The following is a 66,185-nucleotide window of genomic DNA, read 5'->3' on the forward strand; positions in this document are numbered from 1 at the left end:
GATGAATGAGAAACACTGATAACATAAAAAGCTGTACCTACCTAGAACATACTATTCCTTAAGACAACTGATTGATATAAAAGCAGTTTACCTTTGTTGTTGTTAAAACTGGGGAATTATGCTGTGATCTTGTGGAAATGTTTTCCTGTGTAGGTACTTTCCTGAAGGTATTGACATCTACTTCGAGAACGTAGGTGGGCCAATGCTTGATGCCGTACTACTCAACATGCGAATACATGGACGCATTGCAGTGTGTGGGATGGTTTCCCAGCACGGGGTAACTGCTCCTTCTGGGATCCACAACCTGTTCTCCCTGATAAGCAAGAGGATAGAGATGAAGGGATTCATCCAGAGTGATTACCTCCACCTGTTCCCACGGTTTGTCGATGACATCACCAAACATTACAGAGATGGCAAGATTGTGTATGTGGAAGATATGAGCGTCGGGCTGGAGAGTGGACCTGCGGCTTTTGTTGGCCTGTTCAGTGGTAAAAATGTTGGCAAGCAGGTTGTGCGCGTGTCACAAGACTGAAACCTGTGTACACTCTGGTAAATTATAAGGCATCCTAATACCAGAATCTCTGTTGGAAAGAAATAAGAAAAATAGAAACCTCTATTCAGTGGAGCAATTGTTGTATGTTTTCCTGATCATGTTCAGAGTTCAGACTTGATCTTCACTTTCTCCACTTGTTGGGAACTTGGTAGTACATCGTCTCTTTGAGACTACAATGTGAAGTATTGACTATGCAGATTCTTTTGTTCTGAAGTTTAGCAAAACAAAGAAAAAGAAAATAAAATAAAAATAATAAAAATGGTTCTCGAGTTTTAGCTCCCTTCATATATGATATATAGCTTAGTCACTGTCCTCTTCATTAGTAGCATTTGCGGTTTTTATGGCATTAGAGCCCGTAGAAGCAAATGGAGGCTGAGGTTGCGAAGGATCAAAGATGAGTCAGTTTTGGCAGCTCGACGAGAAGTGCGTCCTGTTTTTTTCTAAACGAACCAGCCAAGAGAGCTGCCGATTATATTAAAAAGAAGAATACACCCATACTGCGTACAACAACAAAAGAAATAGCGGAACAACAACACTGGCCGGTTGGATTGGGACATCAACACAGCCGCACAACTCCACTCGAAACACCAACTCAAAATAACAACCGGTTGGATTAAGACATCAACACGGCTGCACAACTCGACTCAACTCCACCCAACTCACCACACCACCACAACCCCGGAGAATAGCCAACAAGTGACACTCATCGCAAGTGCCGTCATTCCTGATGATGTCCCATGCCAACCAACCGTTGCCATGCAGAACTAGCCGCCGCAATCCGCTGCAAGCCATGTAGCTACCACGATTGTTCCACCATGCCACCATCATCTTCAGGCCACACACACGATCGTCGATCTTCCAACCACGGTCTTGCGTTGGTAGAAGTCAGAAGAAGAGCCCACCACACCTCACCGAAGAAGCCACCACCATGCAGGACCCCTCGCCGAAGTACCGCTGTTGCACCTTACACGCCAAAATGACTGAAGCACTGCACCGGATCCTGAACCTCCAAGGCAACGCAGAACGCATGGGACCTCGCCACATCCACCGCCGCACACCATTTCTCGGACTCTCTTCGGACGCACCACTCCTTGAACACACCACCTTAAAGCGCATGGGGGCCTCGCCTCTTCCGCCGCTGGACTCTCCGAGGATCTGGGTTTGCTTCGCCGTCAGGGTGACTTGGTACCAGTCCTATGTGCCTAACTCAATCGGCGAGTTTTGTTTTGGGACATGGATACGTATGGATGTACTCCACACCTACACTGGCGGAGCCCTGTTGGGGCCATAGTGGGCTCCGACCCCCACTTGCTTGCTCGAGGATGAATGGGCGTCTCCGATGTATGGACTCACCCATGGACTCGACCTGGGTTTTAGATCGGGCCCAACATTGATGTAATATCAACTAATGCAAGAGCTGCGGTATAGAGATGGATACTTACAATCAGTAGATTTTGTTTTGGGGACATGGATACTTATATGGATGTACTACACCTACACCTTGCAACTAATGTTATCAAAGTAGTTCATGAATTCATTCTCATACCACGTTACCAACCTACATGTAGCGAGCAAAGATGTTGTCCATAAAATATAAAAAAGAAAGGAAAAATATAAAAAAGAAAAAAGTATTATACATAAAATGAAAAAAAGAGAAGGAACGAAAAGAAAAAAGAATCTAAAAGAGGGGGAAATGAACAGTCACCGTTGGCTTGGTCAACGGTCAACGTTGACTTGGACAACGTTGAACGGTCAACGGTCAACTGGGCCCCACCGGTCAGTGGGCCCTATTAGTCAGTAAGTGGACCCCAAGAGTGGGCCTGACCCTGGACACGTCAGCACCACGTGGCTCCACATGGCGTTTTGGTCTGCTTGTATTTAGTGAAGACTTTGCTCCTTTTCCATCCTTGCGAATGAAATATATATTTGTGAAGTCACACACAAATGAGCTGCATCCATGACAAGTACTCCCTTCGTTCCAAATTGTAGGTCGTTTGGGACTCGCAGAGAGTTCATATCCTTCGCAATGGGGCTTCTAAGAGCATCATGCCTCGTTCGTGTCAGAAACGGAAAAAGTCTGACAAAAATATGAAGAAGAACACTGAAGAACAGGATAGATTTATGTATAGATAGTTGGGATTCGATTTCATTCAGCAGAAGCAGATATTAGAAGGTCTAGATTACGCTACTCTACTGATAATTAGGGTTCGTAACAGGCTCAAACGCACTTTAGCTAAACGAAGAATGAACACTGCTTACAGTCCGAAAACGGGCAATAAAGCGAACAAAGTGAATTGCTGAAAACTGTAGGAGGGATAATGATCGTTGTTCCTTGCATGGCTGTGTTTGTGACTTGGAGTCCGCGTCAAATCGCTGAACAGAGGACGACTTCATTTGGTACCTTGAGTTTCTGAACTTTCTGAACCCGCAGAAGAACGTCACCTTGCCCGTCTGCAGGGACCTCGACCTAAATTCTCAAGGTCCATTATTTTTTTTAAAAAAAATCTCAAGCTCCATACCCAGATCCAAATTGAGCAAAAGTAACACTAACAGTCACACGGTAGGCATTTATTTGCTGAGAAAAATAATCTCCATCCCATTAATAACATTATCATTCACAGTCACGGGGCTTGTTTTGCACATCGATATCCATATATGATTTGAAGTTTGTAAGATAAAATTAGGTGTTTTTTACATATGCGCTTAAACCCAAATTAATAACAAAATTGAACAACCAAGTATTTCTATTATGCAAGTAGCTCTAACTAGCTATAAGATTTTCTGGAACTAAATGACCGGCTCTAAAAATTCTCATCGAATGGAGCGGTTATGTATCTTGTTCCTGTGAGCAATTCCAGAAGACGGCTAGTCTTATCCACTTTTTTAAGGGAAAACTAAAACTACGACCCGCGCACATTTTTTTCCCGGACCTTCACCGCCCCTCGCCCTGCCGCGCACCCGAGCAGCGACCTTCCCGCGCGGCCCCTTCGCGCGCGCGCAGCGGCGGCGGCAGAGCGAGGGGCTGCAGCGCCGGCGGGGCGAGCGGCGGTGGCGGCGGCGAGGCGAGGGGCAGCAGCGCCGGCGGGGCGAGTAGCGGGGCGAGGTGCTGCGGCGCCGGTGGGGCGAGTTGCGGGGCGGCAAGGCGAGGGCCTGCGGCACCGGCGGGCACTGCCCAACGGTTACAGATAATCCAACGGGTAATCACTGTGGGTGCGGCTGTGGCGTCTCGGAGACGGAGTTCATCGTCGACGTCAACCTCGCCAGTGGCTTGGGTCAATTTGGGTGCGCTGGGAGGCTCCTGGGATTGTGGTGAAGGTTTGGGCGAGAGGAATTGAACTGAGATGAATTGCAGCTCCCGAATTGATAGGAGCCGCGAGCTCTGTCTCGGTGCGCATGGCGCGACTGTGGAAAATGGCGAGCTCGACGGCGGCTCTGGCTTCCGGTTCCGAATTTGGCAGGCCAGCGCGCGTTCGTCGTGAACGACGACCAACGTCTTCCCCTTGCGGACCCGCTCCTTCTCAGCTCAGTTGACGGGGGGCGTTCTTTGGTTTGCTTGTCGGTGAGGGTGTTAGAGATATAGAGATCGTAAACTCGTAGGATTTGACTTGTATTAGAGATAACCGAGATTTATAATCGGTTTAGACTCCTAGGTTGCAGTCAAGTCAAACTCCTGTAATCTCCTTAATATATAAACAGTAACCGTGGCGCCACGCAAGTTCTCCCAAACTCTTTCACCCCGCCACGCTCAATCGGACATGAACGACGAATTCATCGAAGCCGCTGCCACCGTTTTTCGCTTTCTTGGGGAGGAGATTCTCCGGGACAATGCCGCGAAGCTCGCGAGGCTCGCCCTCGAGCTCGCCGCTGTTGATGTCGGCGTCGGCGGCGTGCCCCGTGGCAACCTGAAGGCGGCCGCGGACGCGTTGTCCCAGGCGGGCAGCTCGGGAAGGTCGGAGGCTGTCCTCGCCCTCCTCGACGCGGCCACCGAGCTGGAGGACGCGCTTGGAGCCGACATGGAGTCGCTTCGAGGAGGCGCGTCGTTCTTGGCGCTCACATGCCGCGAGCTTCGGGAGGAGCAGCGGGAGGAGCGGCCGGCTGCGGGTCCGTGGTGGTGGCTGCTGCTCCGGGGGTGGCTTCCGCGTCGCCACGAGAAGAGCGTGGAGAACTTGGAGGCCGCTCTTCTCGTCAAGGATCAGGTACGCAGGCAGCAACCCGATTTAAGGTTTGTGCAATGTGAGATGGCGGGTTTAGGCTTCAATTTCGGGGGATGTTTGCAGGGAGCGGGCGAGACCAACTACGCCGCGCAGATCGCTATCGATTTCATGTGCAAAGAGTCGGCGCAACGCGATAACCTGGTGAAGATGGCCTGCGAGATACAACAATTCGCCGACGATCTCGGTTTTCCCCACCACGACCTGGACCGGGCCACGGCTGCATTGATGGTGGCGGACAATGCGAGCGCCGCCTTTGTCGAGCTTGGCACCGCGGCAACTGAGCTCGAGCGGGAGGCCACCGCACAGCTGCACGCTCTCCGCGCTCCGATGGTGCAGCTGGCGGACGCGTGCCGGAAGTACGGGGAAGAGGCTAGGGTAATGAAGGCGGTGCTCCTCGCTGATGAGGAGAGAGCGAGGCGGAAGGCCGCAGGTGCCTCGACCCGTTCAGGTATGCCTAATTCTCGGCTATGGATTGTGTGTGTTGCATTTGCGGATTACTATGATGCTCCTATTCAATCGTTTCAATTGCATCAATTATTGTAGCAGGATTTCTCAAAGTACTTTTCCACCGGCTTTCGGTGAAGCTCTACCAAAGACGCAATTGAACTGAGCATGCAGGCTTGTACCGAGGGGGATATTCTAGCTTTGTTCTATAGTTTTCGTGCAAACTTAAGTCCATCGTCCACCAGGCTTGGTACGAGGGGTATATGTGATTCAAGTGAATGGGAGTGATATCCACCAAATGAGAAGTGTGGGCAGCCTCCGGAAGGCCCGAATTACAGAGTCAGATTAGATAGGTATAGGTGTTCTTTACTATCGTTGGCTACTGCTGATATGTGAGTGCAATAGTGCATTGTGACGATCCATTGGTATTAGTCTAGCACTTCAAAAGATATGATTGGATAATATGATCCTGCAACTTAACAGCGGGAGTAAACAGGAATGCAACTGTTAATTGTTAATGGTATAAGGTCTTCTACCCACGGAAGTTCTGGTGAAGAAATGTTATACTGCACCATCGACGTGTTTGCTATTCCAAAATACACTGAACCTTGCACGTACCCGTGCAATGTTCCATACGCTAATGCAGGAGCTTTAATGGGTTTATAAAATGTAATTTCAGAACGAATTCCGAATTAACATAAGTTCAAAAACCAATGCATCAACCATGAGAAATATAATTTGTTTTTAGCATAAATCAACATGTTAATTTGTTTGTAACTTAAGGCAAGGAACATCAGCTAGAATCTGCGAACAGCCACGTTAGGCGGGATATGGATTGTTGCTGCCGCAGAAGGATATTGTGTCGACAGCAATTAGAACTATGACTCGCATTAATAATAGTGAAAGATGAGAGCTGAAATCTGGCCAAAATATACATGTATGCTCCTCTCCTTAACATTGCTGACATTGTTCTCCATCCGTCGCTGGGTCTTCTGCATATATAGTATGCAAATGAGAAACAGAATCCGATCACCATGAGAGCTGAAACCAAATACGCTATCATTGCGAAGTTGTCCTCAAAGTCCGGGATGCGTATTGGTACACGAAAAGGCAGGCCAGCAATACCATGCCCCAAGCAACCATGAAGCACTGCAAAAGCACAAACAAGTTAAGGTATAAACCTGCACATGAACCATGGGTGATGCATGGTTTCTAAGTTGTAACCCACTATGGATTCAAAAGAAGAGACGGCAAGAGACTCGCTACATGATGATCATCTGGATTTATTAACAGATCACAGGGGCAACGGATTCAGTACCACCATGAAGGGTTTGCAGAACTTCCTGGTGGCCTGGCTCGGTCTCGGGATCAGAGGCGGACCATAGGTATTCAAAATTCCATATGGTAAAAAAAAAATTTGGCAGCTAAAATTATAGTTTTATAATACAGAATTAAGTCGCAGCATTATTGATTAATAAAATTGATCGCAACTGGAAATTATTCAGCTACCAATGATCAACATATCAAAGTGGCAACATGTGAAATAAATAGAGGATAAAACAACACCTCTTGCCAAGAAAGCTCTCAAATCAGTAATGGCACTATTCTTCCTCTTCATGTTTCAAACCTAAAATTAAAATCACACAAGTATTGATGCTTGATAGAGTGCTCACCTGTATCTTATTGTAGTCCTGGGCTTGAATGCTTGATAAAGTGTTCCCTGCTTGGCTGCTCCCGTGCTCCGGCACCAGCCACCCGCCACCCAGATCAGTAGACCGCCGCCGCCACCACGCTGGCCGCCTACCGGCTACTATGGTGCTGCGCGCGCCGGCTGCCGTGCGTAGTGCGCCTGCGCCAAGGGCGCCGCCGCGGCGCCGCGCCTCCACCTCCACCCTCACCGACCGTCGTCAGCTCGCTGTCCAGCCTCCCCGTCACTGTTGGCCTGGTGCCGTTAGGGTTACATTGGAACGTGCGTTGAATCGATTGAGAAATGAGAAAGAGGAGGGCTGCATAGGCAGCTCTGTGCTCGGACAGGAGGGAGTTGGCCGACTAGGTCAATTGGACTGTTGGGCCAGCACGGGGTATAGGGAAGGAGGAGCGGTCCAGAACTCCAGGTTGACTTTTGCTTTGTTCGGATTGAATTTCTTTTTGTTTTTTGATGTATATATATAGGATACACTATATAAAAAATGCAGAAATAATGGGTATTACCCTTGAATACACGTGGACTCACCCCAGCTCGGGATTATTGATCGTTCTTCCAGCCTACGGTATGCGAGGTGCTTGGCCGGCCGTGGCGGCATGTAAGGGAGGAAGGCCATCGCACGCGTGGAGCGCGCACGGCGCGGGGTGGCCGGACCGGAGGCCCTGGTTCGAAACCTAACTACGGCGGGGGCAGATTCCCAGCGGCACAGGTGATAGGACCAGGCAAAACCAAGGGGGGCTCGAGACTGGCAAGGCCTATTTTATTATAACACATCGATCGCAGAAGCAAATTGCCTCCGTGTCTTCCGTGTTTGGCGAGCGCGTGTCTGCATACAACTCTGCTCCTTCGATTCCACACGATCCGCTTTCAGCTAACAGGCCGCGAAATATATCACATGGGCCGCAAAATATACATGGACCGAACGAAGGAAAGAGTAAGAAAATAAATCAAGGCATTTATCTTAATTGGGCTTCAACCGGCTCCTAACAGGTCACGCGCGTGCAACTTCCGGTGGTGAGCTGCCAATGGGCCAAATGTACGGCACTAGAGCCTGCTGGCGACAGCTTTTCCCGTAACCCTCAGGCGGCACTGCGGCAGCGGCTTCCATGAGAACAGGGCAAGCTCAGTAGCTTGCGCTTGGATAGATCGTCGAGTTGAACCTTCGAAACATTCACAAGGAGCAAACCTTTTAAACGACCTGAATTTCCAATTCTAAGAAATCAAGCCTACACACCTCCACAATAATCCTAGAAAAGATATCACGTGTGAATCACTATCTCAGATAGTACAAATTCATACCAACATAGAAATATAAAGTAGCAACAAAATAATAATATCATAAATATCGAGTACAACTCTTCAGCTCATACCTGTACAAGTCCATCAGAACTGAATCACGAAAGATAAAACATAGATGCGGTGTAAACATGAGCTATGACGAACACCATTTTCAGAGGTGACTTGAGCGAGGGATCATTCCTAGTCTTCTCATCCATCATTGTCGAAGTCGTAGTCGAGCTCCGATCCTGAAAAGCTACCATCTACCCGAGAAGCGGGTAGGCCATGTCAACTCCCAATAGTAGCAAGCCAAGAAAACGGGGGAATAATACTATATGCATGGATAATCCTATATATGGATGTATAGGTTATGCAGTAGCACAAGCAACAATCAAGGATGCATCAAAACAATACCATCTTCAAGATCAACACCTCACAACAAGGAAGTCGTCACAAACCATCATATCTTTTACCCAAGAATCCAGCACACAAACACTAGGCGATGTGAGAGCTTCCTCTCATCACATCTCAACGGCAAACGCCGACCCATCTCAAAATAGGAAGGTAGAAGAGTTGTAAAAATCTAGTTAGAGTAACAGATCAAAAAACTGTCCATACTAGTGGACACGGACTATAGCTATAGGTTATACACTCTGCAGAGGTTCTACATCTGTACCCGCACGGATGGAGCCTGAATAGAAATCAGCCGTCCAAACCCTACCTAACGGCTGAAGCCCGAGTAGGTGGCTAACACTCTCCTGTTTCCTCGAGTTTGGTAGTGTCTTCCACTACAGGGCACGCCGTCACCAGTTGGAGACCTCGAAACTGTGAAACCTACCCACGCGGGGGTGTAGTCTGGTCAGAGTAGGACAACGCCTCGAACTCCGTACACTAATACTCCAATCCGCATATAGGTTGAGCACTATCCACCACTAGTCTCGGACCGAACCCCGCCCATAACAAGGCGATTGGTATATACGTAAATAGTCCAAAGAAACATGGTTAAACTGACTCGAGCCAAAAGTGAGCATTCAACTCCACAGAGTATGTGCTGAAGCACCTGCAACATACAAGTACACCACCTGCTCCTCAATGTCAAACAAGGTACCCACCACATGCATATAGGGTGGAGAGAAACCATAATGCTCTTTGGACATTTCTTAGTACATACTAAGGCATTTCTTAGTACCAACTGTGCCTCGCTCCCGCCAAAATACATCAAGATCACCTGGATTTGGTGTTTGACCGGTCTTGGTGTGCCCCGCATAATCGTACGATCTCGGGTTCTGCATTTTTATACCCGGCTCGCCAGCCGCATTGGCATGCTAGGTATGAAGATATCTCTTGTTATACGAGTTGCCAAATGGCGTCACTTGTAGATTGGTAGTTTATTAGTTCTACTGAATAAATTTGAATGCTCCTTCTTGCAGCTGCCATACTTCTCGTGATCTTTTACTGCCACTGGTTGCTCTTCCCAGACTCAGTAGCAGCGCTTTGGATATTGGTCATTGTTTCAGCCGGTCTACACTTTATCATTTTCTTATGGGTAAGTGTAGGCCATAGTTATCTTATTTTATTTGTTCCCAACTTTCTATTAAAATTGTCAGCCTTTGACCTTTGTTATGTAGGCTTGCATCGATGGTGATATGTGATTGTGAATGCGGTGGTACTGAGATGAGCGTGGCATTCCAGAAGTGTAGCTTTGATTCTTTGCCAAAATTGTGCTCAACTGTACATTGGCTTCTCTTGGATTAGTTCTTTTGATCAACCTGTGACCTGTCTGTCAACATTATTCTTAGCCCCGGATTGTGTAACAGCGTGTGCTGTTCGCTGTTGATGGAATTGTCTGACCAGTAGTTCACTACTCATGCTGCTTTTTGTTTTTGCAAAAGGATGTATTGTATCAAATGCAACATACTCTCACAATGTTATCTGATATGTTCTGAAATGAAATGGTCTTATCCTTTACTAGTTCACAGCCTCATGTCTTTTGAGCCTGCGATGCGTCGCTGAATTTACAACATATATCAGCTCAACTGTCCTTCAGCAATTTCAAAGTGTAAATGTGTACAGAATAGAAAATCAGGTGGAACACTCATGCTCAAATTGCAAAAAACATGTGAGTAGGGGGAGCTTCAATGAAAAATAAAAATCTATATAGAATTAGTCAATCTTGAATGGGTATCAGCAAACCATGGTGGATTTTATTGAGATACTCCTTGCAATGAAGAGACATGAAGCAGAATGCATAATAGGTTGTTTCCAACTGTTATCATAGAAGTGAGAAGCTAATATGGTAACCTCTAGCTTCCAAGAATCAAAAAAAAGGTTCTCTCTAAAATACTACCAGCACAAAACCAGAGCAAGTTCCAAATTTTTTTTTCCCAAAACGCTGTCCTAAAAAAATTTTCTCCCAAAAACATAACAGGCCATAGCAGAACGCTAAAACTTACTCTCGAATATTTACCACATCATCGTAATTGGACCTACCTCCAGAACAGAGCCCTCCTCTACCTCCAGAACAGAGCTCCATCGCTCCTTCGAACTTGCTGTCGGCCAAATCCGCTGTATCCCGGCCGCGTCTGCTCGATTCCTCGCACTCCTTCGAACTCGCTGTCGGCCAAATCCGCTGTATCCCGACCGCGTCTATTCGATTCCTCGCACCAGCAGCTTCCCCTCGCCATCCCGCATCTATTTCACCCATCACCGACCTCTCTCGTCCATTGTCCAGGGTCTCCCCTCCCTACTTGGCTGGCCGGCACGGGGCGACCGACGTGGGGCGACCGGCATGAGGCACGGGACGACCGGCGTGGGGCGACCAGCGGCAGGTGCGGGGCAAGCAGGCGCGCCACGGGCGGTGCCTGTGCGGCAAAAAAAAACAAGCACGGGAAGTATATGGCGCGTGCGGGAACGGAGCTCGGGGGGATTGGGGAAGACCGCGCGACGCGAAAATATGTGGGGTGAGATGGCGTTTTTTCTCACCAATCTTTTAGGGGAGTTTTGGGTGGACTATTGAAATTCTTTTTTTCTTTTTTCCCTAAATAAGGTATTGGGGGGAAAGATCAGCCGCCTTTTGAAGTTGCTCTAACTGACTCGATAGAAAAAAAAACAACTTATATCTGTATACTATCTTGATTTCTATTCATGATACATCCCGGGGCACAAGCTGATACTGTATTATTCAGACTCGCCGTTTAATTTGTTCGAACTCTCTATTTCTGCTTTTACTTCGTGGCTTTCTTGAAACAACCTTGTAATATCACACCATATGTAAGCACTGTTTGATCTAAAGGAAACGTAGCATGTAGGTTCAATTTTCGGGATGTCTCCGAAGAGATCCTACAAAGCTTGATCCTAGAGCTTTGTAGATTTTTAGGAAATTTCTAGGAAGTTATGGGATTAAAATGGATGAAAAGCAATTCCTTATGTACATGAAAATGTTGTTTTTAATATTTGAAAACCCAAGATATTAAGTTTAGAATTTTTCTGAATTGGAATTGATGTGACGAAGAAATTTAGTTGTATAGTTGACCTTAGTATTTTTGGAATTTTTATGAAAAAGGAAAGGGCTACAAATAGGATTTTTGTCTATATGTTCTGCTGACGTGTGGAACCAGAACGGTGGGGTCGGGTGCTGCCACTGAGCTGTGGGCCACGGCTTGGTTCCGCCTCCATGTCTGTGGCTCATGTGCACTGGGTGCACGGAGGCGGGCGGCGTGGGTTGGCCCGCTGACTGGTGGGCTCTGATGGCGGTGAGTGGGGTTGAACGTGGACCATGGACTAGGGGTCTTTTGTATCATTGGTCCAATGCACCAGGTGTAGGGAGATGAAGGCATGGTTGCGGCGGCCAGTGCGGCTGGCAGACGGCGCCTGCGCAACCGGTGCGCCGGCTCCCCCCTCCTTAACGCCGTCGAGGACTCCATAAGACCATAACATCCTCCCAATCTCTTTCCCTCTCCCGCTCGGCCGCTCCGCTCAATCAGAGATGGCCGACGAATTCATCGAAGCCGCTTCCCGCACGATCTCCATTTTGGGGGAGGGGGCTCTGAGAAGCAGAGCCGCCGAGCTCGTGAGGCTCGCCCTCGAGCACGTCGGCGTTGACGGTGTGCGCGACAACAACCTGACGGCAGCCGTGGAAGCGTTGTCCTAGGCGGACAGCGTGAGAAGATCGCAGGCCGTCCTTGACCTCCTCAATGTTGGAGGTATGCCCTAGAGGCAATCATAGAGATGATGACATTCCATTTGTATCCATGATTTGTATGTTGTGTTCATTGAATATCCATTGAAGGCTACTTGAATTGATTTGCAATTATGTGAATTGTATGTGAAACTCTTTACTTGTATGGTTATTCTAAAGTTGTCCCTAGTCGGAGTTCATGTGAGGACACACATGAATATTAGACTAGCACATGTATTAGTTGATGACTATGTTTCACAAGTCATGGACATGGAAATGTTGAACTAATAATGTGGACACATGTGGAGACATGTGTTAGGACTGACCCAACACGAGAAGTAGTTCTCTCTTTAAACAACATGTACGCTTTGTCCTTTGACCTGAGATTGTCGAATGTATTCTAGATGTGGATTGACCTACTTAGGGGCTATTAAACGCTACGCCGTAACAGGGTAGTTATAAAGGTAGCTTTCGGGTTTGTCAAGAAGCATGCTATGAGACATGGTCAATCAAGATGGGATTTGCCCCTCTCTGATTGAGAGTGATATCTCTGGGCCCCTCGAGTGATCGGATCCGAAAATGCATGGCCATGCTACGTACGGTTAAGAGTTAACCTACAAAGGGATTCCGAATCACAGGATCGAGAAAGAGCGGTCGGCTTGAAGCTAGACCAAATATCGTGAGGCAAAGGGAATAGCATGTATATTATGTTGTGATGGTTCGTCTGATATGATCTTCGTATGCGTATAGGAGTTGGCACGTCTTGCTAGAGGCCGCTACCGACTATTGGGCCGAGTAGGAGTACTCGGGCCATGTCTATACGTATCCGAACCCATAGGGTCACACACTTAAGGGGCTGGAAGCCCAATTCGGATCTGATCCGAGTTGGATTAGGTTTAGGAGTACTAATGGGCCTCGGATCCAGAGGCCCGTCAGGAACCCCTATAAATAGAGGGGTGGGGGCGCCCTAGGGTTTACACCTTTTAAAAAAACAGACTTGCCGCGCCTCCCACGCCCTCGCCTGTTGCAACTCGCGGATCTAGCAGTCCGGCTTGCGACGCTTCCTCCCTGCACGTGTGGATACCTTGGAGGTGTTGCGCCTGCAGCACTTGGACGAGCCATCGACGAGCCGCCGACGAGCCACGACGAGCCGACGACGAGCCGCGGCACCGGAGGCGATCTTGCTGTGCACGTGGACGAGCTGCTGAGGAGCTGCTGGACGTGATCGACTACGTACGACTACGTTGATCGACTACGTACGACTACGTGATCGTCTTCACTGCACCGACGCGTATCTACATCTTCCGCACCAGTAGTGCGTCGAGTGGTAATCCCGTGATCCTTATACGGCAGTTCTTCCTGGTTATACGCGGTAGAAATTTTGATTTGCGCTAGCGTAGCCTACCTCGTATTCCTACACTCAATACGGCCACCGCGCTGGAGGGCACGCTTGAAGTCAAGCTGGATGCCCTTCGAGGTGTTGCGTCGGACTTGGCGAGCGCGTGCTGCGAGCATCTGAAGATCGCAGAGGACACCAGACAGGGCGGCATGCCGCGGCGGAGCTGGGGGAGCAGGGGGAGGAGCGGGTTGCGGGACCATGGTGGTGGTTGCTGCTCCGGGGGAGGGGGAGGGTCCAGCGCCACCGCGGGAACAGCTTCGAGACCTGCCTTTTCGCCGATGAGGATCCGCCTCCGCCCCCTCAGGTCAGGCAACAACAAATCGGGATGAATTTTTGGGGGGTTCATGCCCTTCGCTGGGGATTGCGGGTTTACGCCCATTCAATTCAGAAGTGTTTACAGGCAACAGGGGCGAAGGATCGCCCGGAGATCTCCGTCAAGTTGCTACTGGAGGAATCGAGGAAGCACGTGCGCGACGAGATCTTACCACGAGCCCGCATCATCTAGAAGCTCGCCAACGATGTCGGCGTGCCCCATTGCCACCTGGACCGGGCCATGCACGCATTGATGGGGCCAGGCAACGCAAGCGCGGACGTCGCCGAGCTCGGCACCGCGGCGACGGAACTGGAGCGAGAGGTCACCTCACGGCTCCGCGCTCTAGTGGCGGAGCTGGCGAAAGCGTGCCTGAGGCACCAGCAAGCAGCAGAGGCCAAGGAGGCGGTGCAACGCGCCGCCGAGGAGAGGGCACAGCAGAGAGGGAATGCTGCTGGCGGCGTACAGAATGAGCCACCACTCTGGTCGCGTTGTTATTGGCCATGGATTGATGGCAACGCAAATACCCAAATTCGACCACAACACGTATTATATTAATCAAACAGGTTTGACTTTAATAATTTCTTAGTTAGGATAGATTGGGATTATGCTATTTGATGACATGGGAATTAGTTATTGTGCAGATGGATGGCACATAGACCCAAATTTAATTACAGCACATGTACTAGTCTAATTGCTGTCTGATTGTTCACTGGCATTTTGCGTACCAATTGCATTGTTCTAGTCGAATTGTTGTCTGACTGTTTACTGGCACTTTGCGTACTAGTTGAATTGTTGTATAATCATTTACTGTCGTTTCGCATACCCGATTGCATTGAACTAGTGGAATTGTTGTATGATTATCCAACGACATTTTGGGTACCAATTGCTCTTTCTCATTATTCTTATTCCTGCAGGGAAACCAGTGGGAGGCAAGCATGCAGGGATATGCTCTGAGTGGTTGGTTTAGTCTGGTGCCCTACTTGGCAGCCAGCACTGGTAATGTGCCAAGGGCTCTCAGCGACGAAGATAGATGGAAAATTAATCTGGTACTCTCCTCGTGTTTACTATTGTGGCCATTGGTGTTCTGTTGACTTCGACTGCAAGATCTTGGGTTGAGCGCTTGCTTGCGATGATATCATCTCGAGTTGGAATGTTTGATACGTTTTTACCTCTATTGCTATATATCTGTCATATTTTGCTCATCGAGCAGTTCTAGGTCTTAGCTGTTTCTCCACATCCATTGTAGGTATCAACATCTTTGCCATATTATTCGTCTATGACCGCAGGCCGTCCTTGACCTCCTCACTTCCGTGTGGCAGATCCTACCAACAGATGAAGCTGAATTCCAGGTGGCAGAGCCAACCTACGATGAAGTCCAGACCCTTGTGATCCCGGGTGACAGAGCCAACCTTCGATGGATCACAACTTATGCACTAAGTACTTAGAAACTATATGACCCAACCGGGAGACTAATACTTGTAAGAAACAGAACTTTATTACAACATAACAATATTACACAAGAGTGTACAACACCCTCTCTTTAGTGGCTAGCCTGGCACTCACCCTTTATTTCTACCATACTCCACTCATCTACCATACTCATGGTTGAATGGCATGGCAAGGAAATGGGACCTCTATTTATAGGCCAAGCGAGTTTATAGGATGATGACATGTGTCCCCTTCTAGAGTTTTCACTAGACAAATATCTATGTTCTACATTATTCTAATTTCTTCATGGCAACAACATCTAGTGTCTTCATAGAAAATATCATGGATCATGAGTTGTGGAAAAGATTCTAGAAGCTTGTATTTGCTTTTCTTCAATACTGAGGAGGAAACGGATCGCATACTACGTGGTGAAAAGGATGCTTGGGCTGTACGTGTCTTTCAGCACTCCTTTAAGTTGTGTGCAAAAAGCTCAAAGTATTCTAATTTTGTTTTTTTTTCCATGCAGTTAAAGAACCTTGAGGGTCACATGGAGTTTGAGCATGGTTATGACATGAGCAGTCCATCTATTACTACTGTAAGTAAAGTACAACAGGTATGCCAATGAGTATCAAACTTTATATTTCTTGAACTCTTAACCAATTAATTAAGGACTCAACTATAAAACTAGGGACAAAAATAAAATGCATTTTAATCAACTGTGACAATTGACAAGTATCAATGCATGGAAACTGGCTAATATAATAATTAACAGTTAAGAAACATAGTGGAAAATTTCACAGACTGAGGTGCAGTTGTGTGCAGAAGGTTGTCATGGATTTCTACAGCTCTTGATGCAAAAGCATCGAGAACACATTGTACATGACATTTGAGAACACATTGTACATGACATTTGAAGTCTGCAAACCCTCCTTTGGAATCCTCCAGCTCTTTGTTTCGTCATGAAAGAGCTTAAACACTGACACAAATCTAGGAACTTTCACAATATGGATTACAGAAATGCCTTCTGCTGGTTGTAACTATCAAGGATCTCTACCAGTTCATACTATTACATTGATCATCAGGTGTAAATTCATCGCAGTCAGGGCACCACCGCACCAGTTCTAGTACAGAAATGCCACCTGAAACTTTCTCACACTTGACCCTATGTGAGAAAACTCACCACAGGTGTCGAAGTACCCATATGAGATCCAAATTTATCGCAGTCATTTGCTTTGAGGTAGGCAGTCTAGCTTTAAAACAGCGAACGGAGAGAACTTTACTAATCAAAGATTGTAGCGAGGCATACCATCTGTTTCATCATATATGACTCATACTTGATCACTTTGAAAATAACTTAGCATGATCAGCGAAATTGAAGAAATCTGCATGCATTCCACCAGAGCCTTTTATCAGGACATGATTCTTGGTTCAATCAGCCATATTTTTCAGCCACATGGTGCTCCGTTGCTGCATTAGCACCAGTTGCGCCATCTCGTAACTCCTAATTCTTTGTCGTGTGCCTTGCAGTTTCTCCTTATATATACTACGAAAACTTCACGTCTTCACGTGACCTCCCACCACGACTTCAGCTATTCTTTTAAACAAACCTGTTTACAGTTCATCTCCCCCTGATTTTCTTCTGAATCAACTCTTTTGCTAACCCACTCCATGACATCATCTTAAGGCCCCGTTTGGTAGGGCTTCTCAAAGTGCTTCTTCACCGGCTTTTGGTGAAGCCCTACCAAAGGGCCAATTTCAAAACGGCTTCACCACCAAAGCCGGGGAGAAGCCGCAAAACGGCTTACACTAGAGAGGAGAAGCCGAAAAAAGTGGCTTCACCGGCTTCTCCTCTCTCTCCAAGTATTAAGTGATCATAAAATTACATATATTGCCATTGAGAAGCCGTTTTACCAAACGTTTTGCAAAACGGCTTCAACTTCACTAAAAAAGCCACTCCACCGAAGAAGCCACTCCACGGAAGAAGTCTGACAAAAATATGACGAAGAACAGGATAGATTTATGTATAGATAGTTGGGGTTCGATTTCATTCGGCAGAAGCAGATGTTAGAAGGTCTAGATTATGCTACTCTAATGATAATTAGTGTTAGTATCAGGCTCAAACACACTTTAGCTAAACGAAGAATGAACATGCTTACAGTCTGAAAATGGGCAATAAAGATACTTAAGCAGCGAACAAAGTGAAAAGCTGAAAACCGTAGGAGCGATGATGATCATCGTTCCGTGCATGGCTGTGTTTGTGACTTGGAGTCCGCGTCAAATCGCTGAACAGAGAACGACTTCATTTGGTACCTCGAGTTTCTGAACTTTTTGAATCCGCAGACTGAAGAACGTCACCTTGCCCATGGTGCTGCTTGTCCGCAGCGAGCTAAATTTTCAAGGTCCATTATTTTTTTAAAGAAAAATCTCAAGCTCCATACCTAGATACAAATTGAGCAAAAGTAACACTAACCGTCACACGGTAGGCATTTATTTGCTGAGAAAAAGAATCTCCATCCCATTAATAACATTATCATTCACGGGCTTGTTTTGCACATCGATATCCATATATGATTTGAAGTTTGTAAGATAAAATTAAGTGTCTTTTACCTTGAGCTCGCCGCCGTTGATGTCGGCGTCGGCGGCGTGCCCCGTGGCAACCTGAAGGCGGCCGCGGACGCGTTGTCCCAGGCAGGCAGCTCGGGAAGGTTGGAGGCTGTCCTCGCCCTCCTCGACGCGGCCACCGAGCTGGAGGACGCGCTTGGAGCCGACATGGAGTCGCTTCGAGGAGGCGCGTCGTTCTTGGCGCTCACGTGCCGCGAGCTTCAGGAGGAGCAGCGGGAGGAGCGGCCGGCTGCGGGTCCGTGGTGGTGGCTGCTGCTCCGGGGGTGGCTTCCGCGCCGCCACGAGAAGAGCGTGGAGAACTTGGAGGCCGCTCTTCTCGTCAAGGATCAGGTACGCAGGCAGCAACCCGATTTAAGGTTTGTGCAATGTGAGATGGCGGGTTTAGGCTTCAATTTCGGGGGATGTTTGCAGGGAGCGGGCGAGACCAACTACGCCGCGCAGATCGCTATCGATTTCATGTGCAAGGAGTCGGCGCAACGCGATAACCTGGTGAAGATGGCCTGCGAGATACAACAATTCGCCGACGATCTCGGTTTTCCCCACCACGACCTGGACCGGGCCACGGCTGCATTGATGGTGGCGGACAACGCGAGCGCCGCCTTCGTCGAGCTTGGCACCGCGGCAACTGAGCTCGAGCGGGAGGCCACCGCACAGCTGCACGCTCTCCGCGCTCCGATGGTGCAGCTGGCGGACGCGTGCCGGAAGCACGTGGTAGGGGCTAAGGGAATGAAGGCGCTGCTCCTCGCTGATGAGGAGAGAGCGAGGCAGAAGGCCGCATGTGCCTCGACCCGTTCAGGTATGCCTAATTCTCGGCTATGGATTGTGTGTGTTGCATTTGCGGATTACTATGATGCTCCTATTCAATCGTTTCAATTGCATCAATTATTGTGGCAGGATTTCTCAAAGTACTTCTCCACCGGCTTTTGGTGAAGCTCTACCAAAGACGCAATTGAACTGAGCATGCAGGCTTGTACCGAGGGGGATATTCTAGCTTTGTTCTATAGTTTTCGTGCAAACTTAAGTCCATCGTCCACCTTTGTTATGCAAGCTTGGTATGAGGGGGATCTGTGATTCAAGTGAATGGGAGTGATATCCACCAAACTGAGCATGCGGGCTTAGTTTGTTTCATATGTTTTTTCCAATTTTTCAGCTGTATTTTAAAGCACACAAAAGACAACATAAATGTGAAGTACGAAAAAAGATGTGATGTCGAGCAGCAGCAGTTGGATGATTTTTTTTTTGTTGGAAAGACTAACCTAGATTGAACAAATTCATTGTGTACAAGGGACATGAAAAGGAGAATTAGATGTAGAAGGGATAGGAAAAGGAGAATTAGATGTAGGGTTAGAAGGAAAGATAAATAAACCAGTTCCCCTCACACCTTGTAGACAGAATGCTGTGACAAGATATAAATAGGCCAAATGAATAGAGGTTGTGTGATTGAAAGAAATGTGGAAGTGTATATTCTTGACTGACGAATTACCACTAGCATCGCCACAAAGAAATATAGTCTACACTGTGCTGTGGTCATGGCAAATGATGTTTCTGAAATTCTCTTTCCATGCTATTCTTCACTCCAACAAGCTTATGTCTCTTACTGTAATGTACAGCAGGCATGCCTGGTTTTACAGCTTATGTTGGATTCTATGAGATCTGTTCACCAAAGAAAGGGGAATTTGTCTTTATTTCTGGTGACATCTGGAGCAGTTGGCCAGATCGTTGGTCAACTTGCAAAGCTTCATGGCTGCTATGTTGTAGGAAGTGCTGGAACAAATCAGAAGGGCTGTACTCATACTAGTACCTTTTTCATTTAAAATGAAATTCGCTCCAACCGGTAGTTGCTTGCATTGCATGCGTAGTTGCATCATCCAGGATCTGCAAATCTTTCAGGTTGAGCTCCTGAAGGAAAAGTTTGGATTTGATGCAGCTTTCAACCACAAAGGAGAGCCTGACTTGACTGCTGCCTTAAAAAGGTCAGAATTTCTCCTCAGGAAAATGGTATCATTATCAGGCTATCAGCTTAATTTTAGCTTGCTCGAACAAATTGATCAACCAAGCTATGATCTAAAATATCTGATTTTTTAATTTGATTGCGAGCCTCTTTTTAGCTTTTGATGGACCTAGTAAGTAGTAAATCATGGAGCAACACAAAAACTTTTACCTTCCTTGGGCAAACTATTTGTGAAGATACCTTATTATTTATTCACATGGGGCACTTTATCTTTTTTGCTTAAACCTAAATGGTGGAACTGCTGATGCAATCTCATATGCAAGTGTGTTCCCTCATGTGATAAATTAAACTTGTATAAGAATTTTGTTTATACAACAATACAGTGATCTTGATGTGCAAGTGTTCTCCTGCGTAAGCACTTTCCTGAAGGCATAGACATCTACTTTGAGAACGTAGGTGGGCTGATGTTTGATGCTGTGCTACTCAACATGCGGGTGCACGGCCGCGTTGCAGTATGTGGGATGGTTTCCCAGCGCGGGGTAAGTGTTCCTGCTGGGATCCACAACCTGTTCTGCCTGATAAGCAAGAGGATAGAGATGAAGGGATTCATCACCTCCACCTGTTCCCACAGTTCTTCGATGACATCACCAAACATTACAGAGATGGCAGGATCGTGCATGTGGAAGACATGAATGTCGGGCTGGAGAGTGGTCCTGCTGCCTTTGTTGGTCCATTTAGTGGTAAAAATGTTGGGATGCAGGTTGTGTGCGTGTCACAGGATTGAAAGACCGTGTTCATTCTAGTGAACATTAAAAATTACTTTGTAAAATCAGAACCTTCGTTTGATTGCATAAAAAAGAGAACTCTTGTTCAGACTTCACCTTTTATTCTGAATGAATTCGAGTGCTTACTAGCATCGAGATATGTCATCTTTACTCTTTACGAAGTCTTAGCTGCCGGTCATTAGTAGCTTTGTTATTGTCCTGATAAATCTGTGATGTGATGGTGGGGTCAGTGTAGCAATTTTTACCATCTACTTTTACATGGTACTATGGTAGTGTCAGTCTTCGGAGAATGTTTCATTCTGGAGACCGTTGACTCAGCGCAACTGTTTGTAAGTCTCGAGTCAGCAGGACTAGTATATGCATAGCAAAGCAATTATCCTCCCTCTTCAAGAGCTCCATGCCTGTGGTCATTTATCTATTGCGGGTGGTGGCTTTTGCTTTGCCTGGACGGTGGATCATCTGGTGAGTTTTTTGCTACACCTATCTTGTCCATACACTAGTATGAAGAATTATATATCAGTTGAGCATCTAGTCAGTCCTCGTTAGTATTACTTTTGGAAGACGAATCAAAAAATTATTACAATTTTACTTTGAGGCAGCGAGGTGCCTCTCTGTTATCTTGTCTTATATGCCTATTCTCACTAGTTTTCAGCAAGTGACACAGGAGTTGGGAAGCTGCAATTGGCTGAGAAAACTGTTTGTTTTCATGCCATGTCTAAGATAGCTGATGATATCAAGTTTGCCCTTTGGTTGCTGCTGTTGAGCGGCTCATCATCGTGTTTTGGTTCTGATCCTGATGTCCAATGCTTGAAGACTGTACAAGAATCAGTGATTGATCCCAACGGCATGCTAAAATCCTCATGGATTTTTGAAAACAACACCGCCGGTTTCATATGCCGATTCACGGGTGTGGAGTGCTGGCACCCTGATGAGAACAGGGTTCTCTCGCTGCGTCTAAGCAACCTGGGTCTTCAAGGCCAATTTCCTCAAGGTCTCGAGAATTGTACAAGCATGACCGGCCTGGACTTGTCGAGTAACAATTTTTCAGGACCCATCCCTTCCAATATTGCATGGCAGCTGTCCAGTCTGACGTTTTTGGACCTCTCATATAATAAATTTTCGGGTGAACTCCCAATCGGCATCTCAAACATCACATACCTGAACACTCTCAACCTTCAGCACAACCAACTCAGCGGTCGAATTCCATCGCAGTTCGCTCTGCTTCCTCGATTACAGGAGTTCAATGTTGCGGACAACCAGTTGTCTGGGGCTATTCCGCCTGCATTACAGAGGTTCCCGTCATCTAACTTTGTTGGTAACCAAGGGCTTTGTGGTCCACCGTTGCATGACTGTGGCGGTAGAAGCAAACGGAAACTGAGATTGCACAGGATCAACGACGAGTCCAGTATTGGTGCGGCTGCTGGGTTCGTGGTGGGATTTGTTATGGCCTTCTACTTTCCGCACCTGTTCGTCTTCTCCCAGAACCTCCATCCCTACGTCTTCCGCATATGATCTGCCTACTCTGAAACTTTTATCTGACATCAACCTCCGGAGATCAAATGAGTACTTCAACTATAATAGTAGTTCTTTCTTTAATTTTTGGCAGCAATTGGGTCTCACTTATTGATCAATGGATAGAAGCTTTCATGCAACTGCAATGATCATTTTTGTTTCCTTCTTTGTTTCTTAGCTTTGTACAAACCTTTTGTCTCCTTTGCTTATTTATAATATATATATAACCAGTAGGGGCAACCCCTCCTATTTCATAAAAATAAAAAGAAATTGGGTCTCACTTAAGCAATTTGTTTACACCGCAATTTAGTAAATGGGGTGTTTCGTTTCTAATGTAGATTTTAACCCTTGGAATGTCTAAAAATGATCTCTGATGTATATCAGGCTGCGACAATTCATAAATCCTACCCCCTCCTCGATCTTCCTACAGAGCGTAAAGAAGAGAATGTTGAAACTTGAGCATGGCACTGGTGCGAGGCTCGTAGAGTGACTCCAGAAATTAACACTTGCCTTGGAGGAAAGCGAGCTCAACAAGTTCATCACAGTTACACAGTAGTAAAACAATTCAGGACTCTACTGAACAAACCAAGAAATGCCGATAAGCGTACTTGGTATGTCATCTCGGCAATTCGGCATGATATAACTGTAAACAACATCAAACATTTCGCCGGTATCCGGGATCCTTCTCTACATAAAGTCGACACGGTTCCAGACTTCCAGTTATTATCGTGGGCCAAACAGCCTGATCAAGCCAGTGACTAGTCACTGCCCCAGCAACTATCTCCACATGTTCCGCTGACTAGTCCCCTGACTAGCTGCCGTGTTCCGTCTTGGCGTTGGCGAGGTGATCGTCATCGTCTCGCCAGCGAAAAGTCCAACGTGGCACTCCGATTGCTCCTGTTAATCAACCGGTGACAAGAAAGACTTAAATTTTCGGGTTCTGCGATAGTCTTCACGAGCAGCTGCTGCTGGTGCTCGAGCTGTCGGCCGTTCTAACCTGCGCCTGCCATATGCCTACGCGCGATTACATGATGGACTTCATGGTCGTCTGGCTGCTGCTCCTAAGCAGCTTATCCTCGTGTTCTGGTATCGCCAGTGACATCCAGTGCTTACAGGAGCTGAAAGAATCGGTGAGTGATCCTACCGGTGCACTCTCCTCATGGAAGTTCTCTGAAAACGGCACAGAAGGGAACATATGCCAATTCGCCGGCGTTTCCTGCTGGAACCCGTCTGACAGCAGAGTCCTGTCCTTGTGCCTCCGCAACATGGGGCTTCAAGGTTCATTCCCTCGAGGCATTCAAAACTGCAGTAGCATGACATCCCTGGACCTGTCACAACAACCTTTCAGGGCCCCTCCCAGGAGACATCTCTTTGCAGTTGAGGTACATCCAAGATCTCAACCTCTCGTACAACGGCTTCTCAGGTGATCGATATGCAAGCTACTGGTTAACGGCCCGCGTTGTACAAACTTTGTATGAACTTCCTCTTAATTGATGTGCAGCTCTCCTGCGTATTCTAGAAAATATGCAAGCTACTCTCTCTGTCTAACCATTTCTTCGCAATGTAAATGATACTCAGCTCATGTATATTGTTCTCTAACGAGAAGCTTCTCAGGTGAAATCCCGCCCGGCATCGGAAACCTGACGTACCTGAGCAGCCTGAGCCTTCAGCACAACCGGTTCACCGGACGGATCCCGGAGAAGATCGGCAAGCTTGCACAATTAACTACGCTGAACGTTGCAGATAACTCGTTGTCAGGTCCCATCCCGGGCTCTCTCCAGAGGTTCGCGCCGGAATACTTCGCCGGCAACGGCGGTCTCTGCGGGGCGCCGCTGGACCGCAAGTGCAAGAGGCGTTTCCATGTGCGGATACACATCAGGCTGCGCAGGATCAACAACGCGTCCAGCATCGGCGCCGCGGCCGGGTTCATCGTGGGGTTCGTCGTGGCGTTCTACTTCCCACACTGGTTCGTATTTTGTGGGGGTCTTCGTCCCTACATCGTCCCTGTGTGCGGCTGATATGATAGCGCTCATCTTTCTCGAAGTTATATTATGCCACTTTTAACGGGAGTTTCGTTCGTTATTTTTAAGAGGGATATAATCATCTCAGGAAGTTTGGGGTTGATGAACGAAACAAGCCATTAGTCACAGCATTTAATTGTTACACCGTGTTGTAAAATAATGATTCGGTCATAATTACATTCTTTTTTGTTACGATGATGTTAAGTACCAACGGATTACTTTTTTCTTTAAATAGTTTATGATGGTTGACACGAGGAATGTAATACAAAATTTGATTAAATTAGTGCCGGTCTCACTATTTTTAATACTTGATCCCACCTATTTGATATTTCTTGGTATTTTTCTCTAGTTACCTCTAGGTACTTTCTATCTTTCCACCGCACGATTTTTCTGGATGGACGGCTTTTATTTTTTCCATTATTATAAAAATCCTCAAATGGATATACTATATTTTATTAGATTAAACTCATTCCTTCTCATTCTTTTTCTTAAACTTTTGTACGACCTGTAGAGCTGGGTCTTTCTTTGACTTTTCCCATCCCTAGTTTCAATTAATTTGCTTGCTGGCAATTTAGCAAACGAGGTGTTTCATTTGTACGGCAATTTAGCAAATGATCATCTGGCAAGTCTCCAGATGTGATGGAATTGTAAAATCTACGTTCCAGTTTTGACATCCCAAAAGTTACTAAAAATGTTTAGAATCAGGTAGAGCGTTCAGGTTAGTAAAGCGCCTCCTTCAGCAAGATTTTCTTTCGTCACGGAAAGCGAGCTCTGCAACTCCGTCAGTCGTGAATCAATTATCGCCGAACCAATCTAGAAATACACACGAGCAGACAAGCTGGATCATTCCCTTTCATTCCCTCGTCCATACGCACGCTATCTACTGGGAGCAGGGGTGGTAAAAGACCTCTTAGCAAATTTAAGGATTGAGCTCAATAAAAACCAGACTATAATATTATATAATTTTAAATTAAAAATAGATAAGGTTGAATTAGACTGTGAAGGGGACATGAGGGTCATGATCCATTACCACTGGGAAGCACAGTCAACATTTTATCAATTTTTCTACAAATATTATTCCATTATTTTATGCCGTTACAACTTAAAATTCAATTTATATCAATTAAAATTCTATAATTGCACTTAATAAATTAAAATTATCAAACAGATCTAAAAAATTATCAAAATTTCACATAAAACAATCTATGTTCACTATTGCCTATACAAAAAGTTTTGAAGTCAAATCCCAATTCGACTGTCACTTTGACTCCAAATCTTACCGATTCCTTCTTAACGCTAAGATTCTTTTTATGAGATGCTTCGATTTGTAAACATCATACGTGATAAATTGTGCAAAATCTTCTAAATTTTTTACCACAACCTCCATGTATGATATCATCACATCATGACAAATCTCATAATTTACAGACTTCGTTTGCTTTTTTAGAATTTAAAAACCAATCGGCCACACATTCGTGTTCGTGTTTTCTGAACAAGATGTTTGAAATTTCTTTTAATTTCCTGGGTAAGGCCTAACACTGACTCAATAACATGAATATCATTTTTCTACTTATTTTATTCTATTATTTGAATCACTTACAGTTCAAATTTGACTTATACCAAAAAATTCCTAGAAATACAATAAATTAATTAAATATAGCAAACAGATCCAGAAATATACCAAATATTTAACATGGAATACCACATGTTGTATGTTGAGAGTAGAAAAAATTTCAAGGTCAGAAGAGAAAAAAAATAAAATTATTTGCCGAGTGCCACAGATTTATACTCGGCAAATATAGTAAAGGATGGACACGTGGCACATTCTTTGCCAAGTGCCTCCCTTTGCTGAGTGTTTTTTTCCTCTTTTGCCGAGTGCCAAAATTCGCCGAGTGTCTATGGATATTTTTGCCGAGTGTAAGTCTTTGCCGAGTGTTTCCACTGACGGACACTCGACAAACAAAACTAACGGATGTATAGGTGGCACGTTCTTTGCCGAGAGCCTCCATTTGTTGAGTGTTTTTTCCCTCTTTTGCCGAGTGCCAAAATTTGGCGGGTGTCCATGCACGTTTTTGCCGAGTGTAAGTGTTTGCCGAGTATTTTTTGATCTGTTTACCGTGTGTCGCATTGTTTGCCGAGTGTTTTTATATTAGCCTATTTGCTGAGTGCACGATAGAATACATAGGCAAAAATCTTGGCACACGGCAAACCTGGGCATTCCGGTAGCGGCAGTGACCACCTCCACATGTTCCTGTGGTAAGATTGCTGTCTACCAATTAGGCCGTGGACCCGTCATGCAGAGTCGCTCTCTAGTCCCTCTGGTTGTGGCGTGGAGAGGCTGATGCTTGTCGAGGAAAAATCTTTGCATTGCTAGAGTGGTATATTTGTCTCCTGTTTACTGCTGCTCGAAACAGCTCGAGCGCATCTATGTTCCACTTCCACTCCATGAAGTTCATCATCTTGCTGCTGCTCCTAGGCAGATTATCCTCTTGTTCTGGTTCCAGCAGCGACGTCCAGTGCTTGAAGGACCTGAAAGAATCGCTGGGTGATCCTAATGGCGCACTCTCCCCATGGAATTTCTCCAGCAACCACTTGGAAGGATACGTATGCAAATTCAACGGTGTCGAGTGCTGGTCCCCCGACGAGAACCGCGTCCTGTCCTTGCGGCTCGGCAGCATGGGGCCGGCTTCAAGGTTCTTTCCCTCGCGGCCTTCAGTTCTGCAGTAGCATGACAGTACTGGATCTCTCCGGCAACAATCTCTCAGGGCCCCTCCCGGCGGGCATCAACCAGCAGCTGCCGCTCCTCACGTCCCTGGACCTCTCAAACAACGGCTTCTCAGGCGAAATCCCGGGGGACATCGGGAATTTTATGTTGGACTCGTACCTGAACACCCACAACCTTCAGCACAACCGGTTCACGGGACAGATTCCGGAGCAGATCGGTACTTTTGCACGTCTAAGTTCGTTCAGCGTTGCAGATAACTCGTTGTCAGGTCCCATCCCTGGCTCTCTCCAGAGGTTCGCGCCGGAATACTTCGCCGGCAACGGCGGTCTCTGCGGGGCGCCGCTGAACCGCAAGTGCAAAAGAGGCGTTTCCATGTGCGGATACATCTCAGGCTGCGCAAGATCAACAGCGCGTCCAGCGTCGGCGCCGCAGTCGGCTTCGTCGTGGGGTTCGTGGTGGCGTTCTACTTCCCGCACTGGTTCGTCTTCTGTGGGAGTCTCCGGCCCATCTTCCGTATATATGTGCGCCTGATACTGATACGCCGGAGATTATCATCTATAGTAAATAGTCACTAGGCAACATGTAATCAGCGAAAATTCTTACTGCATCTTGATCAATAAATTTGGGCATTTGGCCTAGGCATCTCACAGATGTGTAGCAAATTCTGAAAGAAAAAGAGAACCAGTTGCACCACTGGACAAGTGCGGCACAACCGCGTAGTGTCAGTCAAACAGGGCTGCCGCCAATGGCAATAGGCATAGGTGCGCGTCCGCCTACCAGTTCCCCCGCCGGCGCGGCGGCGTCTCACCTCCCTCGCTTTCCGCTTGCACACTCCGGCGACCGCCGCTACCGCGATCATTTCAGATCCGGCCAACTGCTCGTCGCCAACGTCCCAAATCAACTTGTTGATCTCCGGCCGGGCTCCATTCAGATCCGGCGGCCATCGGCCGGATCCTGGATACCTCCGCCACGCTCCTGAAAGCCCAGCGGCCACATCATTGACGTTATGTCCTCGTTCGGCGCCATTATCGTTTTCCCCAGCCCCTAGCTAGTTTCTTCTGGTTTGCCTGGATCATTTGGGAACCGGTGAGTTCTTTGAACCGGTGAGGAGACCAAAATAACAATATTGTTGTTTCATCCTTTCTTTTGTTTTTACCAATGTGGAGGCTTCTCTGAGGCATCTGCATTTTTTGTGCTTCTGCAGGAACAAGCTTCTTCTTCTCAGGTGGAGTCAGTTTCTTCTTCTCAGGTGGAGTCAGTTGAGCATTTTTGTTTTTAGGTTGAGAGAAGCTTTCTGTTCCTACACCATGTCTGGGATGGCTGGTAATACCAAGTTCCTCCTTTGGCTGCTCCTCTTGAGCACGACCAGCTCATCGTCGTGCTTTGGTTCCCAGCTAGATATCAGATGCCTGAAGACTGTAAAACAATCAGTGACTGATCCTAACGGGACACTGGAGTCCTCATGGAATTTTGACAACACCGCCAAAGATTTCATATGCCAGTTTATAGGTGTGGAGTGCTGGGAATGGAACCCCAGCGACAGCAGGGTTTGAATCTCAGCAACTTGGGTTTTGAAGGCCAATTTCCTCAAGGTCTCGAGTACTGTACAGGCTTGGCTAGTCTGGACCTGTCAAATAACAATTTTTCAGGGCCCATCCCTTTGAACATCACACGGCAGGAGGTGACATACTTGACATTTCTGGATCTCTCGTACAACAGATTTTCAGGTGAAATTCCAATAGGCATCTGCAATATGGACCTGAACGTCCTAAACATTCAGCACAACCAACTCGGTGGTCAAATTCCAAGACAACTCGATGGGATTCTTCGGTTAACATCTCTCAGTGTCGCAGATAACCAGTTATCCGGGCTTATTCCTTCATCCTTATCCAAGTTCCAAGCATCCAACTTTGCTGGTAATCAAGGGCTTTGCGGTCCACCGTTGGATGATTGTGGCAATACAAACAAAGCGAGTCTGGGATCACACAGGATCAACGACGAGTTCATTATTGGCTCGGCTGCTGGGTTCGTGGAAGGATTTGTGGTGGCGTTCTACTTCCCGCATATTTTCATCTTCTCCCAACGGCTCCATCCATATGTCTAACGCACATGTTGATGTCTATTTGTTCTGAAACGTTGTGGAGAGTCGAGACCAAGTGAGTTATTAGACTGCAATTAATTCTTTTTTCCCCTATCAGCAGACAAAAAGGAAACATTCTCTGAATTTGTGTTCATGGAAACCTGCAAATGAGGTGTTTGTTATGCTGTAAATGCGGATTTCAACACTTCCCATTCCAAAAATGATTTTGAGGCACAATGGAATGGGGAGCACGAACTAGGGGTACTTGGATGTCGACTCGCCGCCGCCGTTCGCGAGGAAAGGAGCCGTGGAAACTGGAAACCTGTTCTTCATCCCCCGCGACTCACTGCCACCGTGAGCGCCATTGTTGGAGAGGATAATGAATTAACCATATATTTGCTTTAAGATTTGTAGAAGTTTTATATGAAAAGAACCACCCATTGACTAAGTTTTTGCCTCCCGGCCCTGCCGGGGGCCGGCCTGCTATAAGTACCGAATAACTTAGTCAGTGTCCTCTTAAATCCATGGTGTGATGGCAATAGAGCATAAATTATAGCATCTGATCAGCCTCAAGGGTCAAACAGTCAAACTGGAGACTCCGTCCTTCTGTGGTGTATAGTCAGTCCAACTGGCAGCACCCTGGTATAAGTCTCCAGGTCAGCAGAACTGAGCAACTGACTGAATAAAAACATATTCTCCAGTGGAGAGTCCTCTCCTTTTATAGCTGTATCCTGTGGGCATCATGTTCTGCCCTTCGCATGCACTAATAGAAGAGGAGGCTCATATCTCCAGTGAGGGGTTCTATATTTCTATCAGCTTTGCGTGGATCACCAGGTGAGTTTTCTGATACACCTCATCTTGTCCATACACGCGCTACTTCAGAGTTTAGAAAAGCAACCCAGTAAATAATTGTTTCGTTGTCGTTGATGCCTGCGTAGGAAGAGTGCTTGTTCTTTGCAAGTGGTGTATTCGAGTATTGTTACACAAGTTTTGAGCAGCCAAGGCGGGAATTTAGAAGCTGCAACTTTTGGCTGAGAAACTCTGTATTTCTACTCCATGTCTGGGATGGCTGACGATATGAGGTTCGTCCTTTTGTCGCTGCTGTTGAGCGGCTCAGCGTCGTGCTCTGGTTCTGATCTTGATATCCAATGCTTGAAGACTGTACGAGAATCAGTGATTGATCCCAACGGCATACTAAAATCCTCATGGATTTTTGAAAACAACAGCTTTGGTTTCATATGCCGATTCACGGGTGTGGAGTGCTGGCACCCTGATGAGAACAGGGTTCTCTCGCTGCGTCTAAGCAACCTGGGTCTTCAAGGCCAATTTCCTCAAGGTCTCGAGAATTGTACAAGCATGACCGGCCTGGACTTGTCGAGTAACAATTTTTCAGGACCCATCCCTTCCAATATTGCATGGCAGCTGTCCAGTCTGACGTTTTTGGACCTCTCATATAATAAATTTTCGGGTGAACTCCCAATCGGCATCTCAAACATCACATACCTGAACACTCTCAACCTTCAGCACAACCAACTCAGAGGCCAAATTCCAGATCGATACGAGTTTTCTAGGTTAAATTTGTTCAATGTTGCAAACAACCAATTATCTGGTCCTATTCCGTTGCATTTGCAGATGTTTCCGCCTTCAAACTTTGCTGGTAACCAAGGGCTTTGTGGTGCACCGTTGGCTGCATGTGACCGTAGAAGCAAATGGATCAGCGACGAGTCCAGTATTGGCGCGGCTGTCGGGTTGGTGGTAGGCTTCGTGGTGGCTTTCTACTTTCCCCACTGCTTCATTTTCTCCCAGAGGCTCCGTCCGTACTTCTTCCGCATATTCTGACATCAATCATCTCTGGAGGCTAAATGAGCATCTGCAACGCTGGTTCTTTCTTTAACATTTACCAGCACTTTGGTTTTCAGTTAATTTGTGTACTCGGCAGTTTCGCAAATGAGAAGTTTCGTTTGCACTGCACATTTCAACACTTGAAATTTCCAAAACCATCTCTGGCGTGGTAACTTGTAAAACATGGGACGTATTTAGTTTCAATCGAGCTTTAGGATCTCTGCATACTGCATACATTATGTCGTCCATGAACCTCTCGAGCAACGGCTTCTCAGGCCAAATCCCGCGCACCATAGCGAGCATGCCGTACTTGAACACCCTCGACCTTCATCACAACTGGTTCACCGGCCCGATCCCTGAGCAGCTCGGCAGTTTTGGAGCGTTAAATTCGTTGAAACTTCTCCCCGCCCAATTGGCAAACAACTTGTCACGACCGGCAAGTGCGTGCCATGTCAGTCACGACCGGCGCCGTGTCAGTCAAACACGGTAGACGCCAATTGGCAAGTGCGTGCCCGCCCAATTTCACGCGAGGAAATAAACTTCTCCCCGCCGGCACGGCGACGTCGTCCCATACTCCCATCTCCTTCGCTTTCCATCTCGTCTCCATCCGACACTAGGTGGACTGACCCTAACATTTAACACAAGGGATTGATCTCCCCTTTCATCTGTCGCGGGTGATGCCTTGTGCAGTTCTGCTTTGCCTGGATCAACTAAGAGCCGGTAATTCTCCTGAAACGCATCCTCTGTTTCAGATTTTACACGACTGTTGAACATCTAGTGATGGCGCTGCTAAACATATGGAGGAAAAAAAACTAATATTTCGAGTTCTTGTTTTTTTCTCTCACTTATGCAGGTAGGCATCACCATATTTTGTGCCTGTGTAGGAACACTATTTCTTCATTACAAGAGAATTTTTTTTTAAGCAATAAGCAAGAGAAGGTTTTGGATATCCTTTCACAGCTTTGAGCGGAACCATGTCTTGGATGGTCGGTGGTATCAAGTTCCTCCTTTGGTTTCTGCTTTTGAGCAGCTCATCATTTTGTTTCGGTTCCGAACTTGATGTAACCTGCTTGAAGACTTTATAGAAATCAGTGATTGATCCTAGGGGCATATTGAAATCCTCATGGGATTTCAGCAGATTCATATGCGGCTTTACTGGTGTGGAATGTTGGCACCCTGATGAAGACAGGATTCTTTCGCTGAGTCTAAGCGACCTCGGGCTTCAAGGCCAATTTCCTCAGGGTCTTGAGTATTGCACTAGTCTAGTCAGCCTTGACCTGTCAAGTAACAATTTTTCAGGGCCCATCTCTTCCGACATTGCGAGGCAGCTGCCCTATTTGTCATCTCTGGATCTCTCATACAATAATTTTTTAGGTGAAATCCCACTTAGCATCTCAAATATGGTTTACCTGAACGGCCTCAACCTTCAGCACAACCAACTCAGCGGTCAAATTCCTGAACAATTCAGTGGGCTGGCTCGGTTAACATCGTTCAATGTTGCAGACAACTTGTTATCAGGAACTATTCCTTCAACTTTGCAGAAGTTTCCGGCTTCAACTTTTGCTAGTAACCGAGGGCTTTGTGATGCACCGTTGGATGAGTGCCCCAGCAGAAAAACGAAACGGAGGCTAATGATCCATGACGAGTCCGTTATTGGTGCAGCTGTTGGGTTCGCCGTGGGTTTTGTCGCGGCCTTCACTTGGCTATTATTATTGCATCCTAATTGCTTTGAGTTCATGAGTTTGATTTTATTTATGTAATAGGATCTATATTTCTTCTCTTGCATAAATGATATGGCAGTGCTCCTGCCAAGGTTTCAAAAAAAAAAGTTGTAGAACAAAATTTCCTTCGCTCAAAAATCAGGATTTTGTTATTTATATTTCATGTATTGTTTTCAACTCGGAAACAGGGAAGGGGAAAATTCCACTTATTACAAATGTATGTAAATCTCGGCTTAGACCATTGTTCCTGATGTGGGCAGCTAACTACCACATGTGGGGTTGCATGGATACTTGCAGTCGATCTGTTTCACCCCTTTCCTTCTACCAAAGTACCAATCTCCAACAGCCTCTGCAATAGTCTGCTCCAAAAAAAAGTAGGAAAAATACGAGGTTATGGTTATGCGACATGCTTTGTTATTGCAGTGTAAACTGTACAGTTCAGTGATTTGGATTGGACCTCACCTTGTTATCAAGCCTTGGGGAGGTCGGCGAATGCCATGAGCCATTCCATTGAGTTTGACAGTGGGTGAAGCATGAATCGATGAACAGCCCCCACTCCCTTTTACCTTCAGCAGCCTTCAACTCATGGATGAGTTTCCTTCTGAATCCTGCAAAACACGGCCAAAGAAGAAAACATTTGTCGTCAAAGGAAACAGGACGGACAGCACCGATTGAATGCTGAAAACAGAAGAGATTGACAAGCTAGGCTAACCATGAAGCACATCGATCTGCTTGGAACTGCAGTTCCCAATATTATCTCTGCAATTGGACCATGTGTCTCCAGGATAGGATCCTACTGGCGCAACAACATTTTGGATCTGGAAAGTATAAGCATATTTACAGCAGTTAGGAACTAGGATGCTACCAAACTGACAAGTACTAGGAGCAATTAGTAAGATTGCAATCACCTGCCAAGAATCATATTCTGAGTTCACAATAAACGTGGGGGTGCTGATGCTCTTGATAAGTTCAGCAGGGAAGAAACACTAGAGCAAATTAAGAAAACATGTTGGCAAATGAGCCTGGCAGCATATCAAAGAGAGCTGAATTCCGTAGACAATGAGCAACTACAACTACATACATCTGTCGGGTCCTTCTTTGCCAGGCAGTCCTTGGGCAAAACTTCACTGACATTCTACAACAAAATTCAGAAAAGTTAACTCAATCACTTTTTAGTATCAAGCTGCACACACGTGTTGAACAGTTCCATCCCATGATCACATAAGGGAAAAGGCCTCAAGGTGAACAACTCCAGTCCACAGCTAACCTGAAGCTGAACAACGCCATTGAAGACCGACCGCATAGATCTTTCTCCTGATAAATCCTTTCTGTTGAGGAAAAGATGCCATACTTGATTTAGTACAAGTGCAACTTTATTATGCTATTGGGATATGCTAATGTCCAGAGACTAACGCATCAAGAAAGAATCCACCATCAGGAACGCATTTGACTGAAACCTCCTGAGGAAATTTTGCACGAAAATTATCGCAATGCAGTAGTGTAGCTAGACCACCGGCAGAACAACCTGCGAGTAAGGCCTGCAAACCGATCACTACTGGTGATTACATTGCTAGAAGGCACTTGTGCAAGAATACGAAAAACAGTAGTTAAACCTGTTTAGCTGTGTCCATTCCTTTTCCCATGAGTTCGGCGATAACTGCTTCCCAGATGCGCAATCCTCTGAAGTACAATTTGGTTCCATCCTACATTAATTAAAGCCAGGATCAGTTTGAGGAATTCAGGATAGGCAACTCACATAGGAACCTAAAAAAAAAATCACCTCTGCTTCACCCTCTGCGTTACCAGAAAATGATGCCCCGTCACAATACCTTACAAAAGCTTTATTCCAGTTGTAGAAATCTGATCACAGTTCAACACCAGTTGAAATTAGCGAAAGGACACGTTGAGCTGTCAGAAGCATCAAAACTCAATTCAGAAGCTTCGCCCAGACAAATAATAGGGAGATTGAAAGCGATCTAGCTGACTAGTTGTGCTATTTGAAAGAGGCACGTTTCTGAAGACCAAATAGTGGATCCACGAAAGAAGCACCTGCACTACACGTACCGGGATTCTGTGGTTGCTGGTCGTTGAATACCCCATCAAAAGTTATTGGTTCCATAAACTTGGACGAACCATACGCGGTCATTTTACGCCCGGAACAAGTTTCTGTGGTGTTGCTGCTGCACCAAGCTCCTCCCTGAGTTCCATTTCATCAATGTAAAATCAGCAATGCTGCGCCACGAAATCTACTAATTAAACATGAACAGAAACATCCCATCGTGCAAGAATGAACCCGTATGTAGCTGACTGTATATAACAAGCACCCATATCATATATAGCCACAACAGAGTTTTGTTGCAGGTTCCAGCTTCAAAAAATCGTGCACAACATCGGATGATTATCTCATCTTTCGTTCATGGAGACGATTGGTCACCTGAAGAAAGACGATCCAGCTTTGGGATCCGGAGCCGGAGCCTCTCTGCAAGTGGTAAGCAGGCGGGCTTCCATCCAAGCACACTGCAACGCATGAACATACACAGATCATCAAGAACAAAGCACACGCGTAATGGAAGAAATCAAGGAGGCGACATCGTTACAGCTCAATATACCCGCGCCCTTCTCCTGCGCGCCGGCGACGAGCGTAAGCTCCACGAGCCCCGGAGAAGAATCCGCCGCCACCGCCACCGGTGAGCCGGAGAAGGCGGCGGCCAGGAGCACGAACAGTGGCGCCACCGCCACCGCGACAGTGTGGGTGTGCCCTGCAGGCCGGTGCTTCCGGACGACGAGCTGCGAATTGTGCTCGGTCGCCATGGCCGTCGTCGCGCTCGCACCGTGGCTTCAGCTAGTCACTGGGAGCCGGAACTACGGGTTGGTTATTGCCATCGTCGACGTCGAGTCTGTATAGCTCGTCAAGCCGCGTGATGGAATCGATCATGGAGGCAAATGGATGGAACCCGCCAAGTGAGTCAGGATTTAAAGAGGAGTAGGACACGGCAACTACCTCCAACTCCAAACGACAAGTCTACAGACTACAGAGACCGGGAGGAGACTCTTGACGCGGACTCCGTCGCTCCGCCGTGTACAGTGGACGAGAAGACGACGACGAGGGCCGGCTGCGGCTTTGCGGAAGAACGCGTGATGACCGCGCGTATCCCTGCCGAAACGTTCACGTCCCACACTGCCCACTTGGCACTTGCGGAAAAATTCGCCAAAACAAAGACGACATCCTGTTGTATGATCGCTCCTCCGGACATGCAGATTTTATACACATTTTACTGAATCTGTCTGTTCATTTTGGTGAAAGTCTTGTCTGTTGAACCCAGGAGGCGTTGGTGAAAGTCTTGTCTGCTGTCCTACTGCATGAATGGCTCAGCACTATTCAGAACGAGCAGCTTTATTCTTCTGTGAATGGCAGTATGGCACTAGGCTCTCATGTGCTTTTAACCCCACAAATGCCACGCACGCGATGTTGGTGGACATCTCTTTTCCTCGCCTTTTCTTTTGGGTTCTTTTATTTTTTGAAAGCAACAGACGCTGAGAGACACATATACAGACGCATGCAAACGAGCCCATAACAAATGCAGAAGATACAGATACGCAAATGCAGGTCGAGGTGTATCCTGAGTCTTGACACACTCCTGGTAATTCTCAACCAATCATTGTAGGCAGCTGGTTGCTGCACGTGGGGTTAGGCTAATCCCAGTGGGAGTTTCATAGAGGTTTTATGCATATTAAATACGGTGACACATCAGCATATGTGATGACATGGCATGGTAGTTATGAAGTGAGAGAGGGAAGGAGTTTCATCAGGATGAAACTGTGTATACACTGTTTCCAAAACTATGAAACCTATTGAAACTTGCATTGGGGGCTATAGTTTCATTTCATCTAACCATATCCAATCACATGCCTCACAATTAAATGTCATGGGCATCCTATGAAATCGTGAAATGAAACTATGCACTAGGACTCCCTATTTCATTCATGAGAATACACCTCATGGGATGATGTGGTATCCTTGGAAACAGTGCAATGAAACCTTGCACTGGGACTAGCCTTACGAAGGACCGGGACGCGCAACCAGACACGGTGAATGCGAGCATATCAAAATTCTTTTCTTAAAATTCAGCTTATATCACAAAAATCACCTTACACGCCTCTTTTCTAGAATTGTTAGATTTACGTAGCCAAATGAGATGCTACTAGACCTAGGAACAAAACTAGAAAACCCTTGACATAAAGCGGAAACAAGCACGGAAAGGGCTAAACAAAAGTTGGAACCAAAACCGGAAGGGAATATTCCCAAAACCGGAGGGAAATCTTCCAAAACTGGACCTTCCTCTTTTCAAAACTGGAACCTCTGATTTTGCCCACAGAGCCTAAAGGAGCTCTAGGAAAAATAGCAAAACTCGACCAAACGAACTCCAAAATTCACGAGATTTGGACCATGGCTTTCCAAGGCCATCAAAAGTCTATTCCCAAGAAATCTCCTCAAAACAATTCCCTGTGCGGGTCAAGATCCAAAGAAAAAGGAAACTCGATCAAATGACGTCCAAACTTCACGAAATTTTAGCCAAAGGTTCTCCCAGAAGCAGTGAGCCTTTGCCCTAAAGATCTTCTCAAAAAGATCAGGATTTCACCTTGAGTTTCATGATTTTGGTCAAGAACACAAAAGAAAACGCCCACCTTTCAAATTGAAATTACTCCATCAAAACTCCATGAATTGAAACGAAACTCGAGCCACAGTAGCACCTCCTCGAGGGATAATAGATCTAGGAAGAAGATCTCAAAAGCTTAAGTATTCATCATGAATTTTGGAGAAAACCAAATACCCTACAAAGAACACGATTTGGAGAAAACTTCAAATCCGAGCCAAATTCATGAGGGATTTAAGTGGGATCACATCAAAGTTGCTCACAAGGATCCTAGCAACAAAATACCCCCACAAATCTCACGGTATTTGGCCTCAAACACGAAGAACAAAAATTCCCACGAAAATGCTCCAAAAAACCTGAAAAAGATAAATTTCAGATTCAAAGAGGATGGAACAAGTGAGCACGAAATTGATCTTTTGATTACTCCACCATATTCAGTTACAAGCCACTCCAAGCAAAATCAAAGCTTTGGATGACAAAAAGATCAAATTAAAGATCCTCTCATCTCTCTCCTTCTCTCTCCTACCAAAGGCTCTCACCAACAAAATGATAAGCCCACCACCAAAGAGCCAAAGAGATGTAGCTGCCCCATGTTGACGCTCATTATTGACACACTTTCATGCATATTCTTATACTAACCCGTCACTTGACACCTGAAATAATCCCATTTTCACATATGCAAGATATTTTGGAGGATATTTTGTTTTCACAGAAATTGGGCTAAATATGCATTTTTTGGATAAAGTTTTGAACGAGCAGTGGACCACAGGAAGATGAAGACCAGGAGGCAAAAAAGGGCCCAGGCCAATCGGCCTGGTGCCCCTCAGGCCGATCGACCAATCGGCCTAGGGTCTTTTGACCCTCTCTTGTGCTCGTTTTTGTCACGCAATCCTCCAAGATGACTTAAGGGCTAAGTTTGTGAAGACATAGTAAGAATCACTTCGGGATTAAGGAGAAATCAAAGAAGATCAAGTGGAGATTTGGAAAGTTATTGAAGATCAATCTCATCCCAAGCTACCGACATGCTAGGCTCACATGCAAGTGAAAATAAGCTTCCAAAATATCATAAAAGACTTAGGGACGAAGAAGGGTGCGAGAGGCCACAAGGAAGGACCAGGCTGATCTAAGGATTTTCTTGCTACCCTCACCTTCCAATTTCTGCCACACGCTTTCCAGACAATAAAGACCCTGAAAATTCACCGAGCCCGCAGATCAATCCACCAGAACTTGATGAAACCAAGAACATCCACCAGAGGGAGCTGAGGGGTGCTGCAAGCCTTCAAAGTTGTCTAGGAGATGGCTTAGGCCAACCCTAGCCGCCATGGTCTCCCTAAGCGGTTGTGCCATGGTGGAGTTCAGGAGCTAGTTGTGATCATCAATGGTATATACTTGGAGGTGATGATCTATAATATGAGCAATGTCCTTCATGTCATCCGATCTATTAGCGACTCAATGCCTCTTATATTATTGTATCTATCATGAATATATGTGTTCCTTAGTCTAATTCATGGTTAGACTACCTAGCTTTCTTTTATGGAATCATGATGATTAGATCTAATAAGTTGATCCTTCTTAATAGCTAGACACGTTTACCTTATGATCGTGCCCTTAATCTACCTATGCTGATAGAGAGGATTGTGACGGGATCTTTCTTGTGTAAGGTGGGGGTTTTTGAGAGGTTGACTGGAGGTAGTAGTTTAAAGATTGTTTTGGATGAGATGCATGTTGTCTAGAACTACAACTGAAGATGATAAGCTTTTGCTACCCTTGGTGGTATTATCATATATATATATATATATATATATATATATATATATATATATGTGTGTGTGTGGATGAGATCTACTTTACTCATGCTATTAATCTTACATCAAGTTTGCTCTCATATGCAATCTATACTTCATGCTAAGATTAGATCCGTTGAGCTAGATAGAGAACCCTAGTCAGTTCGCTGCCGATCCACGGATTGATAAACCTTGGATGAAATACTCTAAGTAAAAAGCTACGATGATCCGTGCGCTTGCGGTTCACAAACTGGCATGCTAACTATCGTCAACACCCATCAACCACTCCTCGTATATATAGACATTTGGCAAATGACCAAAATACATTTACATGAAGATACAACCCAAATACCCCATAGGGTAAAACCGTCCAACTTTTTATCAGTACATCGAACGGACCCAGCGCCTTCACGACTTCGCTTCGCCTCGACGCAAGCTTCACGATGGTACCACGCGTCCTCCGACTTGATGCCGTCCGGCCGCATCGGATTCGCCCCCCGGTTTTTAGGTCAAACCAGTCAAAACCTCTTGCACACCCCGCAGGCGTGACTCACCCCCGGTTTTGAGGTCAAACCGATCAAACCCTCTTGCACACCACGCTAGCGCGTGACTCACCGATGTCGACGCGTATCCGACCTCCGCCAAGCCTTTGACGCCTCCAAATCTTTCGCTCCCCCTCCCGAGCTGCCTACTCGACTCGCCTACATCCCGCTTGACTCGACCAACGCCGTCTCCATCCCGTTCGTGTACTTTTGCTTTTCCGTGCACCATGTGGATCGCCCATGATTCCACCCGAACTCCTCGGGTCCGTCAGTCCAAGTGTAGTCGTATTCTCCCTTCGCAGCCCTAGTTCATCGGCATGAACCTTTCACTCGACCTTCACCTCATGCCGTCGACCGTCATATCGCTTCACCTCATGCCGTCGACCGTCATATCGCATCCTACACCTGCACATCACAAGCCAAGAGACGCAACACACAAGATATGTTTTACACCCACATCACAATACACACAACACAATACCTCCGGTTAGCCGTTAGCATAAGCATGCACGTATGAAATATGGACTCAACCGGAAAAGTCTCAAATCATCTAATCAATCACTCATCACAAATAGACTAAGGCACTTCTCAACTCGATATCTCAGTTACATGGATACTTGCAGACGATCTCTTCACCCCTCGGCTTCTACCAAAGTGCCCATCCCCAACAGCCTCCGCGATCGTCTGCTCCGCAGAAAATCAAACTATTTTAGTCCAAGTGTAGACGATGACGCATCCAAAACGAAAGACAAAAGAAAACGCTGTGCCATCGCAGCGTCGCCGGCGTACAACTGCACAAGAGGAGTTCAAATGTTTTGAACATCACCTTATGACCAAGTCTTGGCGAGATTGGCGAATGCCACGAGACATTGAACGGAGTCTGACAGTGGGTGAAGCAAGAATCGACGAACAGCCCCCAGTCGCTCTTACCTTCAGCAACCTTCAGGTCGTGGACTAACTTCTTCCTGAATCCTGCAAAAATGTACAAGGAAAATACATTGCGCCACTGGCAGATGGTCACCAAAATGAGAGTAGAAAACGAAGAGACCAATAAGAGCTTGGCTAACCATGCAGAACATCAATCTGTTTGGAACTGCAGTTCCGGATATCAGCTTTGCAACTCGACCATGATTCTCCAGGATAGGACCCATTTGGCGCGAGAACATTTCCAATCTAAGCGAAGGTAAGCAGTTTCGATTCTGACCATTTGAGACTAATGTGCAGGGGAAAAAGGAGAAAGATTCTAATCAATAATCACCTGCCAGGAATCATACTCCGAGTTCAGAATAAATGTTAGGGTGCTGATGCTCTTTATAAGCTCAGCAGCAAAGAAACACCGGGAGCAAAGAGCCAAAGAACATGTCAAAAATTAATCACAACTGAATCTTACTATTACTAATTGGAGGCTCCTTTTGAAGCCTCCAGATGAAGCCACCTAGGATTCCTAGGTGGACACTCTAGAAAAAGAGAGAAATCCTAGAAATTCTCACAAAAAAGCAAAACATCCCACCATCAATCTATAGATTCAAATCATCATAGCCATTGGATCTATTATATTTTCTAAAAAATTACCCACCTATGCCATTATGAAAATAGTCTAAAGTAACCCCCTAAATCTATATATAAATTACCCACCTCTGCCATTATAGAAAATAAACTAAAGTAACCCCTAATCTTAATCAAAATTACCCACTTATGCCATTGTAAAAAATATTTAAAATAACCCCCTAATTTGCGACTGAATTGCCTACCACTATTACTTAAAAAACTTAAAGTAATCCTTTAAATTTGCATCTATATTACCCACACATGCTATTATTAAAAATAACATGAGGTAATAACCCTACGTAATGTACAACAATATATGATTCTAAATTATCTATATCTTGCACTATTGGTATATGATATAATAATTAAGATCTATACGCATGATGTGTGTCACCATTTATAATTAAAGATATAAAGTGATGGGAATATAGATTTCTATGCTAAATTAAAGATATAAAGTGATTGCATAGAGTAATTATTAATTAAAAATTAATCACAACTGAATAAAGATAGGTACGTACCTATATAAGTATTATGTTGAAGTATTGAAAAAATAAGAGAGTAGTAGGTAAACAATTTTGATCATTAGCTAAGAGTTTAACTTTTAAATAATTTTCAAATACAATAGCTTCTAAAAATATTAGTTCGTGCGGGAGTACGGGTTGATGTACTAGTATATATATATACTATATATCAAGGAGGACTGAACTAGACAATTTGCAAACTACCTCAGTCGGATCCTTGGTTTTTGCGAGGCAGTCCTTGGGCAAAACTTTTCTAACATTCTGGAAAAAAATTCAGAAAAAATAACTCAATTTCCATTTACTACCAAGCATGATGCATTCCAAAAGGGAGGAACGAAGGTGAACAACTCCGGTTCACAGCTAACCTGAAGATGAACGACTCCATCGCAGACCGACCGCATAAATCTTTCTCCAGATACGGTATAGAAGATTCAAAATTAAATTTGTAAACAAGCATGACACTAGTAGGGTATACAATTTTCACAAACTTGCATATCAAGAAAGAATCCAGCATCATTGAGGCATTTGACTGAAACCTCCTGAGGAAATCGTGCACGAAAGTTATCGCAGTGCAGTAGCGTAGCTAGACCACCAGCAGAACAACCTGCGAGTAAGGCCTGAAAAAGAATTCTAACTCGGTGCCAGTGATTCTTGCCCAAACCAGATGAAATTAAAAACAGTGATACCTGTTTAGCTTCGGCCAGTCCTATTCCCATGAGCTCATCATCAGTCCTATTAAGAATTACTTTCCAGATGCGCAGTCCTCTGTAAAAAAGTTTGGTTCCATCCTACACCAACGCTACATCATCAGTTCAAGACTTGAGGTAGATTAAGACGGGCAGCACTGCACAAATCAGAGTTCAGAAAACTCACCCGATCTTGGCCCTCCGCATCCCCCGAGAACGATGCCCCATCACAATATATCTTATAACAACCTTATTCCAGTCATAGAAATTTGGTCATGTGCAAAGATGTATTGAGCAGGCAGAAGCATCAAAAGGCAACTCAAACGTTACGTCCTGAGGAAAGTGAGAGTGATGGCTAGGGACATGGAAAAATGATAGCGGACTGGACAAAACATTCCAAATATGCGATCCCAACAAAGCATCTCTTCGCGTACCAGGATTAAGCTGGTGCTGATTGCTGAGCATCCCGTCAAACTCTACTGGTTCCATGAATTTAGACGAACCAAGTGCGGTCATTTTGCGCTCGGAACAGCTTTCTGCGGAGTTGCACCATGCTCCTCCCTGAATTTTATCAACCGGAAAATCAGCGACAGAGTTTGTCATAGTTAAACATCCTATGGCGCAGGAGCTAGACAACTTATTTATAACCGCAACCACTCCTAGCTTACAGCTTTCAGTCACCAAAATTGTGTAGAGCATCTATCGGAGTATGAGTGCTTCAGAGTTCAGACGCATCTAGCATCTTTTTTAGATAAAGGAATGGTATAAAAAGGATGCTAGATGCGTCTGAATTCTGAAGTACATTCATGAAAAATAGCATTTTCCAACTGAGTCTGAAAGAAACGATCGATCAGTCACCTGAAGATAGACGAGCCAGCTGCGGGATCCGGAGCCGACGCCTCTCTGCAGGTGGTAATCCGGCGGGCTCCCATCCAGGCACACTGCAATGCATGAGCACTACCATATGGCATCAAGAACCATCTCCGCACCAACGAAAGAGACGAGTGGATAATTAGTTGAACACGTACCGGCGCCCTTCTCCCGAGCGCCGGGGAGGAGGGTCAGCTCGACGAGCTCCGGGGCGCCCGTCGCCACGGCCACCGGTGAGTGGGAGAAAGAGGCCACGACCATGAGCACGAGCAAGGGCGCCGCGACAGCGACGCTGCGGAACGGGCGGCGGACGCCGGAGCTTGGTCGCCATGGCCTTGCGCGCGCGCGCCGCTGGAGCCAACGATATGACAGAGCGGAATCTTAGTTGTGCCGCGTGAATGCGTGGTGGATCATGGAACCCGCCAAATGATCTGGGTTTAAATAAGGGGAGAATGCAGCCAGTCCTGATAGGCACTACTTGGCCCAGTCGTACGAATCCCAGATTCGAACTGAGTAAAATTTTGCTTAATCCATAGTTTAGGACGCAGAACTGAACAATAAACTTTGCTTAATGCAGAGTGTTCGGTGCTAAGAGAAGGGATGCCTACAATTATAGCGGTTCGTTTTTTTTTCCCTGTGATGAACAAGTCCATTTTTGGTCAATATAGATGGGTTGGTTGACATTCAACGCCAACATCGAAACATTTGCGCAGATATGGGCCCATATTTTTCTAGCCAAGTCAGGCCCTCACAAATGTGGGTGGGCTGAGGCGCGCGTTCGACTTGGCGGATGGGCTTGGGCTTCTTGAGGAGGAAGGTGGGCCTGTCGGTGCGAGTAAGCCCGGAACCCCATGGACCGTTTCCCTCCACCCCGCAGCTAGCGCGGTGGCGCAGCGAGGATCAGAGGAGCAGCAATGGCGAGGAGAACTGGAGGAGGACGGGGACGGGTGAGGCGAGGGCAAAAGATGGCATGGATCCGCTGCGCGCGGCGAGGAGGTGAGTTCCCGAGTCCCCTTGGCTAGTTGGATTTTGCGGATGGGATTAGGTTAGTTAGGGTTTGAACTGAAGCCAAGTTTAGTAATCTGGCGGATTTAGCGGGTCTCTTGTGAACTTTAATTGTTGTTTTTTCCCTGCAAGTAGGTGATTTCGGTAGAGGATAAGTGGTGGATCCACATCCACAACGGTCCCTCAAAAATCTTTCCCATTGGTAGCAGGTTCATACTTCATAGCACAATGAGTCCTGACCTGAGTCCTGAGTATTAACTGCAATTCGAATCATCATCTGGTCCCAAAGTAAGCAACATAGTGTATTAGTTTATCCTTCGTTTCACTCGAGTGTACCTAATCGGAGTGCATGTTAGGGCTACAGATAATTTGGTTTTCAAAAATGTGCATTCGACAATGTTTGGATTGCAGGTTCAGTTCTAATTAATCACATCTTAATGCACCTATATGCTTGCCACTTAGAACCAGATTGATTCGTGTGGTTATCCTCATCCTCGATCGTCGTTAATATGCCGGCCATTTCCAGTTTACAAAGTTCTGAATATTTTTTTTCTCACACCAGTTTTAAGCTTGGGGTCTGTACTCTGTAGAGACTTGGATATGCAAAGCTGCCATAACTCCAAGTTCATATATCCTTTTAGTTCAAAAAAAAGTTCGTATATCCTTTTAGTTCAAAATATCTTAGTTTTCTTCAGTCGGAGGTATCCACTACTCACTGCACTTTTTAAGGACCGTGCTTTTTTCCATAAGCTACTGCTGGTTTGGCTTTTGACTTCCCTATTTCCTGTGGATTAGCCGATGATCCATGGTCTGCAACCTTTCGTTTGTTCCACTACATCTTTCCTCCGATGTCATATGGCTCAGATTCAGAAGTTCCTCACATAAGATGTTGTAACATTCTGAATTTTGTGATATCTACCTTCCATGCTCTTTGTACAGAAACTTTTGCCATGTCGAAAACTTAACTGATTTTACTTAGAAACAATAGGTCCAAATCAGTTCTGCTTCATTCTGAGTATTGTGTTGATGTGAAGTACGACTAATAGTACTTCAAATCGTGTTTAGTTTAATGCAGGTCTTATCAACAAAATAAAGTCTCTTTTTGAAACCTCGACAAGACAAAGTTAGAATTGAGGTTAAAAACTGTGAAAATGGGGAAAGACCTGTAATCAGTGCGGTCCTTTATAGATTAAGCACTAGGCAGACGGCTGCTGCATGTGGGGTTACATGGATACTCGCAGTCAATATATTTCACTTCTTCCCTTCTACCAAAATACCAATCCCCAACAGCCTCTGCGATAGTCTGTCATGCCAGAGGGGAAAAAGCGAAAGAATTCAGGAGATATTAATCCAGGCAATAGAGACAGGAAACCAACAGTATTGCATTTTCGTAGTGTATAGTTCAGTGATCTAAACCTCACCTTATTACCAAGTCTTGGGGAGATCCGTGAGATCCATGAGATTCTGAATGGTGTTTGACAGTGGGTGAAGCATGAATCAATGAACAGCCCCCAATCCCTGTTATGTTCAGCAACCTTCAATTCACTGACTAATTTCTTCCTGAATCCTGCAGCATGAAGAATGGAACCTAAAGCGTCTAAGAAACAGCATGACCACCAAATTAGCATCAAGAACAAAGAGATTAGAAAGCTACGCTGACCGTGCAGTACATCAATTTGTGTGGAACTGCAGTTCCGAATATCTGCTTTGCAACTGGACCATGCCTGTCCAGGATAGGATCCATTTGGCGCAAGAGCGTTTCGTATCTGAAGAGAAGAAGCAGTTAGGAGTTTTAACCTTTTGACAAGTGGTAAGAAACTTAAAGATTGAAACCACCTGCCAAGAATCGTAATCAGAATTCAGAATAAATGTGGGGGTGCTGATGCTCTTTATCAGTTCAGGAGGAAAGAAACACTGGAGTAACAACATGTCAGTAAGTGAATTTAGGAAAACCACAAAGAGAACTAAATTAGATATTGGGAAGATACCTCTGTTGGATCCTTATTTGCAAGGCAGCCCTTGGGCAAAGCTTCTCTAACATTCTGAAAGGAATTCAAAAAAAAATGTGATCCAATCAACATTTACTACCATATTGTGTGTGTGGAACTGTTTTGTGACATGCATCCTGGAATGGGATCTCTTAAAGGCGAAGTACTCTGTTCCATGGCAAACCTGAAGGTGGACTATTCCATTGATGAGTGACCGCAAGGACCTTTCTCCAGATAAATCCTTTCTGTGGCAGAAAAATTGCACTTCATTTAGTACTGGTGCAATGCTAATGGGCTACACTAATTTTTAGAGCCTTACTCGTCAATAAAAAACCCAGCATCAGAAAGGCATTTAACTGAAACATCTTTAGGAAATCGTTCACGAAAGTTATCACAGTGCAATAGTGCAGCCAGACTACCAGCAGAACAACCTGTAAGCATGGCCTGAAAGTATGGAGAGAAAATGAAGTTGGACATGACTCTTGATTAGGATTTGTGGTCAGATTACTGGTGCTAAAGGTTTATAAAATTCTTTGTCAAATACTCAAATTATATGGAACCAACATAAACCTGTTTAGCAGTATCCAGTCCTTTTGCCATGAGTTCATCAACAACTGCTTCCCAGATGCGCAATCCTCTGAAGAAAAGTTTGGTTCCATCCTTACATGAATGCCCATACACCATCAGTTTGATGAATTAAGATGGGAAGCTCAAATTCAGAATTCAGAAAATTCACCAGATCTTCACCCTCTGCATCCCCAGCAAATGATGCCCCGTCGCAGTACCTTATAACTACTATATTCCAGTTGTGGAAATCTGATCATGACTCATTGGAATTAATGCATGCGAGGGCACATTCTAAAGGTATGGAGATCACAACTCAATTCAAAATCTGATCCAGAAGAAACTTCTTTTATACCAGGATTTTCTCGGTGCCGATTGCTGAGTATCCCAGTGAACTCTACTGCTTCCATAAATTTAGATGAACCAAATTCCGTCATTTTGCGCTCGGAACAACTTTTCGTGGTGTTGCACCATCCTCCTCCCTGAGATTTGTAATACAAAATCAGTAACAGTGTCTCCATTCTAATAGGATCCCTATCCCATCGCTGGAAAGAACTCGGTTAACTAAAACCAATTTTGTCACACAGGTTAGCGGTTAGCCATCTCAATTCTCAGCTCGCTTGCGGATTTCAGCCAGCATCCTTGAGATGCATTTTAGATTCATGGAAACGCAGCAATTTTCTACGGGGGAAAAAAAAACAGGTCACCTGAAGATAGACGAGCCAGTTGTGGGCGCCGGAGCCGGATCCTCTCTGCAGGTGGTAACCAGGCGGGCTCCCATCCAAGCACACTGCAACGACATGATACAGGTCTCTCAGCAACCAGCTTCTCCAGACATACCGTCGACTGAAAAGGAAAGGAGGGGAACGAAGAATACCTGCGCCCTTCTCTCGAGCTCCGGCGAGGAGGGTCAGCTCGACGAGCTCCGGAGAGCTCGCCGTCGCCGCCACCGGCGAGCAGGAGAAGGTGGCAACGGTCAGGATCAAGAGCAGCGGCGCCGCCGCGGCGACAGCGATGCCCCGCCGTCGCTGCCGGAGCAGCAGCTCGATCGCCATGGTCATCGCGCGCGGGTGATCATGTGAGAAAGGCCAAAGCCCGGGCTGACTTATTTGATCGTCGGATACTCTTGGCGGGCCATAACCGCAGCTCGCCGATGTGGACCGCACCGAATCGCGCAGTCAAATCGACGACTCTCTTATTGAATTGCCGTAATTTTTATTAGAAGAGGAAATCGACGACTCTCAATCAAGCTGTGGAGCGTGGTGAAAGTTCTCTACAACAACTGCACGTCTGCACCTCCGAATCCAACATCCACGTCAGTACACCACTCGCTCCCATTCCCCACCCAACTGGCAGCATTGCATAGTCAAACATTTACGCGATTCCTGGGAGAGAAAAAAAATTACGTGGTCCAAACTATGCAGGATAGCAGAGTAGCAGACTTGTTCCAGATCCCAAAAGATAATGAAGTTTATTCTCCAAATCGCAAACAGTATGTCAGATTTTGTGTTCTTAGGGGGGAAACAAAAAAAAGAAGAAGAAATTTTCAGTTAAGCAATCAGTCCGCAGCATACGGCTCGGTCAACCTTACTATGTTGCTTTGCTGACCAATGTGGGAAGTGGGCTGTAAGGCCTATTCAGTTTCGCATATGGGCTTGGGCTTGTTGGTGCCAGTGAGCCCAGAGCCCACGCGAATCACCCGGGGACACTGGAGCATCATCAAACGGCGAGTAGAACTGGAGCAAGCGAGGGCACAACACAGCGACACTCTGGGGTGGAATTTGCTTACTCAATTTGCAAATTTTGCACTTGCTCCACAAATCCACATCCACATTTCATTTGATCCAGTACATATTTCCTCAGTATCTTGTTAAATGCGCAATATCTAGCTTCCATGCTCTTTTTCCAGAAATTGTTCCCATAACTGTGATGTGCACGAGAAGTTCATAGCATTCACTGATTGTACTTCTGAGAAGGGGGATTTGCATTCATACCACCGCCTGAGGATACACAATTTTGAATCCTGGATTGTTTCTTTGCCTCTCCGGAGTTTGGAAGCAGCTCGAGGCCTTTGAATGAGGAAATGATAAGGGAAAGTTCCTGAACATTTTAGTGCATATCAGTTCTGACTCACGAATGCTGTTGATGTGAAGTACAACTACTAGGATTTCAAGTCGCGTTCAGTTTAATGCAGGTCTTATCAGCAGAAAAATTTTTCCTTATGAATCCTCAGCAAAACAAAGCTGTAACTGAGGTAAAAAAAACTTTGAGATTAGGAAAGACTGGTGATCTCTTTGTTATTTCTTCTTAATGCAAAGATACGCAGCTCTCCTGCGTATTCTCGAAAAAAAGGAAAGACTGGTGATCTGAAAGCAGTCCTGTGTGAATCAAGCAGTAGGCAGACGACTGCTGCATGTGGGGTTACATGGATACTCGCAGTCGATCTGTTTCACGTCTTGCCTTCTACCAAAATACCAATCCCCAACAGTCTCTGCGATAGTCTGTTATGTAAACAACAGAAGGAATTTGGAAGATATCAGTCCAAGTAAAGACATAGAAAACCTACAGTAGCTTTGCTATTGCAGTATGGTTCAAATGATCTAAACCTCACCTTGTCACCAAGTCTTGGTGAGATCGGAGAATGCCATGTGATATGGAATGGTGTTTGACAGTGGGTGAAGCATGAATCAATGAACAGCCCCCAGTTCTTGTTATCTTCAGCAACCTTCATTTCACTGACTAATTTGTTCTTGAATCCTACAACACAAAGAATGAAATCCTGCAGCGTCAAGGAAAACAGGATCACCGATGAGTGTAGAAAGAAAAGAGATTGACAAGCTTGACTGACCATGTAGTACGTCAATTTGTGTGGAACTACAGTTCCGAATATCTGCTTTGCAACTTGACCATGCCTGTTGAGGATAGGACCCACTTGGTGCGAGAACATTTCGTATCTAGATAGAAGAAACAGTTAGGTTTTAATCATTTGACAAGCGGGAAGAAACATAGAGGTTGAAATTACCTGCCAAGAATCGTAATCGGAGTTCAGAATAAATGTGGGGGTGCTGATGCTCTTAATCAGTTCAGAAGCAAAGAAACACTGGGAGCAACATGTCAGCAAAATGAATTAAGAAACATCATAAAGATTATTGAATTAGATATGGGAACATACCTCTGTTGGATCCTTATTTTGGAGGCAGTCTTTGGGTAGAACTTCTCTAACATTCTGAAAGAATTTTTTTAAAAAAAGTCATTCAATCAACAGGATCTCTTGAAAGTAATTGACTATGGTCTGCGGCTAACCTGAAGGTGAACTACTCCATTGATGAGTGACCTCATGGACCTTTCTCCAGATAAATCCTTCCTGTGGCAGAGAAATGTTCTTCATTTATACAATTACAATGCTACTAATGGGCTGTACTAATTTTTAGAGACTTACACGTCAATAAAAAAACCAGCATCAGAAAGGCATTTAACTGCAACCTCTTGAGGAAACCGTCCACGAAAATTATCACAGTGCAGTAATGCAGCTAGAGAACCAGCAGAACAGCCTGTAAGCAAAGCCTGGAAAGTGAAGGGAAAGCAAAGTTGGACATGGCCACATGGCTCTTGATTGGGACTTGTGTGGTCAAGCCTTGTGCAATTCTTGGACTAATCGTACGAAATCAATGAAAACCTGTTGAGCAATGTCCATTCCTTTTCCCATGAGTTCATCAATAACTGCTTCCCAGATGCGCAATCCTCTGAAGAAAAGTTTGGTTCCATCCTATACAAATGCTAGTACACCATCAGTTTGAGGAATTTAAATGGGCAGCTGAAATCAGAATTCAGAAATTCACCAAATCTTCACCCTCTGCATCCCCAGCAAATGATGCCCCATCGCAGTACCTTACAACAACTATATTCCAGTCGTAGAAATCTGATCACGACAGACAAAATTTAGTGCAATCCTCCCAACTCAATTCAAAATATTTATGATCAGAAAAAGACCAACACAAAGCGATGCTGCATCTGCATTAGTCCAAATTCCAAAATGAATAATTGGGACTAATATAGCAGATTGCTCCCTAAAAGAAGCATCTTGATGAAGACTAATGTATCAGTAGAAAGCCATGACAGAAGCAACTTTGTATACCAGGATTTTCTAGGTGGTCATTGCTGAGTATCCCAGAGAACTTTAATGCTCTCATAAACTTAGATGAACCTAAGCTGCTCCTTTTGCGCTCGGAGCAACTTTGTGTGGTGTTGCACCAAGCTCCTCCCTGAGATTTTATCAATGGAAAATCTGTAAGCAGTAAGCCTACTAGACGTCTTATCCCATCAGCAGGAAAGAAGTCACTTAAGTATAACCATTTTTTTTTGTCACCCGGGTTTACTATCTTAGTTCTCAGCTACCTTTTCATCCAAAGACGGATAGTATTTCTTTACAGATTTCAGTTAACCAAATTGTTCAGGATGAACATGAGACGACCGTTTGTGTAGGAGCCTCTGAGATGCACGTTATACATACATGAAACTGATGAAAGCAATGGCAACTCACAATAGGAAAAGAACATTCGGTCACCTGAAGGTAGATGAGCCAGTTGTGAGCTCCGGAGCCGAAGCCTCTCCGCAGGTGGTAACCAGGCGGGCTCCCATCCAAGCACACTGCAACGGCATGATACAGGTCTATCAATAACTAGTTCCAGACATGGAAGGTTAAAAGGGAAATGAGGCTACAGTTAGGGGACCAAGTACCCGCGCCCTTCTCCCGAGCCCCGGCGACGAGGGTCAGGTCGACGCGCTCCGGGGAGCTCACCGTCAGCCGTGAGCGGGAGAAGACGACAACGACCAGGAGGAGCAGGAGCAGGGGCGCCGCCGCGGCGACAGCCAGGCCCCGTCGACGCTGCGGGAGGAGGGGGGACAGCAGCTCGGTCGCCATGGCCTTTTTGTGCGGTTGGAGAGTGGAGAACATGGTTGAAATTGAAATTAGCTGCTCACCAACAACCTGTCTCCGGCCTTGCGCTGGCGCTCTGGCGGGCCATACCACAGGTCGCCGTAGCCGATGCGGACAGCGCCCACCAAGCCATCTGCTTGGACCTCAAGCGGATGGAGATTCGTGGAGAAGAACGTGGTGGCGTCTTTCTCTGCAACAGCTCACCTCAAAATCAAATCCACGTCCACGTCAGCATGCTGTTAGTCCTGGCAGCTATAAGTCAGCTGCTACCTGCAACTCGATTCCTCTTAAGAAAAAGAGTAGTAAGTGACGTTCTGGATATAGTCGCTTAATATTTGTATTTCGAAAAACAAATATTTGTCTGATGGAGCTACAATGCTACATAAACGTACCTGTCGAGAGTGACTAATTACGGCTAAGTGCGCTCCGCTTTCAGACCTGTTGCGTGTGATCTTTCTTGCCACTTAAAACCAGATTGATTCATGTCACTATCCTCACCAGTCGTTGGCACGCATGTATCACAAGGCCAAGCGGCTCCCATCCTGTACAAGACTCCAACAATCAACCGGAAAAAAAGGCAGTTTTTAACCAATGGCACCTGTCAGGTTGTCACTACGCAATGTACCATTGGAATCGCACCGAGATTCGCACAGAACATGGGAAGGAAAACATTTTGTAATGTGTGTTACGCCTTAGCATTCGATGGAGCCCGCAATGGAGATCACAAGTGGCAACTGTGAAATCTAAAATGTTCGTGTTTTGTTTCTAAAAAAGAAAAGAAATGTTCATGTAAACCTGTCTCTTTTTCCGATAAAGGAAGTTTTATTAATTTTGAAGAAATGTTCATGTAAAAGAAATGTTCATGTAAAACTCCTCCCGTTACAGGTCGAGCTGACTGCTACAAGTGGGGTTAATGCATGGATACTCGCAGTCAATCTCTTTTACTCCATGGCCTCCACCAACATACCAGTCCGCAACAGCTTCGGCGATCGTCTGTTCCGTAGAAACAAAGAGAAATTGAAACCAAAACATACACCAATCCAATTCAAAAAAGACGCAGAGACGAAACGGCAGCACTAGGTGCGATTAAAATTATGCAACTTTAGGGTAAAAGTGTCTTGAACCTCACCTTATTACCAAGCCTCAGGGAGATCTGCGAATGCCATGTGATTCTGAATGGCGTCTGACAGTGGTTGAAGCAGGAGTCGATGAACAGCCCCCAGTTGCTCTTGCATTGAGCAACCTTCAAAGCCTCGACAAATTCCTTCCTGAATTCTACAGCATGTAGAAGGAAAATCGACATGACAGCCACCAGATGAGGGTACAAATTGAACCTAGGAGATTGACGAACTAGGCTAACCATTCATTGCCTCGATTTGTGTGGAAGTACAGTTTCGAATATCAGCTTTGCAACGCGACCATGACTGTCCAGGATCAGATCCGCCTGGCGCCACTACATTTCCTACCTAGAGAGCAGCTAGGATCTTAGCCATGTGACAAGTAGAATGAAAAATTAACAGATAAAGACTGCAATCACCTGATATGAATCGTAACCAGAGTTCCGGATAAATGTGGGGGTGCTTATACTCTTAATAAGCTCAGCAGGAAAGAAACACTGGAGCAAAGAACATGTTAGCAAATCGAAGAGAACTTGGCAGCATATAGGTCAAGAAGTGAATTCCCTAGGTAATAAAAACTACCTCTATTGGCTCCTTCTCTGCAATGCAGTCCTTGGGCAAAACTTCTCTAACATTCTGGGAAAATATTCAGAAACGTTTGCTCAGAGGAAACATGCATCCCGAAAGGAAAAAAAAAGGCATAATGTTGAGGAAATTAACGAATTTTTTAAGCTAACCTGAAGGTGAACAACTCCACTGAAGATCGACCGCATGAACCTTTCCCCTGATAAATCCTTTCTGTGGCATAAAGAAAACAGGTACTTAATTCAGGAAAAGGTGCGATGTTACTAGTAGTTTTCAAAGCTCACTATCCTAGCCACTACATCAACCAATGATGAATAGTTTTCGAAGCCTTACACATCAAGAAAGAATCCAGAATCCGAAAGGCATTTTACTGGAACCTCCTGAGGGAATCGTGCACGGAAATCATCGCAGTGCAGTAGGGCAGCAAGGCCACCAGCAGAACAACCTGAAAGTAAGGCCTGAAAAATGACGTTGGACATGGCTCTGCTCACAAGCTGTGTGGCGAGGTTGCCACAAAGGCTAATAATCTTTGTGGATGATTTTTACAAAATCGATAGCACAATTAACCTGTTTAGCAGTGGCCAGTCCTTTCCCCATGAGTTCGTCAACGACGGCTTCCCAGATACGCAATCCTCTGAAGAAAAGTTTTGTTCCATTCTGCATCAATGGCATTACACCATCAGTTTGGGTAATGAACATAGGCCGGCGGCTAAAATCAGAATTCACGGAAGAATAATCACCCGATCTTTGCCCTCAGCATCTCCAGCAAATGATCCTCCGTCACAGTACCTTACGTCAACTTTATTCCAGTTGTAGAAATCTGATCACGCAACCCATTGAATTGAATTAGTACAAAACCCATTGAACAGACATCTGAAGCATCAAGCTCAATCTAAAGCTAGTCCAATCAGCAGAGGATCCATGAAAGAGGAGGCATCTTTATTTACGTACAGGGATTTTGTGAGCGCTTGTTGCTGAGTATCCCCTCAAACTCTATTGCTTTCATGAATTTGGATGAACCAAGGTCGGTCATTCTGCGGTCAGAACAATCTTCCGTGGTGTTGCACCATGCACCTCCCTGAGTTTTATTCATAATATTCATAATCATGCACAATCAATACTGAAACTGCATTGAGTCTAATGGATTTTTAAAAAAAAAAACTCATGCTAGAAAGAAGCACAATATTCATCGCAGACTAGCAGTTTCAAATTTTCAACAATTTTCACACATACACAAAGGATTGACTGGTCACCTCAAGATTGACGATCCAGCTGTGTTTTCCGGAGCCGAAGCCTCTCTGGAGGTGGTAAGCCGGCGGGCTACCGTCCAAGCAAACTGTGACGACGTGCATCCACACGCAATCAAGAACACGCTACAAAATGATCTGAAGGAAGCGAATATGGTTAGCTGAAAATACCCGCGCCCTTCTCCTGAGCGTTTGCGAGGAGGGTCAGCTCGACGACCTCCGGAGAGCCCGCCGCCACCGCCACCGGCGATGAGCAGGACAAGGCTGCCAGGGCCAGGAGCATGACGAGCCATGGCGCCACCGCCGAGACAGGGAAGCGTGGTCGATGCTGCGGGACGAGCGGCGAGGACCGTAGCGCGGTCGCCATGGCCATCGCGCGGGCCTGGCTGCTGCAGGCCTGCAGCCAAGAACAGACGCAACGCCGGGTAGTTGTGGCGTCGTGGAAACTGCTAGTTTGTCAACGCCCGGGATGGAATGGAATTGTACCCACCAAGAGCTGAATTGCAGAAGGTATCTTGTAGTTCTGATTGACCATAATCGTGCATATCTCAGATTTGAACTAAATCTGGGATAAGACCTTGTTTTGTACGGACGGTAGGTGACTGCTTTCCTCTCTGAAACAAAAGGTCAACTGTCTTATGAATTAGATCACCATCCAATCATACGCTCCTCGCAAATCGAATTTCACAAAAATTCTCCAGATTTAAAAGTGTGGCGCGGCCTGTTTGGAATTTTGTATGCCATGGTTTCAGGGCCTATATCCCTCCCTTCCGACATCGCTCGACAGGTGCCATATCTGACTGACATCACCATCCAATGCGGGAAGTGACTGAATTCTCCTCAACTACAACCGCCAGGCTCGCAGCTCATACGCGAAAACTTCGGGAGCCTAGAGCAGCGGCGGCGCGGCGGAGACCGGAGAGGCCTCTGGGCTCCTGGTAGAGAGAAGGAGACTGGCCGGGACGTGGAGGAACGAACCCGAACCAAATTTCACAGAGTTCCAACCTCGCCGAGGTCACGGAAGCAGTCAGCATCACCGCGGCGTCGGGCGGCGAGGCCCTCCGAGTCTCTACGCCGAGGCGGCGGCGCTGCGGGAGGCGGATACGAACGTGAAGACTGAGATGCGCGCGTCCGGCCGGGAGGAGAAAGTGAGGCTCAGGACGCGGTGCCCGGTGGTGATGCTTCTGGTTCTTGGCAACAAACATGCATGGCCACCGCAAGGGAGGAAGAAGACGCCGGGATGGCCACAGCCGCTCTCCGTGGAGCGCAATGCGGTAGGAGAGGCGCGCCGGCAAGGAGTACGCCGGTATGACACTATGGGGGAAGGTGCTGCGACGCTGAGTGGGAGCCGGCCGCCGGTGCGCCGGTGCTGACCGCGACGGCGTGGCGAACTGGAGAGCGCGCGCGGGGAGGGTCCGGGACTCCGGGTGGACGGTAAATGAAATACCGTCCACCACGGACGGTATCTCGTTTACCGACCAGGCCTGGGTTATGTATGGCCGTTGGATCCGGAGGCTGCGGCCACGATTCGACCTGACGAATTGAAGGAACGGCGCGGCCTGGGCCAAGTGGAGGCCCAGCAACTGGCTGGACTAGAGACACGTTTCAGTTGGGGCCCGTTCGAGAATTTGGTTCTCGTGGACCTTGCGATGTTCGCCGTCGTCCGTCGATGAGCCCCGGTTGCGGCCGTCCGAGACATCGTCTGCCGCCGCCATGCGATCAACCGCCAAGTCGTCCGCCGCCGCCGGCAGCGTGGCGAGCGCCGGCCGGGGGTACGACCAATTCGTCGGCCATCGACCGTCTTCGGCCTAACTCGGGATGCACACCATCCGCGCGGACCCAACTACACAATCCGTGTAAAACTGTTCGATCGATGCGGTCCAGATTCTTGGATTCCAAATCGATCCGCCATCGAAACTACGTGGGCCCGCCCGTTCTCGCGGCTGTAGCAAGATGGACGCCGCCGCCGCCGCCGTCGCCCGCGGCGGCGCGACCGTGTCGGCTTCGGAATCTCTCTGTTCCAGTGTTCCGGAGACGTGCCAGAGCCGTTGAACCGGACGCGCGCTCGCCAAGTGGGCGCCCGCCGGTGTGCGTCGGCGTCGGCGTCGGCGTCGGCGGCGTTAGCGTCCACGCGTCTGCGCAGGGCCGCAGCTTAGCGCGTGCGCGTCGGGCGTCGTCGGCCCTCTGTTCTGTGCTCGCCATTGCCATCCCCACGAAAGCGGAGGAGTAAAAAGCAAAGAAGCTGTGAGTAGGCCACGCTGCCACAGTAGTAACAACACAAAGAAACCGTGTGTCTGTCGTGGAGTCATGATGCCACGTCACTGGATCGTCTTTGCGCATCTCCCGGCGAAGCTATGGTAGCACATCACTGGAATCAAGGACGTGAGCAAGACCAGTTCACTTCAAACAACAGAAATATCCTGCACATGCAGTCGCTTCGACGACGTACCTGTGTACCCTACTCCAGTCCACCCCATCAGGCACGAAAAGGGAAGAAAGCTTCCCCTTGGGGCACGGGATCACGAGCTTTTGAGCTGTCCAGGCGTAGAGCACGGGCGTCCCGGATCACGACGGGAAAAATGCTGCGAATTTCCGGCGAAGTAATCCATAGTGCCATGCTGGCATGACTTGGTCGTCGACGAGGACCGGTCCGATCGCCCAAAAGCTTGTGTGAAAGCAGCAGGGTCCATCAGCCATCAGCCATCTCGACACGGATCGCGGTCGATGCCATGCCATCCTTGTCTTCCGCGACCAGGCACGCGCGCACGCGACGCCGTTGCCCCGACTCGTGCACCATAACTAAAACGCGTCGACGTGCCGACGTACGTGTGGTGGGGATCCCCTTCCCCAGTTCCCCTTGTGCGTGTGCGTACAATGCAAGGACAGAAGGTAGCCGTCGCCGCCTGCGCGAGAGGCAACAGTGATGCGATGATGCTGATCAGTAGCTTCCGAGTTCCGACCGATTCTTTCGGTGTCAGCGTCGAATTAAAAGTTCTCCCCAACAATTTTATCTCGGAAATCTAAATTTGGACCGAAATTTTTTGCATTGGGGCCTGATAGGGGGTCCAACCGTCCAAAAGGTTTTGTTTTGAGAGGAATTGGAGATTTTACGTACTATGGAAGTACCGGAGTTTCTCTAGAACGGGGAAATGGCGTTATTTTTTCCGTGAAAAAAGAAAGGAAAAGGGTCAGCATGTGCGTACAAGTGCCATTATCATTATCTACTTATTCAACGACAATGATATACGTCCTAACTTTCCTGTAAACATATTATTATCTAGTTATTATGTGAAAAAGATGTGCAATTTTGAAGAGAAATGTGCCCGTTCGCACTTCGGCTTCAAAGTAATGCATGAAAACAACAGCGATTCTCCATTCTCGCGAAGCAAAGATATTTATTTTACATCAAGAAAGAAAAAGAAATTATTAATTTAAGAAATAAGCAAATATCTTATCTTATCATTTTTCCTTTTAGAACGAGAAATGAAAACAATTTACTACTCCTTCTGTCGCAAATTATATCGTTTTGGTCGGATGCACAGCAAAACGACCTAGGATAGAAGAGTAATTAAACTAAAAAAATGGTGCCGCCGAAGAGACAAGTAAAACCAGTTACTAACCCTTTTTATATTAAAAATTAAACCCTATATGCGTTGAATTTTATTCTGTCAGACATCCGAGCTGGTGACAGCCATGTACCTCACTTCCCTACTCTATTTCGGCTCCTTTCTTGACATGACCGTTACCATTTTTTCCAACGGTATTTCGAAAAAAAAAACGCGCCAAAAGATTTCATCTTACCCGCGTCATAAGCGTATATAGCTAACTTTAGCTTCCCCCTCGCCCCGAAGGAAACGGGCCCTTCCGCTCTTCACTCCCCTCCCCTCGCGCTCTCCTCTTTCTCCTCCTCTCCTGATTCACGAGGCCCAAGCCTACCGCCAAAGGTCTCGATCTCCAGCGGGGCTCTCCGGCGCACTTTCTCGTGCCTCGGGGACCCCGATCCGCCGCCGAGATCCCGTTCCCGGATGCACTGATCAGATCGTTCCTGAAGACTTGGTTCGCTCGGATATGGCGGCGAACGGCATGAAGGTGGCGCTGCACCGGCAGGTATCCGGCGGCTCGATGAAGCACAACGCGGAGCTCCGGCGGCAGGCGTCGCTGGAGTCCCCGCGGACGGGGCGGGCGACGAGCCGGTTCCTGTTCGGGCGGCAGTCGTCCATGGACCCGAACCGGCGGCGCGGCCGGAGCCAGAGCCCCGTGGGGTCGTCGGCGGAGGACCTGACCGTGCCGGAGAACCTGGACGCCACCATGCAGCTGCTCTTCTTCGCGTGCCAGGGCGACGCGATGGGGGTCGAGGGCCTGCTGCGGAGCGGCGTCGACGTCAACAGCATCAACCTCGACGGCCGCACCGCGCTGCACATCGCCGCCTGCGAGGGACACCGCGACGTCGTCCGGGTGCTGCTCAACTGGAAGGCCAACATCGACGCGCGTGACCGCTGGGGCAGCACGGTGAGCTGCGCCGGCTAACCGGCGGCGATCTCCGCGGTTCTCCGACCAAACTTTCCTTTCCATCGATTTGGCAGCAGACGATGAATTGATGATCTCCTTTGCTTCTCCGATCATAGGCAGTAGCTGATGCCAAGTTCTATGGCCACTCTAGGGTCTACGATCTCTTGAAAGCTCATGGTGCAAAAATTCCGGTATCTTTCTTGCCACATCATCTGATACTTCTAGTATTTGTTCGGTAACTTGCAAACGTGGCATCAGCGAATTCGCTGTTCACCTGCTGCTCTGCAATCGTTTCTGCAGAAAAACAAGAGGACGCCGATGATGGTATCGACCCCCGGCGAGGTACCGGAGTACGAGTTGAACCCCGGCGAGGTCCAATTCCGGCGCGGCCACGATGTTACACCGGTGAAATTTTCTTTCTAATATAGTACAATTTTGTTCCTCAAATATTTGTTCAAGGACGGAATGTGACGCTAGGGAGATAAGGGGAATTGACTAATGACACATCGAACTGCAGGGCATGTATCATATTGCGAAATGGAATGGGACCAAGGTTTCCGTAAAGATACTTGACAGAGAAGGCTGCTCCGATCAAGATGCCGCGTAAGATGCAAATGCCTGTGCTCAATTACCAAAGAGTTTTTCCTTTACAATAATCGCCTCTTCTTTTTGTTGCAGAAACTCTTTCAGGCATGAGCTGACTGTACTGGAGAAGGTCCGGCACCCTAATGTTGTTCAGTTCGTCGGGGCCGTGACACAGCACATACCTATGATGATTGTTTCTGAACTTCATGAAGAGGTAATGGCACATACTTTTTTCCTGAAAAAAATTTACAATCTTAACATCGTCAGTAATTCTTAACATGCTACTATGCCTATTGCACATCAGTGTTATCTTCGGATGCATTAACGTCTTCCTTTTTTTACCCCTAAAAATTCAGAAAGACTTAACCGCCTGTATTCAGAAGAAAGGGAAGTTACATGGTCAGAAGGTGCTAAGATATGGCCTTGATATTGCCAGGTAATTGTAGGTTCTGATTCCAACAAGAGTTGACGAGTACCAATATACACCGTATGGTCCCTAATAGAAGTAGCCCTTTACACTGTCAGGAAAAGATAACAGTCCATGTCAAATTGCACATTGGTACTAATTAACAATGTTTCTTCTCGCTGCCTTGACTGTGTAGGGGCATGGCCTATCTCCATCAGTGCAAACCGGACCCCATCATACACTGCGACCTAAAGCCAAAGTAAGATGAGGAAATGAAGCAACTAGGCCTCCTTTTCTCTTGTTGCATTCTTGGGCTACAAATTTCATTCAAATTCTGTCTTTCATGGTTGTCCCGTACTTTACTATTTGAATCTTGGTAAGGTGCCAGAAATATCTTCCTGGATAGTGGAGGCAACCTCAAAATTGCAGGATTCGGAGTGACAAGGATGTCGAAGATCGGCTCTGACAAAATGAGATTGGTCCATCAAGAGGATCTTGTTGACAGCTTCAGTAAGCATGAGATTATGGCATTTTCTGATCCATTATGTATTTCCCCCAGAATATGCTCTAAATGATAGCCTTCCTATCCCTGTGTTTAGGTTACCACACTGCACCTGAGCTGTACAGAAATGACGCATTTGACTCAAGCGTCGATGCCTACTCGTTCGGTTTCATCCTCTATGAGGTCAGTAAATTTCTATTCCGGATACAGAAACAACAAGGACAATAAAAAATATTGTTTCGATGTTTTGGAACGTAGTGTTCCTACAGCCATTCATTCTTTGTGGTGTAAACATCAGATGGTTGAAGGATTAGTGAGAACACCAGAGGATTCAGGACACTCAATCCGGTTCGAGGGGGTGCGGCCATCACTGAAGGGAAAGCTCAAGGGCTATCCCCCAGACTTCAAAGCGTGAGTTCGAAAAAAGAGAGGACCCTTTCATGTCACCTCATGCGTGCCATATTCAGTTCAGTATCATGTGTTTCAGAAAATGCAGAGTTCCACAATGCATCTAACAGCTCCTCTTCTTCTTCCCTGCCCTGGGTCTCTGCAGGCTGATCGAGGAATGCTGGCACCCTCAGGCCATGGCTCGGCCGACGTTCTCGGAGATCATCATCCGGCTGGACAAGATCTACGCGCACTGCGCCAAGCAAGGGAGCTGGAAGGACTCGCTGAAGATTTGGTTGGTATCCCGGCGATTTAAGCGAATTAAGTACCGCTCAGTGAAGAGCAGAATTCACACTGAACTGTGAACAGTAATGTTCAGAAGAAAAAGATCATGCATTTCCTTGGAAACAAAAACACGCACACGATGAACTGAAAATTTGCTCTGCGTTGCCCTGTGTTTTACAGGAAATGACATGGCCTGCTCGCCTTCTTTGTGTACATATCGCTGCGAACGCGTCTCCTTCCGGGGGGGAGACTGAGTGCTGTTAAGGTGGAGGATCACGTGCCATGTTGATTATTTTTTTTTGGTACGAATTGTAACAGATTGTGAGTAAAATCGGTCAGAACGACACGTATACGCCCTTTTCTTTCAGTGCAGTGTGAAGCAGAATGCAAATGTTGTTGATATTCTCGTAGACATGAAGTAATGAGATACCATATTTCGCAAAAAAAAAATAGATATCATGGAAATGTAGCTATCCTTTTACAGAAAAAATGAAGTCGTTAAAAGCACGGAAGAAGGATAGCCTGCACTAAGCGCTTTTCGGTGGGCCAAATCAGGGTGCGGCCTTGAAACAGGAAGGTGAAAATTTTGGCCTACCGGCCCATCTAGGTGGGCTGAAGGCCAGCCCAAAAATGCCACCCTCTGCCCAACTGTTGCTATGGCCCTCAAGCCGCGGCATCGAGGTCTCCGCCCTCAAGGCCTCAGCTCACCACTTCACCTCCACTGTGGACGCTCGTAGTTAGGTAGACAAGTTTGGTTGTTATCACCGTCAGAAGGTATTTGTAACTCTGTACCCCGAGTTGATGAATAAAGGTTGGTGGTGTCAAAAAAAAAAAAAACTCACCACTTCACCAGGTCGGCGAACGGAGCACCGGCAGGCTGCGCTGTGGTTGCTCGGAAAATGAAGTAGCGTCACCACTTCCCACTTTACCGGGCACCCCAGCCGCTCGGCGACCGGCGTGACAGGTGAACGGAACAGCGACTGCAGCAGGAACACAGGGCATTTGTGTCCTGGCTCTTCCTCCTTCCTGGTCTCTGCGTTACGTCTGTCAGCGGTAATTGACAAGGCAGTTGCCAGTTGCCCTCTGAACTAGAAGTATCAAAAAGGTAAAATTTCGGATGTGATTGTTCCAGTTCTTGGCAGAGCAATCGTGGCTCTGAAACTTTTTAGCGTTGCGTAGCAAGAGCTCTCCGTTTGCCTCTGCACTTTCGGTCTTCTGAAACGCGACCTGCTGGCACCTACGCATCCGTCTTCTGAAAGCTTGTGTGTTTTGGCCTCCCGGCGAGCCGGCCTGGACGTGGACACCTCGCATCGTGGCAAACATCATGTCAAAAAGTGCTGCAGCGCTGTAGCAGCCCGTGTCATGGATGACACCGGCGCGGCGTGCGGCGCCAACAGCACAAGCGGAGGTCGGTACCCTCTTGCATGGAAGAAGACAAAAAGCACAGAGATCTCCAGAGCACCAAAAGGAAAGGTGAGGAATGAAAAATGAAGAACCAAAGCTCCGGTGACCAAACACTTCCGTAAGTATTCGGTATTCCGTTTAGACGTAGTGGTATTGCTCTGAAAAAACAAATATTCTCTCTTTTTTTTCCGACCACTGAAGGAGCGTAGGGTTGGGGATAATGTGAAGCACTGTTTTGACTGGCTCCTGTAGCTGCAGATCCCAGGACAGGTCAATTCATCGGTTTCTGTTCACTTCATCCGCCGCTCCGGTGATGCAGAGAGCAATCCAGGTAGACCACACACCTTTCTTGTCCTGCTGGGCCAGGCTCGCTCTCTCTCACACACACACTACAGGAGCTCGCTGGGCGCCTGGGCGGCGCCGGCACCTCGCCACGTGGCGCGCGGCTAGTGGCTGGGCGCCGCGTTCTTTCCACGTGAGGACACGAGAGTCGGCGGCAGCGTCCGGCTACTTGCCGATTCTGCTCCGGTGGCCGCCACTTCTCCGTGCCTGACTGCCTGGCTCTCGTCTCCCGGTCTCGCCCGACCTTGGGTGGGGTTGGCCGCGGTGGGCACGCACCCTCGTGTTTCTCGCCCGATGACATGTGGGGCATGCCTTTGTGGGGAACACTTGTCAGGCGCATTGGCGTCAGCGACTGGCTTTAAAAACTTTCGAGCGCTGACGAGGACGCGATGGTGAAGCTCGTTTCCTTCTCGACCTCACTCTCTTTGCAGAGAGTCTCTGCAGTTTCCCACTCCAGAGCCCAGACTGATTTTGTTCAGGTGAGCACGCTGCTGCGATTTGTGAATACTGCTTTCTCTTTGATTCTTTCCTCTGCTTCCTCAATCGATTGGATTTCGATTCCTCTGATTCCTTGTTTGCCGGGATTTCGGTGAAGGTTTTCAGACTGAATTTTCTTTCGTCTCAAAGTCTGCAGTGCTGGAGCGCACTAAGACGTTCTTCAGTCCTTCAGAGAGACTCACAATCACAGTTTTTCTTTTAGGCTTGGGGGAAAAAAAAGACATGAAGAAAAATCATATGCTCGTAGATTTTCTGCTTTAAAGAACAGCACCATAATCAGTACACAGGAATACCAAGTATTTAGTGACGAATTGATTCGCCTCTACTTTTGCTTTCTGTCGCTTGTGGCAGTTATTTATTACTACTTGTTCTCTCTGAACCTGCCTTGACCAAACAATTACTCCTATTTGCAGTACAGTTTCCGTAAGCTATGTAATACTCCGTAGTAATTTTCAGCTAACATTTTTCCCCTTCCACAGTCAAATCAGGGGGCGCATACCTGATGGAATGCCTCGAGTTGGATTCTTCTGATTTCTTCTTGGACGGCGATCCAATCGACAGCCCGTTGGAAATCCATCTTGAGTCCAATAGCTTGGCAAGCACCAAAGCTGTGCCGGATCATCGCCGGTATGCTCAGCTTCATTGCAGTAATGCCCCTGATCCACCTCCGCTACCCGGAACTTCTTATGGCGCGCGGAGAAGTTCTAGGAAGACAACGGCTTGCAGCCGTGTCCCTGGAGGGATCCTGGATTCCTGGGACAAGTTATTCTTAGAGGGATACCAGGCGGATCTCCGTGTTTCGACAGACGATGGCAGTGAAATTCTGTCACACTCTTGCGTTCTTGTGAGTACAGCTATCTGAATCTTTCATGTGATAGGGCCTCGCATCCCTGCAGGATAGCAGGCTCGCTGTTATGTAAGAGCTTCATGTTTTCCTCCTCTGCAGGGTGTCAAATCTCCTGTTCTGAGAGCTATGTTGGAAGACGCTGAGCTGACAAATGGTTTTCGGTGCATCCGAATTTCTGGCGCACCTTCTGGAGCAGTCCATGTGTTCATCAGATTTCTTTATTCTTCACGGTACGGGATCAAGTTATTCGTTTAGATAATTCACTGTACTCTGAAAATCAGCTTTTCGGGCCTTTCGGCCCAAACTGTTTTCAGCGACTGAAGCTGAAGATAGTGCAGAACTGCAGACTGTTTTCATCCTGAAGCGTGCTCCCTTTTTTCATTATGATCAGAAATTTTCAGTAAGATACAAACGTTGGGCTTATGTTGTTTGTCCGGTGAAGTTTTGAGCAGGAACAGATAAAGAAGCATGTTCTGCACTTGCTCGTACTCTCCCATGTTTTCTCGGTGCCATCTCTGAAGACGGTCTGCATCGACCAACTTGAGAGGAACTTCCTTGCTCCTGACAACGTGGTAGACATACTGCAACTTGCCGGATTGTGTGATGCACCTCGGCTCTCCCTCATCTGTACCCGTATGATCATCGGGGATTTCAAGACCATCTCTCTGACAGATGGGTGGAAAGTGATGAGACGGGTTAACCCAAACCTGGAACAGGAGCTGCTCGAGTCTCTTGTCGAAGCTGATACAGTGAGTTCTCTGCAACAATCATCACTCAGAAGCTTTAGAAAAAAAAAACCCTTAGCCATTCAGAGTTTCAATCTGTTCAGTTCAGAGTTTCAGACTGTTCATCTGCATGCAACCCTGTTTGAGTTTCCAAGGTTTTTTTATGACATGTTCTCTACCCAATGGTTTAGCTGCACATCTTTGATGTTCTGTTGCGTTGCATCTACTAATTCTCATTAATTAGTTGCGCATGCCTGCTCTCGGTGTCTGAACTTGCAGAGGCACAAATAATTCAGCACTTGAACATGTTTTCAGGGTTTGAACCTTTTTTTTTCCCTGATAATCTGAATTGATGCAGAAAAGGCAGGAAAGAGCTAAAAAGATGGAGGAAAAGAAGGTCTATCTGCAACTGTACGAAGCAATGGAGGCTCTAATTCACATATGCCGAGAGGGATGCAGGACGATAGGTCCCCGAGACCAAGCGCTCAAGGGCAGCCGAGCAGGTGTGTGCAAGTTCCCTGCCTGCAAGGGCATCGAGCTGCTCGTGCGCCACTTCTCAGGTTGCAGCGTGCGGGTGCCTGGCGGCTGTGCGAACTGCAAGCGCATGTGGCAGCTCCTCGAGCTGCACTCTCGCATGTGTTTCTCTCCAGACACCTGCAAGGTTCCTCTCTGCAGGTGAGCACATCCCTTCGCTGTTCTGTCGAAGAAAAAGCTGAGTAGAGAATGTCCATGTCTTTCTTTACAAAAGAAAATATTGCCTGTTGTCATTGCTATTTTTAAAATTTCCAGGCATTTCAAGGAGAAGATGCAGCATCTGGGCAGGAAGGAAGAGACCAAATGGAACCTCTTGGTGTGCAAGGTGCTGGAGAGCAG

The 66,185-nt window shown here is 46.7% G+C and overlaps 9 protein-coding genes and 5 pseudogenes across 15 annotated transcripts in view; 10 read left to right on the plus strand and 4 right to left on the minus strand.

Moving 5' to 3' along the window:
• The window catches only part of LOC101765051 (2-alkenal reductase (NADP(+)-dependent)), a 2,325-nt gene extending 1,563 nt beyond the window's left edge, over window positions 1-762 (plus strand). Inside the window, exon 5 of the mRNA XM_014805320.2 lies at window positions 154-762. Coding sequence (XP_014660806.1) covers window positions 154-532 — 379 coding nt within the window. The 3' untranslated portion in view covers window positions 533-762. The remainder of the gene's footprint in view (window positions 1-153) is intronic.
• Window positions 763-19,748: 18,986 nt separating this feature from the next.
• On the plus strand, window positions 19,749-20,868 carry LOC101785270 (annotated as a pseudogene).
• Window positions 20,869-21,331: 463 nt separating this feature from the next.
• Window positions 21,332-22,619, plus strand: LOC101765445 (probably inactive leucine-rich repeat receptor-like protein kinase At5g48380). Its single transcript, XM_022827118.1, has one exon. It carries the CDS (start codon window positions 21,581-21,583, stop codon window positions 22,379-22,381), a length of 801 nt encoding a protein of 266 aa, XP_022682853.1. The 5' UTR covers window positions 21,332-21,580; the 3' UTR covers window positions 22,382-22,619.
• A 793-nt stretch (window positions 22,620-23,412) lies between these two features.
• Window positions 23,413-24,653, plus strand: LOC101765857 (probably inactive leucine-rich repeat receptor-like protein kinase At5g48380). Its single transcript, XM_022826742.1, has 3 exons — window positions 23,413-23,659; window positions 23,730-23,804; window positions 23,951-24,653. Exons 1-3 carry the CDS (start codon window positions 23,413-23,415, stop codon window positions 24,397-24,399), a joined length of 771 nt encoding a protein of 256 aa, XP_022682477.1. The 3' UTR covers window positions 24,400-24,653.
• A 2,109-nt stretch (window positions 24,654-26,762) lies between these two features.
• On the plus strand, window positions 26,763-27,762 carry LOC105914436 (annotated as a pseudogene).
• A 610-nt stretch (window positions 27,763-28,372) lies between these two features.
• LOC101785673 lies at window positions 28,373-29,318 on the plus strand (annotated as a pseudogene).
• A 582-nt stretch (window positions 29,319-29,900) lies between these two features.
• On the plus strand, window positions 29,901-31,274 carry LOC101786074 (probably inactive leucine-rich repeat receptor-like protein kinase At5g48380). The gene is made up of 2 exons (XM_004970803.3): window positions 29,901-30,041; window positions 30,146-31,274. Exon 2 carries the CDS (start codon window positions 30,264-30,266, stop codon window positions 31,044-31,046), a length of 783 nt encoding a protein of 260 aa, XP_004970860.1. The 5' UTR covers window positions 29,901-30,041; window positions 30,146-30,263; the 3' UTR covers window positions 31,047-31,274.
• A 136-nt stretch (window positions 31,275-31,410) lies between these two features.
• LOC101766678 lies at window positions 31,411-32,829 on the plus strand (annotated as a pseudogene).
• Window positions 32,830-32,896: 67 nt separating this feature from the next.
• Window positions 32,897-35,725, minus strand: LOC101786480 (pectin acetylesterase 5). Its single transcript, XM_022826416.1, has 12 exons — window positions 35,380-35,725; window positions 35,205-35,287; window positions 34,835-34,967; window positions 34,551-34,630; window positions 34,384-34,473; window positions 34,184-34,308; window positions 34,038-34,098; window positions 33,852-33,905; window positions 33,679-33,756; window positions 33,483-33,588; window positions 33,233-33,378; window positions 32,897-33,129 (listed from the first exon to the last, which is right to left on the minus strand). The coding sequence occupies exons 1-12, from the start codon at window positions 35,579-35,581 to the stop codon at window positions 33,031-33,033; spliced, it is 1,257 nt and encodes a 418-aa protein (XP_022682151.1). The 5' UTR covers window positions 35,582-35,725; the 3' UTR covers window positions 32,897-33,030.
• Window positions 35,726-40,206: 4,481 nt separating this feature from the next.
• LOC101767089 lies at window positions 40,207-43,640 on the minus strand (annotated as a pseudogene).
• A 1,762-nt stretch (window positions 43,641-45,402) lies between these two features.
• On the minus strand, window positions 45,403-48,387 carry LOC101753135 (pectin acetylesterase 5). 2 transcript variants are annotated; one of them, XM_004970807.4, is made up of 12 exons: window positions 47,814-48,387; window positions 47,644-47,726; window positions 47,292-47,418; window positions 47,109-47,188; window positions 46,943-47,032; window positions 46,692-46,816; window positions 46,557-46,617; window positions 46,373-46,426; window positions 46,221-46,298; window positions 46,045-46,150; window positions 45,806-45,951; window positions 45,403-45,687 (listed from the first exon to the last, which is right to left on the minus strand). In XM_004970807.4, exons 1-12 carry the CDS (start codon window positions 47,995-47,997, stop codon window positions 45,574-45,576), a joined length of 1,248 nt encoding a protein of 415 aa, XP_004970864.1. In that variant the 5' UTR covers window positions 47,998-48,387; the 3' UTR covers window positions 45,403-45,573. The 2 variants fall into 2 exon arrangements, with proteins under 2 accessions (XP_004970864.1, XP_004970865.1); XM_004970808.3 differs by lacking the exon at window positions 46,221-46,298.
• Window positions 48,388-49,208: 821 nt separating this feature from the next.
• LOC101752723 (pectin acetylesterase 5) lies at window positions 49,209-55,615 on the minus strand. Of its 4 annotated transcripts, XR_002677637.1 has the most exons (14): window positions 54,994-55,615; window positions 54,829-54,911; window positions 54,527-54,653; window positions 54,316-54,395; window positions 54,143-54,232; window positions 53,909-54,033; window positions 53,728-53,788; window positions 53,573-53,626; window positions 53,410-53,487; window positions 53,233-53,338; window positions 53,002-53,147; window positions 51,674-52,865; window positions 51,501-51,583; window positions 51,160-51,198 (listed from the first exon to the last, which is right to left on the minus strand). XR_002677637.1 is itself a non-coding variant. In XM_022826414.1 (12 exons), the coding sequence occupies exons 1-12, from the start codon at window positions 55,193-55,195 to the stop codon at window positions 49,324-49,326; spliced, it is 1,266 nt and encodes a 421-aa protein (XP_022682149.1). In that variant the 5' UTR covers window positions 55,196-55,297; the 3' UTR covers window positions 49,209-49,323. The 4 variants fall into 4 exon arrangements, 3 of the variants coding, with proteins under 3 accessions (XP_022682149.1, XP_004970863.1, XP_022682150.1); XM_022826414.1 differs by lacking the exons at window positions 51,674-52,865; window positions 53,002-53,147; window positions 53,233-53,338; ... (6 more) ...; window positions 54,527-54,653; window positions 54,829-54,911 and adding exons at window positions 49,209-49,437; window positions 49,548-49,693; window positions 49,785-49,890; ... (4 more) ...; window positions 50,613-50,702; window positions 50,776-50,855 and having other exon boundaries at window positions 51,072-51,198; window positions 54,994-55,297; XM_004970806.3 differs by lacking the exons at window positions 53,002-53,147; window positions 53,233-53,338; window positions 53,410-53,487; ... (6 more) ...; window positions 54,829-54,911; window positions 54,994-55,615 and adding exons at window positions 49,209-49,437; window positions 49,548-49,693; window positions 49,785-49,890; ... (4 more) ...; window positions 50,613-50,702; window positions 50,776-50,855 and having other exon boundaries at window positions 51,072-51,198; window positions 51,674-52,042.
• Window positions 55,616-58,683: 3,068 nt separating this feature from the next.
• LOC101754622 (serine/threonine-protein kinase STY8) lies at window positions 58,684-61,908 on the plus strand. Of its 3 annotated transcripts, none has more exons than XM_022826451.1 (12): window positions 58,684-59,331; window positions 59,448-59,522; window positions 59,632-59,736; window positions 59,849-59,934; window positions 60,010-60,130; window positions 60,273-60,352; window positions 60,519-60,581; window positions 60,711-60,832; window positions 60,922-61,007; window positions 61,123-61,235; window positions 61,378-61,579; window positions 61,677-61,908. In XM_022826451.1, exons 1-11 carry the CDS (start codon window positions 58,891-58,893, stop codon window positions 61,574-61,576), a joined length of 1,491 nt encoding a protein of 496 aa, XP_022682186.1. In that variant the 5' UTR covers window positions 58,684-58,890; the 3' UTR covers window positions 61,577-61,579; window positions 61,677-61,908. The 3 variants fall into 3 exon arrangements, with proteins under 3 accessions (XP_022682186.1, XP_004970870.1, XP_004970869.1); XM_004970813.4 differs by having other exon boundaries at window positions 61,378-61,506; XM_004970812.4 differs by having other exon boundaries at window positions 61,378-61,908.
• Window positions 61,909-63,588: 1,680 nt separating this feature from the next.
• Window positions 63,589-66,185, plus strand: part of LOC101755977 (BTB/POZ and TAZ domain-containing protein 3) — a 2,772-nt gene continuing 175 nt past the window's right edge. The window contains exons 1-6 of the mRNA XM_004970817.2: window positions 63,589-63,721; window positions 64,220-64,584; window positions 64,687-64,817; window positions 65,030-65,336; window positions 65,671-65,987; window positions 66,102-66,185. The exon at window positions 66,102-66,185 is cut by the window's right edge and continues 175 nt beyond it. Coding sequence (XP_004970874.1) covers window positions 64,243-64,584; window positions 64,687-64,817; window positions 65,030-65,336; window positions 65,671-65,987; window positions 66,102-66,185 — 1,181 coding nt within the window. The 5' untranslated portion in view covers window positions 63,589-63,721; window positions 64,220-64,242. The remainder of the gene's footprint in view (window positions 63,722-64,219; window positions 64,585-64,686; window positions 64,818-65,029; window positions 65,337-65,670; window positions 65,988-66,101) is intronic.

Source organism: Setaria italica, chromosome V, assembly GCF_000263155.2.
Source record: "Setaria italica strain Yugu1 chromosome V, Setaria_italica_v2.0, whole genome shotgun sequence".
NCBI classification, from domain to species: Eukaryota; Viridiplantae; Streptophyta; class Magnoliopsida; order Poales; family Poaceae; genus Setaria; species Setaria italica.

Bases quoted from the DNA above. Each gene is read 5' to 3' on its own strand.
- LOC101765445 (XM_022827118.1), top strand. From the start codon at position 21,581: ATGTCTAAGATAGCTGATGATATCAAGTTTGCCCTTTGGTTGCTGCTG.
- LOC101765857 (XM_022826742.1), top strand. From the start codon at position 23,413: ATGGACTTCATGGTCGTCTGGCTGCTGCTCCTAAGCAGCTTATCCTCG. The intron at 23,660-23,729 runs GTTCATTCCCTC...ACAACCTTTCAG, and splicing joins CCGCAACATGGGGCTTCAAG to GGCCCCTCCCAGGAGACATC. The intron at 23,805-23,950 runs GTGATCGATATG...CGCAATGTAAAT, and splicing joins CTCGTACAACGGCTTCTCAG to GATACTCAGCTCATGTATAT.
- LOC101786074 (XM_004970803.3), top strand. From the start codon at position 30,264: ATGTCTGGGATGGCTGACGATATGAGGTTCGTCCTTTTGTCGCTGCTG.
- LOC101786480 (XM_022826416.1), bottom strand. From the start codon at position 35,581: ATGGCGACCGAGCACAATTCGCAGCTCGTCGTCCGGAAGCACCGGCCT. The intron at 34,631-34,834 runs GTACGTGTAGTG...AACTGTGATCAG, and splicing joins CCAGCAACCACAGAATCCCG to ATTTCTACAACTGGAATAAA. The intron at 33,130-33,232 runs GTGAGGTCCAAT...TTTTTGGAGCAG, and splicing joins CCCCAAGGCTTGATAACAAG to ACTATTGCAGAGGCTGTTGG.
- LOC101753135 (XM_004970807.4), bottom strand. From the start codon at position 47,997: ATGACCATGGCGATCGAGCTGCTGCTCCGGCAGCGACGGCGGGGCATC. The intron at 46,817-46,942 runs GTTTATGTTGGT...CCATACTTTCAG, and splicing joins GACTGGATACTGCTAAACAG to GCCATGCTTACAGGTTGTTC. The intron at 46,151-46,220 runs GTGGTTTCAATC...TCTTCTCTTCAG, and splicing joins CTGATTACGATTCTTGGCAG to ATACGAAACGCTCTTGCGCC.
- LOC101752723 (XM_004970806.3), bottom strand. From the start codon at position 51,890: ATGTTCTCCACTCTCCAACCGCACAAAAAGGCCATGGCGACCGAGCTG. The intron at 50,856-51,071 runs GTATACAAAGTT...TGTCGTGATCAG, and splicing joins TGACCACCTAGAAAATCCTG to ATTTCTACGACTGGAATATA. The intron at 50,301-50,375 runs GTAAGTCTCTAA...TCTCTGCCACAG, and splicing joins GCTGGTTTTTTTATTGACGT to GAAGGATTTATCTGGAGAAA.
- LOC101754622 (XM_004970812.4), top strand. From the start codon at position 58,891: ATGGCGGCGAACGGCATGAAGGTGGCGCTGCACCGGCAGGTATCCGGC. The intron at 60,131-60,272 runs GTAATGGCACAT...CTAAAAATTCAG, and splicing joins TTTCTGAACTTCATGAAGAG to AAAGACTTAACCGCCTGTAT. The intron at 61,236-61,377 runs GTGAGTTCGAAA...GGGTCTCTGCAG, and splicing joins TATCCCCCAGACTTCAAAGC to GCTGATCGAGGAATGCTGGC.